Source organism: Sceloporus occidentalis, unplaced genomic scaffold (genome assembly GCF_023333645.1).
Source record: "Sceloporus occidentalis isolate IW3139 unplaced genomic scaffold, rSceOcc1.0.p SCAF_38, whole genome shotgun sequence".
Taxonomy (NCBI): domain Eukaryota; kingdom Metazoa; phylum Chordata; class Lepidosauria; order Squamata; family Phrynosomatidae; genus Sceloporus; species Sceloporus occidentalis.
In genome coordinates, this window is record NW_028317018.1 from 9668252 (window position 1) to 9732500 (window position 64249).

Here is a 64249-nt window from a genome sequence, read left to right on the forward strand (position 1 = left end):
GCTTCACTGGAGTGTTGAGACCATTAACATTCCACAAGCAGAATCTTAAAGCACGAGGAAGTAGGACGGTGTTATGTCCTGTAGCATGGTTGCACGGGACATCAGCCATCCCATAGAGCAAAAGGGTAGTAACTGAAAAATGGAAACAAGTATCGGGGGTCCCCCATGTCCCAGCGCCTGGAGGGATACCCAACGACGAGGATAAAGCGTAAGGGAAATAATGAGATTAAGCGTGGACTGACCATTCCCCCAACAAAAACAAACAAAGGAAAAAAATAACAAACCATAAACCTAACAAATATAACCTTGAAACGTGTGCGTCACCAGAGGAGACATTCGGTCACCAAACCCGCCCACCGCCGAGGAAGAAAAAGAAAAACAGTAAACTCCAACCATCACCCCTCCCCCCACACCAAGTAAATAGCAGTGTGGACAATGTCAACAGACAAGCGCCCCCAAGCACGCAAACCAATGTTCATGAGGCACTAGGAAGCCGCAGAGATTGAGTCATATGGCTATCATAGACAATACGCAGTTTCGCAGGATATAACAGGCTAAACTTCACCTTACCCTCATAAAGTTGTCTACATAGGGGAGTAAACTCCCTAGGCTTGGCCGCAACTTGTGCTGAAAAGTCTTGAAAGATGAGAATTTTGTGAGAGTCAAGGAGCAATTCAGGACGTTTCCTGTATTCCGACAGAATGCTTTCTTTGTCAAGAAAATTCAAAAGATGTATAATCACCGGCCGAGGTTTAGCATGAGCTTCCTTCCTCTCCGAACCCATCCTGTGCGCTCTCTCAATTATCAGAGGTTTTTCCGTGGAGTACGGGAGATCCAAAGAAGTCGTCAGCCAGTCCCGAAGAGTGCTGAGAAGTTGATGAGGTTTAATAGATTCTGGAATATTAATGAGGCGCAAGTTGTTCCTACGACTGCGATTTTCCAGATCCTCAATCCTGTCAAGCAGAGTTTGAGTGGTCAGCGAATTTTGCTTTGTAGTTTCCTGCGTTTGGAGCAAGGCGTCATCGGTATCACTAATCCGTAGCTCCAATGTAACAATTTTAGCTGAATTGGCTGAGATTTGGGCCAAAGTAGAGTCGATCTTAGAAGAGAGTTCCTGGAACCTAGAGTCCAGCCGAGGCCACAACGCCTTCGCCACCTCCGCAGCAGTATCTGCCGCATCTCAGGGGGCGGAGGGTGCCGGAGAGGATGGCGACTCTCCATGTGACGGTGAGGAAGGTGGAGATGCCTCAGACGGGCTCTCTCTTGATTTTGATCTCGAACCATGAGAGTCCTTGGACAGTTTTTGAGTGGCGATAAATGTATCCATTCCGCAATAAAGACGTAGATGCGAGAAAACTTAGCCTATAGTTGGTGGCAGGAAATCAGCGGGTGACGAGTCAAGGTAGTCTCAGCCTAACGAGGCATGACGCTGAAGAGCTTGAGGAAAAGACAGGAGGAAGCCTGATGGCAAACCACAGAAAAAAACAACCATGCTGGAGCAACTGGAGAAAACGTCCACCAGACTGTAGTAATAGTAACATAGTAACATAGTTCATAAGGTTGAAAAAAGACCAAAGTCCATCAAGTTCAACCTATATACATATTGTGTCCCTACTGTGTTGATCCAGAGGAAGGCAAAAAAACCCTTATGAAGCAGATGCCAATTGCCCCATACCAGGGGGAAAATTCCTTCCCGACTCCAAATATGGCAATCAGAATAAATCCCTGGATCAACGTTCTGTCCCTATTAATCTAATATCCATAACTTGTAATATTATTGCTTTCAAGAAACACGTCCAGGCTCCTTTTGAACTCTTTTATTGAGTTTGCCATTACCACTTCCTCTGGCAGAGAGTTCCATAATCTCACCACTCTTACTGTAAAGAACCCCCGTCTGTGCTGGTGTAGAAACCTTCTTTCCTCCAACCGTAGAGGATGTCCCCTTGTTATAGATACAGTCCTGGGTATAAATAGGTCCTGGGAGTGATCTCTGTACTGTCCCCTTATATATTTATACATAGTTATTAAATCCCCCCTAAACCGTCTTTTTTCCAAACTAAATAACCCTAATTCTGATAATCTTTCTGGGTACTGTAGTCCTCCCATTCCCCTTATTACTCTGGTTGCCCGTCTTTGAACCCTCTCCAGCTCCACTATATCTTTCTTGTACACTGGTGCCCAGTACTGTACACAGTATTCCATGTGTGGTCTGACTAGTGACTTGTACAGTGGTAGAATTATTTCCTTGTAGTGGGCATCTATGCCCCTTTTGATGCACCCCATGATTTTATTTGCCTTAGCAGCAGCTGCCTGACACTGGTCGCTACAGGTAAATTTACTGTTAACTTAAACTCCTAAGTCCTTTTCCATGTCAGTCGTCCCCAGTGTTTTCCCATTTAATACATATTCCCAGCCTGGATTTTTCTTCCCCATGTGCATAACCTTACATTTATCTGTGTTGAACCTCATCTGCCACATCCCAGCCCAAGCCTCCAACCTATGCAGATCCATTTGTAATCGTGCACTGTCCTCTATTGTGTTAACCACGTTACAGAGCTTAGTATCGTCTGCAAAGATTGATACTTTACTATACAATCCCTCTACAAGGTCATTAATAAATATATTAAAAAGAATAGGACCCAAAACGGACCCCTGTGGTACCCCACTAGCAACAGTCACCCACTCAGAGTATGTACCATTAATAACCACCCTCTGTTTCCTATCACTGAGCCAGTTACTTACCCACATACACACATTCTCCCCCAGCCCAAGCATTCTCATTTTATGTACCAGCCTTTTATGTGGCACCGTATCAAATGCTTTGGAAAAATCAAGATATACGACATCCAGCGATTCACCCCGATCCAGTCTTGAGCTCACCTCCTCATAAAAGCTGATCAGGTTAGTTTGACAGGACCGATCCCTTGTAAACCCATGCTGATATGGAGTCATACACTTATTTTCATTGAGATACTCCAAAATAGCATCTCTTAGGAAACCCTCAAACAGTTTACACACAACAGAAGTTAAACTAACAGGCCTATAATTCCCCGGGTCACTTTTTGTCCCCTTTTTGAATATTGGCACAACATTTGCTATGCGCCAGTCCTGGGGAACAGACCCTGTCACTATAGAGTCCTTGAATATTAGAAATAGGGGTCTGTCTATTACATTACTTAACTCCCTTAGAACGCGGGGGTGAATGCCATCTGGACCTGGTGATTTGTCTATTTTGATTTTTTTTAGGCGGCACTGCACTTCTTCCTGGGTTAGACAGGCGACATGTACTGGGGCAGTTATCTCATCCTGCTGTATATTACCTGGCATTTCATTTTCCTCTGTGAATACAGCAGAGAAGAATATATTTAATAGATTAGCTTTTTCCTGATCCCCGTCTATAACTTCTCCCTCATTACTTTTTAAGGGGCCAACGCTTTCATTGTTAACCTTTTTACTATTTATATAGTTAAAGAACATTTTGGGGTTTGTCTTACTCTCTTTGGCAATGAGTCTTTCTGTCTCCACTTTTGCTGCTTTTATCTGATTTTTTTACATATTTTATTTTTTTCCCGATAGCTTTTTAGTGCTTCCTCACTGCCTTCCTGTTTTAGTAGCTTAAATGCCTTTTTTTGCCATTTATTACCCCCTTTACATTTTTATTTATCCACATTGGTTTTCTCTTGTTCCTGACTCTTTTATTCCCATACGGTATGTACCTTTCACAGTGAGAATTTAAGATATCCTTAAAAATCTCCCATTGAGTGTCTGTACTCTTGTTTTTGAGGACATTTTCCCAATTTACAGTGTTAAGGGCTTCTCTTAGTTGATCAAACTTTGCCTTCCTAAAGTTCATGGTTCTTGTGGCTCCTCTAAGAGTTCCCTTATTGAAGGACAAATATATAGTAGTAGTGTACTCAGGCCACCCTTGGCCCTGGGCATGTGCATTGTGGGCTTGTTGATTCTGGCCCTTTTAAAGTCCCATATAAAACGAAAGACAAAGGATTGAAAGGAATCCAGGTCAGGTTTGCGTATGGGAACAGGTTGTCACACACTGGGTAAGCAGGTTAGCGAGGGGCCTCGGTGCAGGGATAGTGTTGTCTGTTTGTACGCTGCGATTCATGGTGCAAGGTAGACAGGCACACAGCAGACAGAAGAGCAGGACTGGAACTGGCAAGGCTGATGCTGAAATAGAAGCCCACTGGCAGGGCACACGACTGGAAGCTCACTGGCAGAGCACACGACTGGACACGCTGCTTGAAGCCCTCAGGCAGGGCACACGACAGGAGCAATACAAGATCAGGTACAAAAGGAAGCCAGGAACAGGGCAAACCGGTCCTATTACTACAATGCCAAGGCCCAGTTTGCAGGACGCTACAGCCCTTTATACTGCAGGGCAGCAGGTAACGAGGCCAGGTGGCAACAATAGGAGGAGAGCAGAAACATAGGCAGAGCGGCCACTAGAGGCTGAACTAGGAACAGTCCAAAAACCTGAATGCACAATACAGGAGCCAGGAAACCAGGGCAGAATGTCACATCTCTAAGTGAGGAGTTACAAGCAAAGAAGGAGAGTATATTCATTACTATTGCAAGGGGGAGCACTGTGTTTGTTTGTGTTGTGTTCAGTGTAAAGTTTTGTTGAAAAAAGCAAAAAAAAAAAGGGTAAGGGCTATTTCAGGTGTGTTGCTAATTAAGTAACCTTCTCTGTGAGTTCTGCTTGGCTTTTGCAGTTGCATTTAGCTTGGACACACAAGCGAATCCTGAGCTGGGGCGAATCTCCTAAGTGACATCTCTAAATGAGGAGTTACAAGCAAAGAAGGAGAGTATATTCATTACTATTGCAAGGGGGAGCACTGTGTTTGTTTGTGTTGTGTTCAGTGTAAAGTTTTGTTGAAAAAAGCAAAAAAAAAAAGGGTAAGGGCTATTTCAGGTGTGTTGCTAATTAAGTAACCTTCTCTGAGTTCTGCTTGGCTTTTGCAGTTGCATTTAGCTTGGACACACAAGCGAATCCTGAGCTGGGGCGAATCTCCTAAGTGACATCTCTAAGTGAGGAGTTACAAGCAAAGAAGGAGTTAAAAAGCAAGAAGGAGGGTAAAGTATAAATCCTTGTGATTGCATATAATATATTTATATATATTTTGCGCCTTACTGTCTGTTTTTGCCAGTTATTGGAGCTATCCCCATTGCCAAGATGTCCTCCATGTTTGACAATGCGGTCAGGTGTACATCTTGCTCAATGTATGCAATCCTTGAGCAGCGCTTCGAGGGTGCATATTGCTGTGCGAGATGTGTGCGGGTTGCTCATTTGGAAGCACAAATCCTGAGTCTAGAGGAGCAACTGGCAACACTGAGATCTATTGACAACTTGGAGAGGAGTCTGCTGCTCACTGAGCAAGCTCTCTCGCAGGTAGAGGTGGGGGAGGATAGTGGGATGGAGGTACAGGACAGTCAGGCAGCTAGCTGGGTTACAGTTAGAAGGCGGGGTAGGGGGAAAAGCGCCAGGGAGGCTAGTCCTGATCTAGCACACCCCAACAAGTTTGCCCGGTTGGCAGATGAGGGGGATGTTAGTTCAGAGTTAGCAGTACTGCAGCAAGTCACTGCCTCTGACCACCAGAGGGGTGTCTGCTCCAGTAAGGAGGGAAGGAGGAGCGCAGGGCAGGCCAGACAGGTGCTGGTAGTGGGGGACTCAATTATTAGGGGGACAGACAGGGCGATCTGTCACAAAGACCGGGATCGCCGAACAGTGTGTTGTCTGCCTGGCGCTCGAGTTCGGCACATCGCGGATCGGGTTGACAGATTACTGGGAGGGGCTGGAGAAGACCCAGCAGTCATGGTGCACATTGGCACCAATGACAAAGTGAGAGGGAGGCGGAGTGTCCTTAAAAATGATTTCAGGGACTTAGGTAGCAAGCTTAAGGCAAGGACCTCCAAGGTAGTATTTTCTGAAATATTACCTGTACCACGTGCCACACCAGAGAGGCAGCGGGAGATTAGGGAGCTAAACAAGTGGCTCAGAAGCTGGTGTAGGAAGGAGGGGTTTGGGTTCATGGAGAACTGTCGGATACAGGCTCTACGGTAGGGACGGGCTGCACCTCAATGGGGAGGGTGCAGCTGTGCTTGGGGAGAAGATGGTCAGAAGGGTGGAGGAGTGTTTAAACTAGGGAAAGGGGGGGAGGGAAACTACAATATAGAAGGGGAAGATAGTGTAGATAGAGAGCTGGGGCTTATAAATGTACCTGGGGGTGGAGCAGAGGGAGGGGTTAGAATAGTTAATAGGGATAGGCTTCATAGGGAAAAAAACCATACACCTCTAAATTGTATGCTTACTAATGCCAGAAGTCTGACCAATAAAACTGACGAACTGGAGTTAATAATGTCTGAAGAAAATTATGACATAGTGGGTATAACAGAGACATGGTTGGATGATAGCTATGACTGGGCGGTTAACATACAGGGGTATAGTCTATTCAGGAAGGATCGGAAAAACCGAAAAGGGGGAGGAGTTTGCCTTTATGTAAAGTCCAGCCTAAAGGCCACACTGCGGGAGAATATATGTGAGGGAAATGATAATGTGGAGTCATTATGGGTAGAAATATATGGAAAGAAAAATAATAAAATACTGATCGGGGTTTGCTATAAGCCACCAAATATAATGGAAGCAGCAGAAGATCAATTATTAAAGCAAATAAACAAGGCAGCTAATCACAATGAGGTGGTTCTTATGGGGGACTTTAACTATCCCGACATAAACTGGGAAAGCGAGACCTGTGAATCTCATAAAGGAAACCGGTTTCTGACTATAAGTAAGGATAATTATCTGTCCCAAATGGTACAGGACCCGACCAGAGGGGGCGCCCTACTGGACTTAATATTAACCAACAGACCTGACAGAGTAACTAATGTGCAGGTCAGGGGGCATCTAGGAAATAGTGATCACAATATGATGCATTATAACTTGTCCTTCAATAAGGGAACTCTTAGAGGAGCCACAAGAACTATGAACTTTAGGAGGGCAAAGTTTGGTCAACTAAGAGAAGCCCTTAACACTGTAAATTGGGAAAATGTCCTCAAAAACAAGAGTACAGACGCTCAATGGGAGATTTTTAAGAATATCTTAAATTCTCACTGTGAAAGGTACATACCGTATGGGAATAAAAGAGTCAGGAACAAGAGAAAACCAATGTGGATAAATAAAAATGTAAAGGGGGCAATAAATGGCAAAAAAAAGGCATTTAAGCTACTAAAACAGGAAGGCAGTGAGGAAGCACTAAAAAGCTATCGGGAAAAAAATAAAATATGTAAAAATCAGATAAAAGCAGCAAAATTGGAGACAGAAAGACTCATTGCCAAAGAGAGTAAGACAAACCCCAAAATGTTCTTTAACTATATAAATAGTAAAAAGGTTAAAAATGAAAGTGTTGGCCCCTTAAAAAGTAATGAGGGAGAAGTTATAGACGGGGATCAGGAAAAAGCTAATCTATTAAATATATTCTTCTCTGCTGTATTCACAGAGGAAAATGAAATGCCAGGTAATATACAGCAGGATGAGATAAATGCCCCAGTACATGTCGCCTGTCTAACGCAGGAAGAAGTGCAGTGCCGCCTAAAAAAAATCAAAATAGACAAATCACCAGGTCCAGATGGCATTCACCCCCGCGTTCTAAGGGAGTTAAGTAATGTAATAGACAGACCCCTATTTCTAATATTCAAGGACTCTATAGTGACAGGGTCTGTTCCCCAGGACTGGCGCATAGCAAATGTTGTGCCAATATTCAAAAAGGGGGCAAAAAGTGACCAGGGGAATTATAGGCCTGTTAGTTTAACTTCTGTTGTGTGTAAACTGTTTGAGGGTTTCCTAAGAGATGCTATTTTGGAGTATCTCAATGAAAATAAATGTATGACTCCATATCAGCATGGGTTTACAAGGGATCGGTCCTGTCAAACTAACCTGATCAGCTTTTATGAGGAGGTGAGCTCAAGACTGGATCGGGGTGAATCGCTGGATGTCGTATATCTTGATTTTTCCAAAGCATTTGATACGGTGCCACATAAAAGGCTTGTACATAAAATGAGAATGCTTGGGCTGGGGGAGAATGTGTGTATGTGGGTAAGTAACTGGCTCAGTGATAGGAAACAGAGGGTGGTTATTAATGGTACATACTCTGAGTGGGTGACTGTTGCTAGTGGGGTACCACAGGGGTCAGTTTTGGGTCCTATTATTTTTAATATATTTATTAATGACCTTGTAGAGGGATTGCATAGTAAAGTATCAATCTTTGCAGACGATACTAAGATCTGTAACGTGGTTAACACAATAGAGGACAGCGCACGATTACAAATGGATCTGCATAGGTTGGAGGCGTGGGCTGGGATGTGGCAGATGAGGTTCAACACAGATAAATGTAAGGTTATGCACATGGGGAAGAAAAATCCAGGCTGGGAATATGTATTAAATGGGAAAACACTAGCGACGACTGACATGGAAAAGGACTTAGGAGTTTTAGTTAACAGTAAATTTACCTGTAGCGACCAGTGTCAGGCAGCTGCTGCTAAGGCAAATAAAATCATGGGGTGCATCAAAAGGGGCATAGATGCCCACGACAAGGAAATAATTCTACCCCTGTACAAGTCACTAGTCAGACCACACATGGAATACTGTGTACAGTACTGGGCACCAGTGTACAAGAAAGATATAGTGGAGCTGGAGAGGGTTCAAAGACGGGCAACCAGAGTAATAAGGGGAATGGGAGGACTACAGTACCCAGAAAGATTATCAGAATTGGGGTTATTTAGTTTGGAAAAAAGACGGCTTAGGGGGGACTTAATAACTATGTATAAATATATAAGGGGGCAGTACAGAGATCACTCCCAGGACCTATTTATACCCAGGACTGTATCTATAACAAGGGGACATCCTCTACGGTTGGAGGAAAGAAGGTTTCTGCACCAGCACAGACGGGGGTTCTTTACAGTAAGAGCGGTGAGATTATGGAACTCTCTGCCAGAGGAAGTGGTAATGGTAAACTCAATAAAAGAGTTCAAAAGGAGCCTGGACGTGTTTCTTGAAAGCAATAATATTACAAGTTATGGATATTAGATTAATAGGGACAGAACGTTGATCCAGGGATTTATTCTGATTGCTATATTTGGAGTCGGGAAGGAATTTTCCCCCTGGTACGGGGCAATTGGCATCTGCTTCATAAGGGTTTTTTGCCTTCCTCTGGATCAACACAGTAGGGACACAATATGTATATAGGTTGAACTTGATGGACTTTGGTCTTTTTTCAACCTTATGAACTATGTTACTATGTTACTATGTTACACAGGTAGAGCGCGAAACAAGTATAGAAACAATGTTCATTTTTATCGCATACATTTTCCCTAACCAGGATATAGAGTATTTGGACCATCGTGTATTTTCCTTGCACTATGTGGTCAGCATCGGGGTGTAGTTCGCCTGATATATTGTCGTAGGGGAGTTGGTGATATTGACGCCCAAATATGTGATGGATGAGGATTTCAAGGTAAAATTGAAATTGGTCGCAATGTATTGCTTCACATCGTCTCCCAGGTTGATGCTCAGGGCCTCACACTTTGAGTTATTTACTTTATATCCCGAGATGCCGGAGAACGTTTGGAGTATAGAGTAGAGCTTGGGAACAGATATGAGAGGGTTCGTTATGGTCAGTAAGACATCATCCGCGAACAGGCTGAGTTTATAGTGATGACCATGCACTACCACACCCGTGGCATCTGGATCCGCTCTGATTGCTATCGCTAATGGTTCGAGGCAAATGGCGAATAAGAGAGGTGACAACGGACAGCCTTTTCTGGTGCCATTGAGCACTCTGAAGGGGAGCGATTCGTGACCCATAAGTGCAATTGTTGCCATCGGAAAGTCATATAGGGCCTGAATGCCTCTGAGAAATCGACCCTCAAACCCGAGTGATCTCAACACTTCTCACATATAAGTCCAGTCTACAGGGTCAAACGCCTTTTTGGCATCCAACGCCAGGAGCATCGCTGGCTGTGTAGTTGACGTAGCAACTTCAATTAAGTTAAGCGTCCTTCTGATGTTGTCTGGGGCTTCCCTACGAGGGATGAATCCGACAGGTCAGGGTGTATGAGGGATGAGATAATCGAACCAAAATGTTTTTTTGTCGCCAAAATGTTTGCATATAATTTGAGGGATATAGGACGGTAACTCCCACAGTTCGCAGGACTTGTGTATTACAATGATTCTGGCTGTAAGTCTTGAGGGATAGGTGTGCCATCTAAAAATTTGTTAAAGACAGTCAGTAATTTGGAGTGCAAGATCACTGAAAATTTTCTATAATAAGTGCCTGGCAGGCCGTCCGGACCCAGAGCCTTGGATTGTTTGATGGAGGAAAGGGCGCGTTTGAGATTATCTTCCGTGACGGGATCGCTCAAAAAGCTAATCCGAGACAGAGATAGGTGAGGTAGCGGAATCGAGTTCAGAAAACTGGCAATGTGTTCCCTCCTTGATTGATTAATGGGCACCTTGTTGCCATCATACAGCGATTTGTAGAAGTTAGCAAATTGTTCCGCTATATCAGTTGGGTTTATCCAGACTTTCTGTTGACTGTCAATAATTTTGGTAATATTTTGTGACTTCCTCTGGGAACACAGATGTCTTGCCAACATCGCGCTAGGCTTGTTTGCTTTATCGAAAAATCTCTGCTTCGTGAGGTTGAGTGAGTGAAACACTGCTTTGCTGTGTAGTAAATTCAATTCCCCTCTCGTCTGTATGATGTCACGGAGTATCTATTCATTTAGAGTACGTTTGTGTTGAGCTTCAAGAAGACAGAGTTTGTCAGTGAGGGACTTCTCTTCCAACTGGCGTAGACGTTTACGTCGAACAGCAAGCTTGATGAAGGATCCTCTTATAAAAGCCTTATCAGCTGACCAGACAAGAAGAGGATCAACCCCGGGTCATTGAAGTGAAAATATTTACGTAGATCTCTCTGAATTTCGTCTCGCACAGATGAGTCCGACAGCAGAAATTCAAATAGTCTCCAACTCTGTGGTGTGGGTGCAGAGTCTGTGAGTATAAACGAGCATTCCAACACTCCATGATCTGACTATATAATGGGGTGAATCGTGGAAGACATGTCGGATGTGACCATATTCTGACTGAAAAAGAGAAAGTCAATACGGGAGTAGGAGCCATGAGGATGGGGAAAAAAAAAAAAAAGAAAAATCCAATGTCTTGGGGTGTAGCAATCTCCAGATATCCACAAGCGCTGAGGTCTGGGCAAAATCCTTCAAGTGTCTCGTGTTGGGCGATGCGGACGTCAAAGCATGGGGCCCCCCCGCCTGTCTAGAAAAGTGTCCCATATTGCGTTGAAGGCTCCGCCAACAATTATACGGTGACTGCGGCAGGGCTCGACAAATCCCAGGCGCCAGGTCGACTCAGAATTTTGTCCTGGCGCCTAGGAGTTTGTCAGCCTCTTACATCCACAAAAAAATGCCCCCGCGTCACCACGACAGCACAGCCACTCAGAGCCCGCCCCCGAGCCTGAGATCACTCCCACGGAGTGATCCTGTAGGCTGAAACCGCGATTGCAGGAAAACCTGCAATAGCGTTTTCAGCTGCCACAGGCAGCTTCAGGAAAGGGGGTTCAGTGTTGATTGGGTCCCCACACAAGTGTGGGGACCTGACACAACATCCCCCTGCTGCCTGATCGCTCCATGAGAGCGACAGGGCAGCGTTAACCCCTTCAATGCCGCGATCGCGGCATTTAGGGGTTAATTCCCGTTTTGTAAGGGGCTCTGCTGCTGGTGGTCTGCCTGGAAGCCCAGGCAGACCAGCAACAGCAAAAACGAGCCCCCACAAGCCCTGTAGTCATCAGAGACTGCCCCCTGCAATGGCTGGTCTATAGACCAGCAATTGCATCCCAGCTGCCAGAGGCAGCTTCAGGGACAGGGGGAGAGGGTTCTTTGGTCTCCACATGAGTGTGGAGACCAGCCCAAACACCCCCCTGCTGCCTGATCGCTCCATTCGTGGCATTGCACGGGTTAACATTTGCCCCCTCAAGCTTGTGGGGACTAAATATCAGTCAATGCTGTGCTCCAATGGAACATCAGCATTGAAAGCGTTAAAAAATATATATATATATATATAAAATTTTTTTTTTTTTTTTAAAACCAGCACTGACCTGAAAGTCCAGGGGTGCTTCCAGGTCAAATGCTGTGAGTTTAGTAAGTGGGCGGATGATGATCAGATCACTCCTAACCAACTGTTAGTTTAAAAAAAAATCCTGGCTCCTAACTTTTTTAGCTGGCGCCTAGATTCACAACAAATTTGTCAAGCCCTGGACTACGGTACTGCATTAGAATGTCGGTTAATCGATGGTAGAAGGACTTGTCTCCAACTGAGGGTGCATATACATTCAAAAACACCGTGGGTTTATTGTAGAGTGACCCCGTCAAGAGAAGGTATCGTCCCCATTTATCTGATAACACCTCCTTGTTCTCAAGAAAATACTAACACCGTTTCTTTTTTGGCTCGGATGTGTAGCGTGATAGTGTGTTCTGAAGGATCTGTGCCAGAAGGCCGCTCTGTAGGATTTACGGAGATGCGTTTCTTGAAGCATTGTAATGTCGCAATGGAGTTGTTGGTAATAGCGAAACGCCATCCTTCTTTTATGGGGAGTGTTGAGGCCCCTTACATTATGTGAAATGACCTTAATCTGTTTCGGCATCACATAGATTACGGAAACGCATGGTATAGTGCAGGGCTCGACAATGGGGACTGAGAATTTTGTCCTGGTGCCTAGGTGTTTATCAGCCTGTTAAATTCCCCCAAAATGCCCCCACATTGCCCCAATCGTGGTGATCGTGGGGGCGCTGCTGCTGTCTGCCCAGGAGTCTGTGCAGACCAGCACAGCCACCCCGAGCCCGCCCCCGAGCCTGTGATCACTCCCACGGAGTGATTCTGTAGGCTGAAAACGCAATTGCCGGCAAACCAGCGTTTTCAGCTGCCACAGACAGCCTCAGGGAAGGGGGTTGTGTGTTGATTGGGTCCCCACACTGCTGCCTGATCGCTCCATGAGAGCGAAAGTGCAGCGTTAACCCCTTTGGGTTAATTCCCATTTTGTACGGGACTCTGCTGCTGGTGGTCAGCCTGGAACAACAACAGCAAAAACGAGCCCCCACAAGCCCTTTGATGACTCCTATAGGCATGGAAGCCTACAGCAGTCATCATAGACCAGCAATTGCATCCCAGCTGCCAGAGGCAGCTTCAGGGACATGGGAGAGGGTTCTTCGGTCTCCACATGAGTGTGGAGACCAGCCCCAACCCTCCCCTGCTGCCCGATCGCTCCATGACAGCGCCAGTGCAGCGTTAACCCCTTCAATGCCACAATTGTGTATGACACATTCGTGGCATTGCAGAGGTTAACATTTGTCCCCACAAGCTTGTGGGGACTAAATATCAGTCAAAGCTGTGCTCCAATGGAACATCAGCATTGAAAGAGTTAAAAAAAATAAAAAAATTAAAACAGCACTGACCATTAAAGTCCAGGGTGCTTCCAGGTCAAATGTTGTGAGTTTAGTAAGTGGGCTGATGATGATCAGATCTCATCCTGACCAACTGTTAATTTAAAAAAAAATCCTGGCTCCTAACTTTTTTAGCTGGCGCCTAGATTCACAACAAATTTGTCAACCCTGGTATAGTGAATCAGTATGAGAGATCGAGGAAACATCATCAATAGCAATCGGCGCCTCCAAAGAGAAAGGGAGAGAGAGGTGAAGGACACTAAGAGATAAGAAAGAAGACAGAAAAGGGAGAAGAAGAGAGGAAAACAAAACATAATAATAAAAAAACAGTACATATATAAGTAGGCTACCAGCTGACCTCGGACGTCGACATGTCCTAACCAAATGTTGGACCAATAAACTGTCGGGTAATAGAATGACCGTATCGGTCAATAGGGGGAACCAACCGTCCATGGAACTCGACGGCCTCCCATCTAGCCCTATTTGTTATACTCCTCACGAATATTACTACTCACGAATACTCATCACCATACACCACGCTAATATTCGTGAGAACATAAAAAATATTGAAATAAAACTGAAAAGATTCTAAGCTAGACAATTGGTAGCATATGTTGTGGTCATAAGAAGCCAGAACAAATGAAAGAACAAAAACAAGAAGCGCAGTAGTAGCTGTCCTGATCTGTATGAACCGCCACAATCAGACGAAGGTCTGCTATGGCGTCGCCACTGTGATCAACTGTGTCGAAGTCATCGGGGAATGGGATGTCGTAAAAAGGCAGTCCCGTAAAGCACTAGGTAAGTGCCAAAGTGTATGTAACCGATGTGGAGATCTGGCTTAATCCGAGAGGGCTGTAGTCTTGGCGGCAGTGTTGAGTGGTTCTCGTGCGCGACGTTCCATTGGAACCTCTGTCCAGGCCTCCGGATCCGCAACAGATGTCGGCTGGCGAAGTCTCTTGCGTCCAAGCTGGAGAGGTGGCAGGCCAAGTTCCTTCAGCAGCGTATCGGCAGCTGATAATGATTTGATAGTGATGCTTCTGTCGTCTTTAGTAGCTTGCAGGGCAAATGGAAATCTCCAACGGTACTGAACATCTTGAGATCTGAGGTGGTCTGTGAGTGATTTTAAGTCTCTTCGGCGGCGAGGGATCTGTGAAAAATTGTATGGCTATATTGTCCAGGTTGGGTGTATTTGAGCGCGCTGCTTTCATAAGTGTCATCTTGACGGGGAAGTCCGGGAGCTTGACAATAATGTCCCTTGGTCTGTCACGGTTGGTAGGTCTAGGACCTAGAGCCCTATGAGCTCTTTCCACTGAGATCTGCTCCAGCGGCATTACAGGTAAAAGCTGTTGAAACAGGTTGGCCAGCACATCATCAATGTTTAGGTAGGTCTCGGGTACACCACGGATGCGAATGTTGTCTCTTCGAGATCTATTTTCAAGATCCTCTTGGGCATCGTGTAAAGATTGCAGTTCCTGTTGTAGAGCAGCAATATCAGATTGCATGGCATGTTGTGTCTTTTGCAGTGATGCGTAATCTCTTTCGAGGGTATCAGTGCAATGGCCAATGTCAAGTATATCTCTTTTTAAGCCTTTCATTTCGCTCCTTATTTGGTCCATGAGCTCCTGTTTCACTGTAAGGACTAAGTTCTTGATGTCAGCGACATCCTGCTTGGAACATGCCGATTCCGCGCCATATCATCTTGTAGGCCTAAGTGCGCAGGTGTTGAGAGCGCGGGAAGTGCAGCAGGCTGAGTTTTCCTGTGGACCCGTCATCAAAGATGGTCATTTGGGGGGGCTTTCCTCCCATGATCCACGGCCAGCATCACTTGTGAGGCTTCCGTGGATGCTGCAAAGCCGTGCGATGCAGGTATTTGACAGCAGTCCGTACATGTACCAGCTGTGTTGTGAAGGGGTTAAAGGTTCCTCTGACCTTTTGTAAGGTAAAGAATACTATTTTTTTTTGGGGGGGGGGTTGGTCTTCAGACAGCTGGTGCATTTTCCACCAAAAAAATCTGATAGACAAAATGCTAGCTCCTGCTCCTAAAAAAGCCGCTTTTAAGTCCAAGCACGTCTCGTGCACAGATTGAGCCACTCCCCTGCCTGCCACAAAAATAAATTGTGCAATCCTTGCTCAGTGTAACTATTAGCAAAGGAAAGACAGGACATGCAGTCCTTTTTTAGGTTGGTTCCAACCTAGCACAGACTTTTGAAACATTTGGGGTGCCTTCTGCTAAATCCTTGGTTTGGATTTAGAGAGATCACACAAAAGAGATCAAGATACTAATTTTAATCAGATTTGTCCTCGGGTGAGGTCTCAAGACCTTCACGGTCGGTTTCTTCTAGTGATTATTCAGAAGATGAAGCCATGTTTCCTCCACAATAACTGTACAAGTTCTCTAAAGAGATCTCCAGGCTGTTGCAGGATGATGTCATTCAGAGAGAATGGATTAATCCCAGGAAAAGGGCCTTTATCTCAACACTTTAAGCAAATGTTTAGACACCAGGGAGAAGACAGAGGGGAAGATCTCCTTAAAGTAGCAACGGTTGGATCCATAGAATCATTGCGGATAGATATAGGATCAGGTTCATCAGACTCCCCATGCCCCAGTTCCAAATTTCTCCTATCCTCCTGTGAAAAAACACAGCCCCTTTTCTCAGAATGCCTTTCTCTTTGGAGAAAAGTAGTTATGGAGAAAGTCGCAAGAAATCGAAAAAGTTTCAGGGTGTTTACTCGAGACTTTTCTTAACGACAAAACCAGATGGATCTTTCCGTCCCGTTTTGGACTTATGCGAACAGTCGTATAAAGCACCAGCATTTCAGGATGGAAACCATTTTCACAGTCACCAAATTACTACAGAAATCAGATTATATGGTGACTCTGGATTTGGAAGCTTATCTCCATGTTTCTGTTGCTGTAACATCTTGCTGTGGGGTCTTTGCATTCGACCAAATAGTTGGGTCACTCTTACTACAGATGCCTCCAAAATAGGCTAGGGAGCTCATTTAGATTACCGCTTCAAGTTAATCACTGGAAGATTTAAAACAATCATCAAATTACCCAGAACTGAAGGCGTTATTTCTGGCCCTCAAGGGGTTCAGACCCTGGTTTAGGAAAAAAGCAATAAGTACAATCCAATAATGCACCCACAGTACCACACAAATAAACAGACAAGGCGGCACCCGATTAGAGATTATGAAATGGGCTCAACAGGACCTGGAAATCAACAGCCATGCATATACATGGCAAAGGCATATGTATTGCAGACAACCTCAGCAGACCTCAGAAGAACTGGTCTCTTGACAAGGGGATGTTTTCCATCCTGGTACAGAAGTTCAGCCTTCCGAAGATCGACCAGATGCCAAGCAGAACGAACAGGAAGGTTCCCGGTATTTGCCTCTCTGAACAGACTAGACAACCCTCGGGTGTTGTAAAATCTGTCCATAACATGGAGTTTCGGGATGGCCTACATTTTTCCTTCAGTGGCAATGATTGTCATGATTAACTAATATGATTTAGTGGATGCATGGAAGGGTAATCCAGCAGAGGTGATTAGTTCCTTTGTGTCAGCATCCAATGGGTTAATCTGATGTTGATTTAAATCAGTTTCTTTGTGCATGCCCTCTGTATCTGTTCTGGCTGGAAGTGTTAGCTTCCCAAAGGACCCCTGTGGTGATTCAAGGCCCAACTGATAAGGATCCTGAGTTATAAGAATTCCATTCCTAGATTAAGTGGAGGGGTTTTCCATCACCTTTACCCCACCATAACGTATTGGCAGATCAAAGATGGGAACCAATTCTTGGAAAATTGTCATAATTGGTCATCTGTCCAGAGGGGTGTTTGCTTTCAAAAAGATTCTGATTTAGGGGCAATACAGCGACCTCAAAGGAGAACTCCACGATATACTATGATTGGAACATCATAAAAAAACATCTGGATTTAAGGTGTTTCCGCCGGCCAGCTTATTGAAGAAACTCCTGAGCGAGGGGCCTGTGTTTAAGTTCCATTGTTTTTAAAAACTGTTGGCCAGTTTTGTTTTTCTTTTGTATGTCTTGTTTTTTTGTAATTGGGGCACTGTGCAGCATTTGTCTTTTTGTTATTAAAATATTCATAATCCAAATCTGTCTTTGGACTCTGGTGTTGATATCCACAAACCCTAAGAGAGGATAACACGTTACCAAACTGTTATTACCTAATTTCTAGAGGATGTATATATGTTGTATACCTGGGGTTGGTTGATATATATATATACTGTATTGGCTCGCTTATAGGCACCCGAATATAGGCCGCACCCTAAAAGATAGGTGCTTTTCTAAAGAAAAAAATTTCTTAGTAAAAAAAAAATAAAATAAGTAGAATAGACATGCTACCACTCTGTCCCCAAGATGTGCGGCCTATATTCGGGTGCCTATAAGCGAGCCAATAGCAGACTCCCGGGTGTCTTGCGGGGCTGACAGGGGACATCTACGCAATACGCGTAGACAACTTCCGGTGACGGCAAAGGAGATTGTTAAAGCGCATCGTGCAGACGTTCACCGGCTGCAACGATGCAAGCGTAAATGACCTCCACTGCCGGCACGTCTGCACGATGTGCTTTAACAATCTCCCTTGCCGGGACTCCACCCCGTTGGAATTCCCGGCAAGGGAGATTGTTAAAGCACATCATGCAGACGTGCCAGCAGCGGAGGTCGTTTACGCGCTTCGCCGCTGGACGTCTGCACGAAGCGCTTAGACAACCTCCTGTGCCGGCACTCCCCCCGTGGAAAGTGCTGGCAGGGGAGGCTGTCTCAGTGTCTTACAGAGTAGGATGCAGGTCCCCTGCAGCATTGTGGGGGATCTGTATTCTAACCCTGCTGCCTGCCCGGCACCCGGAACTGCATGTCCCGGGTGTCAGGCGATACGAATTGCGCATTCCTGCACTAGACCCTGAATATAGGCCGCATCCCCACTTTAAAGATTTAAAGTGGGGGGGAAAAGTGCGGCCTATATTCGTGCAAATACGGTATATATTATTATTAGGTTTTTTTTTCTTCAATTCGGGTATCTCACAAATCCGGTATCAACTACCTGGGGGGGATACAAGCATGATTTGGGGGTTAATTTGGTATAACTGATGCCTTGTTAAGGGGTGAAGTTAGTGAATTCAGAGGCCTGGTGTTATTAACCCCTTCATGCCCACGTCCTCCACCCCATCACAGCTTTGACCTGACCGTGACAATGATACCCAATGTACTTCTCTAAATTTGAGCAGACAGTCATTCCTTATTGGCCAAACAGAAGTTGGTTATTGTGACGGCCAGGGGTTAATAAGTGCCGTCTATAACAGCTGTTATGGCCATACGGGGTTAAATAATGCCGTGTCTGATCAAGTACCGTTGAATAATGTATCCCCTTCTATACAAGTGTGCTGTGTTAGCTATGCTCCGTTCCCCTTCCCGTCTACCCCATCTGTGTATCACCTGCCCTGCCCACAAACTACGGCTCTCGTAGCCCAGGTATCAGCTCCTGTCAAATTTGGCCTCTGATATGCTTATCAGGCATTTATAGCTACTATTCAGCAACCCCCAAGATCTCATTTTCCAGCATGGGGTTGAACCTAAGTTCTGCAAGCACTTTGTGCCGAGCCATTTGAACCTCTGGAAGAGGTTTACTTTAAGTTTTTATCTGTTAAGACCATGCTTTTGGTGGCAATTACACCTGCAAGGAGAGTGGGTGAAACACAAGCATTGTCCTCAGCATCTAATTTTACCATACTCAATCAGGATAAGGTTTTGTATTTCAAGCCTTCATTTCTGCCTAAGGTCATCTCTAAGTCTAATATTAATCAACCTTTAATTCTTCCATCCTTCTCCAGCAGAGATGGTGTGGCACAAGCTAGATGTCAGATGGGAGTTGCAGATCTATATTCCATAAAATGGATCACCTATTTGTAAATTTCTTTGGAAAGGCCTCAGGGCAAGCATCAAAAAGTACAAATTCTAGATGGCTCTCAGAAGCTATTTGGCTGGCCTTAGAATGTCAATGACAGGGCTACAGCCCAATCCATGTGGGCAAAGTCAGTCTCTTGGGCTGAAAAGGAGACATAATTTCCAGATAAGATCCGTAGAGCGGCTACCTGGTCTTCATTTAATACCTTTGCGCAACATTACCAACCAGACATTTTCTCCTCCTCAGCAAACTAAAATAATGTAATGGTTAAAATAAAAATAAAAAAAAAAGGGGAGGGGGGGGTTAGACGCATACTGCAGCTATATAAAAGGAAAAAAATAATTTCCGGTAACTAAAAAAATTTGTTTTTCCTATCATATAGTGGCAGTAACTGCTGGAATGTATCAAGATCCCCAATGGGTGGGAAGGATTTAGGAGGCCACAGACTGGAACACCTTTTGGCCGGAAAACAAAACTTTCACTCATCTGCAAAAACTAAGGAAAACCTGCTAAATAGATTCTACTATTTGTCCTGAGTTTAGAAATACCCAATGTTTTTATGTTTTTTTTCTGCACGTTATGGGGCAATAAGTACGGTAGCGTTTTGCTATTTCAAAACCATTTTTCCCCCAAAGCTGGTCATTCTGCCCCATGTGCTATTTCGGGTATCTTTGAAGCCGGCCAATGAAATTTACCCCCATCAAACCATATATTTTTAAAAACTAGACACCCCAAGTTATTTCAAATACTGGTATTTTAACCATTTCTATGCACTAGTTCTGCCATCAGCCTTTGTCAAACTTTATGATAGTAAAAAAAAAATGTTTTCTTTCACACACGTTGTATTCCAGGTATAAATTTACAGCTCCTGGTATATGTCACTGCCAAACACCACCCCAATATGTGTTCAGCAACATCTCCTGAGCGCAGTGATACCCACATGCATGGGTTTGCTAGGTTGTTCGGGGACTAAAAGGCCCTTTTGAGTGGTGTGCATTTCTCAAATTGGAATTTTGACATGTCAAAGTCTGCCCACATATCCTATTTCGGGTATCTTTGCAGCCAGCTAATGAAATTTACCCCATCAAACCAAATATTTTTGAAAACTAGACACCCCAAGGATTTGAAATGCTGGTATTTTAACCCTTTCCATGCACTAATTTTACTACCAGCCTTTGTCAGACTTTACGGTAGTACATTTAAAAAAAAATAAAAAAAATTCACACGTTGTACTTCAGGTATAAATTTACTGCTCCTGGTATACGTCCGTGTCAAACACCCCAATATGTGTTCAGCATCACCTGAGCGCAGTGATACCCCACATGCATGGGTTTGTTGGGTTATTTGGGAGGTAAAAGGCCACCTTTGTGAGGTGTGTATTTTTTTGCCATTTAGACATCTGGTCTTAGTGCCCCCATGTCCCATATTTGGGACATCTTTGAACCCGGCTAATTGAATTTACCCCATTAAATCATACATTTTTAAAACTAGACCCCCTTTATAATGCCAATATTTTAACTCTTTCCATGCGGGAATTTTTGTGAAGATAAAGAATTGTAGGACTTGCTCATAAAATATGTATTTTTTTTGGTGACAGTGGGGATTTTTAAATGTTACCATTTTTTTTTTATACATTTTTGAACTTTTTTTTTTTTTTAATCACACTGATTAGTGAGCTGGGCTCCATTGACCTTGCATGGTTGGATGCAATACCTGCAGGAGGAGCTCGAGAGTTCTCAGAGGGTCTGGAGAGACACACGTAGAAAAGCAACACATGGACCCACCATCCACATGAAAGAAAAAAAACCACTGAATTCTTACCTGAGAATTTCTTTTCCTATGTCCTGTAGCATAGGAAATGGCTCTGCCTATCCGGTTAGGGCAGGAAAGAATAAACCCACCATAATACCCCCACCCCTTTACTTTCAATGAATACAAAAGACCAACATACAATCTTTATTAGTGAGGGCAAAAGGTTGCTACCAGGAAATAAGGAAACAAAATTCTCAAGTAAGAATTGAATGTTTCCCCTGTCACTCCCAGCAGCATAGAAGATATAACAAACTATATTAGGGCGGGGATGAAACAGACTCCAAAACTCTTCTATAGAACTTGGCATCATCCAGAAAGGCAGTTTGCAGACTATAGTTTATGACAAAGGTATGAACACTTTACTAGATAGAAGCTATGCAAATTTGCTCGATTGGGACGCCAGCAGCCTCATCCTAAGATGCTGCAACCGCCCGAGTGGAATGAGCCTTAAGACCAGAGGGAGGTTAATAACCAGCCTCCTTGTAGGCTTCAGCAATTAGCCATCTAGTTATAGACGTTCTTGAAACAGCAAGACATTTAGCTCCAGAAAATGAACCAAATAGACTGGACGATCCTCTCTATGGAGCAGTTTCTTGTAGATATAATTCCAACAAGCTGCATACACCCAAACAATGGAGTAGGCATTCTCTCGTTACTAAGGTAAAAACGGTCAGGACAATATCTTGCAAAGCTACCTTATCCTTAAAAAACTGAAGGTAAGTTCTCAGAATAGAGAGACTAGATGCCAATTCTTCTGGCAGATGTTAAATTTCTCACCTTAAACACTGTCCTATTGGTGGGTTTGACTAATGTCTTGAAGGGAGGGGAAGCCAGGCAAACCAGAACTAAATTCAGGTCCCAGGAGGGTACTAGAGGTCTCTTGAAGATAGCTTACATAAAATTAAAAGGATGCTCAGTTAACTGCTCATTCAATAGAGAGCTAAGGGTTGCCACATGAACTTTCAAGGTGATTGGAGCAGGGGGTCTTCCAGATTTTATCATGCCTGATATTGGTAACCCGTTTCCAACTTCTCATCAGGGTATCTGAGACCAACCTGGATTAATCCCTCCCTTTCAGAAGCCATGCCGCCAACTTGTATGTGGGGTTCGGGTGGAGCAGGTCCGGCTTGCTCTCCAACTTCTCTGGGCACTTTACAGACAGACAGATTAGCTCCAGGTACCAATTCCTTTTTGGTCAGTTGTGACCTATCAGGATCACTAGACAAAGTATCTATCTTGATTTTCCATAGAACCCTGGTGATGATAGGGAAAAAGATTTATGTTAACTTGAAGTCCCAAGTCTGAGAAAAGGCATCCTGAGCTAAGGGATTAAAACAGAGGTATTTTTCTGATGCTTGCTGTTGTCATGAGGTCGATCTCAGGAGGACCCAGAATCGTTCAGGCTCCATTCTCCCTTAAGAACCGGTGTCCTGCTGAGGAAGTCTGCGGTGATATTCTTCTTCCCACCAATGAACACCGCTGAAAGGTGTTAGAGATTGTTCTCGGCCCATTTTCCTATCTTCTGAAGAGTCCCCAAAATCCTTGTGCCTCCCTGCTTGTTCAAGAAAGCCTGATAGGATCCTCACGGCTTTCCCCAATAATCTGTACTGCCAAGAAAGGAGAGCTTTCCAGAACGCTAGAAGCTCCGACACATTGATATGTAGGAGTTGTTGCTGGGTTGACCAAGGCCTTGTCTGTATTCTTACAGCGTGGCCCCTCCTGACAGAAGGTGTCTAGGACCAATCCTAGAAAGAATTCCAAAAATTGATAATCCATCCCAAATCTTGAAGTAGGGATATAGTCCTGTGAATCTATCAAGTTAGAAGACCTGGAGAGCTTGCAGCAAGAAGCCAGTTGTCAAAATAAGGGACCAACTTGATTCCTTCCTTTCTCAGGAAATCTGCAACTCCTTAGAGTAGCTTAGTGAAGATTCTTGGTGCAGAGGCAAGACCAAACGAAAGGGCCTGGAACCAGAAGTAAAGAATCCCTCTCGAGGAAGAGATGGCTACCCTAAAGGACTCTTCTCTAATAGGAACATGATGATAGGCATCTTTAAGGTCTAGAGTAGCCGAGAAAGCTCTTCGGTAGATCGGATCGACTCCATCCTGAACCTGCTGCAAGCCACGAAATGATTTAGAAACTTCAGATCTATTATCAGACTGAAACAGCTTGAAGATTTGGGAACAGCAAAGACACAAGAGTAAATGCCTCTTCCTCTCTGGCCCGATGGCACAGAGATCAAAACCTCTTTCCTCACGAGGAGTGCAGACAAGCTCCAGACCATACCCTCTAGAGATGATTCCCAAAGTCCAAGTGTCCGGAGATATTTGAGCCCACTGGTGTAGAAATCACTTCAGCCTGTCCCCTACCCGCAATGATTCTGGCATCATGCCTTCTTGGAGACCACGTACTCCTATTTAGAGGAGGTAGAACTCCTATGGACTCCTAACTGGGTCTAAGAGAAGAAAATCCCCAAAATCACAAAACAAGGTGCCAGAACTCTTCAACAGACTACTTAACATTAGCACACGCAAATAAATAGGTCAATGTTACCAAAATGCTGGAAAAAATATCTAAAAACTGCAAAAAATGCATCAGGAAGGACCAAAGGAGCCCAATATGTATAGCTTGCAGGGAAGAAGAGCAGAGATGCGATAGAAACACTTAAACACTTAGAGATTTCCCAAGTACAGGAGGGAAATTTCGAAGGAGACATTTACTGTCGTGTCAGAGGTTTAGATACAAGGATGTTTTACTTTACCAAAAAGGGTGGTAGATAAATAGAACAGCATCTCAACAGAAGTGGTAGAGGTGAATAAACATATTATGATATGCAGAAATGTATCCTGCATCTAACACAAGACCAAGGAATGGTTTAAAGTCTCTACATCAGAAAAAATGGGTGAAATGGATCTAACCTTGTTGTCATTTTGTCTCAAAAGATAAAAAAATATATGAATATATATAAAAAATATGAATAAGCAAAAGTTTAGGTAATCTAATGCTGCACTTAATTAGTGGTGTAAAATTCAGGACAGCAGGTGGGACAGCACCTTCACAATAGTGAAGTGATAAGTCATGAGGAATAATCATGCAAATATCTAGAACAAGAAAGGGATAGTGTCTCCACCACAGACTTTTGCATAAGTAAATTAATTTATTGAAACCACATTTAGTTTGTTTCTTGATAAATAATCCAGTGTCATTTTTGTGACATTTAAAGGTTTGTTTCATGGAACATAAGATCTGTATTTAATGGTGGAAGAATAACTATAAGCTGTATTTAAATATACAACTATTTAGTGTATACCACTTGTTTTTCAAGCAAACCTTAAGAAAATTAAAGTAACTGTTTTGTCCCAAAATATTTATTTTCACAAGCAATTTAATGCTTGTTGGACTTGTGCATTTTACTGCATGCAAACTGGTACATGCATTCTTTAGTTCTTTAGATCAGAAATGTACATAACACTCCTTGGTTTTGGTAGAGGCCTGGTGAGGACTTCAACGAGGCAGATGTTAAAATTGCTTGCACATGAAGCAGCAATCCAAACACCTGTATGCTAGCAAAACACCAGTTTCTTGACAGCACACAAGTGATTTGCTGCTACTCCCACTGAATAGAATTGGAATTCCACTGAGCATGTGTATACCATGCATTGTTTTCAGTAGTAGCAGCAGGGGAAGTAATTAAGACTAATTACTAAAGAACAATCATAGATTAAATGCAGGACAATGTACAGGAGGGGGGCACAACATTTAACAAAATAGGGTTCCTTTTCAAATGCAAATTTAAGGATTCAATGAAATCTACAATAACTTCTATCTGATGTTGACCTACAGCTCAGACAGCGGGAATGTCAATTAAAACCTTGTCAGAAGTGAGGATCTGACAGCAAGTTACAGACACTGCTACCAACTGGCCTGTCTGTAAAAGGCTCTGCCAACAGGGACCTGCTGGATTATTTTCCGGTCACCACAGTGTAGGATTTGGGAAGTGTGAGAACCAATTTAACTACTGTGCGATGAACAGGGTAAGCATGTTGAACTAACATGGATCGTCCTTCACAAGACATTGTACCAATTTATTTTGCTCCAACCAGTGGGAATGTAGCACTTTACTACTCACTTAAGGGGTGCAGGAACTAGAGTGTTTTGATGCAGTGAGTTTAAACAACAAACAATGAGTAATACAGAGAAGACTACTGGTCCATTATTCATAGGAATTTCAGTTCACTTGTTTATGTAGTTTGAGAGTGTGCAAGTTCTAAATTAAACAATTTGAGAAGCTAAGCTAATAATTTCCCAGATATTAACATGATCAGCCAGTAAGTCATGTCTAAGAAACCCATGGGCTTGGTCAACGATTCTCCAATACTTAAACCATAAACTATAAAATTCACCAATTAAATTCAATGTTCATATTCTACTACACTGAATATCTGATCACTGGATTTAACTGTCACAAATTGGACTAGAATAGAATACTCACAGAGCAGGCAGTTATAAAATCTTGTTATACAGGCTATAAATATATCCTTAAAGACAACTTCAAGATAACAGACCAGATGCACAGTACATCATCCCATTTTTTTTTTCTTTTTTTACTCATGACTGCATTTAGATTCATGAAAACAAAAATTACTACAAAACAAAAATAAAACAAATCTGAACAGAACCCCCCCCCCCCCCCACTGCCCCCAAAAGTCCCAGTTTCCATGAGCAGGTCAAATTATAACATTTATACTGAAAACCAGTCTCAGTATCTGTAGATTCAGTCCACATTCCAGGATTTCATAAAGCTGGCCAAAACACACAGAGAGCTTAACAGTTTCATACAGAATTTTTGTAACTAAAATTTGCAAATAGATACTTGCAGGGCTTCATCTTTTAATCCTTGATTTACAAATATCAACCTGCCTGACTTTGCTTTTCCTTATCATTAGAACTGCTAAGTCATTGGTCAGATGCCACTAAAGCAAGAAATGGAGTAGTTGACTTAATGGAATTTGGAGATGTGATCTCATTCAAGCCAATAATCCCCCCATCCACCCACCCTTCCCACATTCTCAAAAACATGATGATATATTTTTAGTATGAGTATTTCTCAGTTTGGCCTATATTGTTCACTGGGCCCCGCATTTGTGCACCTTGGCCTTAATAGTTAATCCACCATTTCAAGAATCAGCACAGGCAGGTGTCATCAGTATAGCTCTGGTTTAATGTCCAGCTTGTGTGTACATTTCAGGTAGGCTTGTGTATCATTTCAGAAGGCTTATTTTGTGGTTTCCGTTTTACTGTTCACTTCCGAAAAAGCAGTTATTCGTATTCCAAAAATTGCTTGTGATAGAAAAGCAAGTATCTGCAAAGAACAAAACAAAGTAACATTAATATAAATCAAGAATGCAAGATATCACAAATGAAACAAGTTTCAGCATGTGTGACAGACTGTCTGCCATGATACCCAGCCAGAGAGATAAGTGCCACTGGTGACAAACAAATCAGCTATCTGGCTGAATATTATCTACAACACAAGACCTTGGGTGGCTATTTTATGCTGCAAAAGCTGCAAGCTTGCCTTCTCATCCTAATGAGATGACAACTCATGCAATAGTTACACAAAATAAGCCGAATTAGATTTGTATCTAATATTAAAGACAACACATGTAAAAGATACACTATATGGACAAAGTATTGGGACACAACTATTATTGAATTCATATGTTTTAATCCGACCCCATTGCCACGTGTATAAAATCAAGCACTAGGCAACGCAGTCTGCATTTACAAATATTTGTGAACAAAACAGAACGTCATTCAGAAGAGCTCAGTGAATTAAAACATGGTACTGTGATTGGATGCCACTTTCACAATAAGTCAGTTCGTGACATTTCATCCCTGCTAGATATTCCAAAAAAACTGCTTGATCAACTAAGTGGTATTATTGAAAAGTGGAAGTGTGTAGGAACAGCATCAATGCAGCCAGGAAGCAAAGGATCAGAGAGTGCGGTAACAGTGCATAAAAGTAATTTAAACCTCAACTGACATTAATATCAAAAACAGTTTGGCGGTAGTTTCATGGAATACATTTCAAAGTACAATGCCAAGCGTCAGGTTTACTGGAGCAGTGGAAAAAATCTTCTGTGGGGTAACAAATCAGTCTGATGGGCAAGTTTGTTGGATGCCAGGAGAACATTACTTCTCTGACTGCATTGTGCCAACAGTGGGAACAGTTTGGGGAAGGGCCTTTTCTATTCCAGCATGACTGTGCCCCAGTGCACAAACAAGGTCCATTATGACATGGTGGGATGAATTTGGTGTGGGAGAACTTGACTGGGTTTCTCTGCCATAACACATACCCCTGTGCAAACAAAATCTAAGCAACACAAAGTGTCTGTGAAAAAAAGTGCAGGAAATAAATTTCTGTGGCAACCTAGTCTGGGTTGTCTGCTTTACAGAAATATACATACATATACACATTATATATACATATATACACACACACACTTTGGTGGGTATTTTTGGTTTATTTGTTCAAAATTACAGTTGCAATCTTATCATACCAAATGTAAAGAATTCTATGGCTTTGTAAAAAATTATGTAAACCTTATAGTATGTTCCCTATAAGTGCTGGGAAAGTATGGAAATTCTATATAAACGAGGTATGTCTGAAATCATGACTCCACAATCGATACATTTGGAAGGGAAAATATATTTAAAAGTTTTCTAATTTTCGCTAGTTTCTACTAAATTTTGCATCCTAAATTTTCAGATAATCATCTTAATGTGGTATTAAAAGAAAGCTCTCTCTCTCTCTATGTATAGTTTACATGGGTACACTATTCACAGGAAAGGAGAATACCGTATTTGCTAGATTATAACACGACCCCCCAAAAATCTGAATATTAATTTATCAAAAAAAGAAAAAGCCTGAATATAAGACGACCCTATAGGAAAAAAAGTTTTACCATAAAATGTTAATTCATATAAACTATGTGAACAATTTTTTTTTTTTAATAAAAGCTATGATTGAGAAAAATTTTGTTTTTATTTTTTTTCCAACCTGCCCCCCCCAGTTATGCACATCTGCCCCAGAATTGCCTTATACCCCCTATATGCCACTGTGCCCCATGATATGCCTTTTAACCCTCTATGCCACTCTGCCTCCAGAATTGCCTTATACCCCTATATGCCACTCTGGCATTTAGGGGCTTAAAAGGCATATTATGGGGCAGAGTGGCTATAGGGAGGTATAAGGCATTTCAGGAGGCAGAGTGGCATATAGAGGGTTAAAAGGCATTTCTGGAGTCAGAGTGGCATTAAGGGGGTTAAAAGGCATTTCCTAGAGCACTCTGCCTCCAGAAATGCCTTATGCCCCCCATTTAACACTGCCTTCCCCTCCCTCCTCCAAATTTACCGGACTAAGCACCGGGGACTCAGAAGCACTGGTAAATTGGGGGCATAACACAGGAGGATCCAGGTCCCCTGCATCACTGCGGGGGATCTGGATCTTAATCTCATAGTCAGACCTATTTGAGGTCTGATTATAAAACGACCCAGATTATAAAACGAGGGGTATTTTTCAGAGCATTTGCTCTGGAAAAAACCTTGTCTTATGATCGAGCAAATACGGTAATCTCTGAATCTCAGCTGGAGGGCCGCAGGTTGGACGCCCCTGCCCTAAAGCATTAACTAGAAATGAGTCTTCTACATCGCTATGGAGTAACTTTGACCCACTGTTCTTGAATTGTTTTAATTCATCCACATTGGAGAGTTTGATTATAAAAATTGCCTTTTAAAAGGTCATGCCACGGCATCTCAATGATATTTGTGTCAGGAGGCCGCTCCAAAACCTTCATTGTTACTTCTGAGCCATTGGGAGGTGAACTTTCTTGTGTGCTTTGGATCATTGTCCTGCTGCATAACCCAACTGAACTTGAGCTTTAGCTCAAAAAATGATGGCCAAACATTCTTTTTGGTAAAGAACATAATTCATGGTTCTATCAATTATGGCAAGTCACCCATGTTCTGAAATCACAAAGCTGCCCAACACCACCGCGCTACAAAAACCATGTTTGACTGTTATGATGTTCTTACGGTGGAATGCAGTGTTAACTTTATGCCAGATGTAATTGCACCCATTTCTTACACAAAGTTCCACTTAGTCTTGAGGTTCACCATGTTTTCTGGCAAATGTGAGATGAGCCTTGGTGTTCTTTCATGGATGCCATATTTGCACAATCCCTCTTTTTTTGTGAAACTGAACACTGACCTTAACCCTTTAACGACCAATGATGTGCCTTGGATGTCATGGCATTAAATAGGGGTGCTGCAGGGGACCTGGATCCTTCTATCTGGCAGCAGGTGAACATCTGCGCAATGTGCACAGACAACCTCCGCTTCTGCCTGGCACTTCCGCTGTGGCTTCTATGAGGTTCTAGCGCCAAAGTCACATGGCCTTCCAATGCTCAGTCATAGAAGCCAGGGGGGAAGTGACGGGTAGCAGCAGAGGTTGTCTACGCACATCACAAAGACGTGACAGCAGTCAGTGAACTAGACACCAGGGAGTCTGGAGCACGGGGGACAAGTCTAGGGATGCATTGGTAAGTCGGGGGAGGGGGGTAGCAAGCCGGGGAGCAGGTTAGCAAATGCAAGGATATAAAAACAAGAAATGTATTTTTCTGAATTTTAATAATTTAGAGAAGTTTAGTAAATGTTAATTCACATGTAAACATTTTTTTCATATTTAATAAAAACCATGATTGAGAAAAATGGTTTTTGTTTATTTCTATTTGCCAACCTGCCCTCAGTTATGCTTTATACACCCCATATGCCACTCTGCCTCCCTGAGATATTACTTTGAACCCCTATATGCCACTCTACATCCCCCGATATTCCTTTTAACCCCCTATATGCCACTACATCCCCCGATATTCCTTTTAACCCCCTATATGCCACTCTGCATCCCGATATTCCTTTTAACCCCCCATATGCCACTCTGCATCCCGATATTCCTTTTAACCCCCCTTACATGCCACTTTTACCCTCCCCCGACTTACCAGTGCTTCCATAGACTTCTCCCCCGCACTTCAGATTCCTTGGTGTGTAGTGCCGGCCGCAGCAGAGGTTTTCTGCGCGCATCGCACAAACCTCCACAGGCTGCAAGAGGGGAGGATCCAGGTCCCCTGCAGCACTGAGGGAGATCTAGATCTTAGTTTTGTAGTCAGACCTCTATTTGAGGTCTGATTAGAAGAAACTCGAATATTGCTCTGAATATTGCTTATAAATCGAGCAAATACTGCAAACATTAAATAGTTTACATGTGAATATCTACTAGTAAAACTTTTTTCCTATAGGGTAATCTTACATATGAAAAATATTCAAATTTTGGGGGGTCGTCTTATAATCTAGCAAATATGGTAAAAAAAAAAAAAAAGGGGGGGGATACCGTATTTCCCCATGTATAAGATGCACCTTAATTTTGGGTCCCGAAATTTGAAAAAAAAAAAAATCATAAAATTCATACTCATCCTCATCACTCCCATCCATTAACTGCCCCTAAATTAACCCTAAACGTCCCATTAACCATAACGCCCCATTAACTATAACTGCCTCTAAATTAACCCTAAACACCCCATTAACCATAACTGCCCGTAGATTAACCCCCACCTCCCCTAACTTTCAGCAGCCCAAATATTAATTTTATACTTACTGTTAGATGAGTTGCTGTCTCAGGCATTTGCATTCTATAAGGAAAGGGGTGGGCCAATCTGAAGCGAGTCAGAAAGGGGCGGGGCATTTCGAGGTAGCGTCTGCTGAGACCACTTTTAAACGCTCCTGCTCCTCCCAAATAGCCAGCCTATTTTTCCTTCTAAAATTGTAGAGGCCTTCCACTCCTATTACACGTCTCTATATAATTTGCACCGGAAGGGGCTCCAGGGGGCAGCACTCAACAGACGTGCCCTGATACCTCACACAACATATCCAACAAACTTACGAGCGAACAGGCTGCTGAGCTTGAGGAGCCACTCTCCGCTGAGGAGCTAACTCTTGCTCTGAAGGCTACACAGGCGGGTAGATGCCCAGGTCCGGATAAGCTGCCCTTGGGATATTACAAGACTTTCTCTGACAGATTACTTCCCTTTTTACACAAGGCTCTGAATTTCACTCCTGGAGGGCCATGGCTACCCCCCCGAGCCACAATTTCAGTTATACATAAAGTCAAGGACCACTGTTTATGTCATTTATCTACCTATATCCTTGTTAAATACAGATTGAAAACTTTTTGCAAAGGGCTTGGCGCTGCGATTGGCTGGGTTTCTCCCCCAGCTGGTACACCCCGATCAAGCGGGCTTTGTCCCCCGCTGTGAGGCGCAAGATACTACTATTCGGCTACTAAACATTGCTCACAGGGCGAGGGCAGGGACTCACCGAAATTTATTTATCCACCGATACCGAAAAAGCCTTCGACGGGGTGGATTGGACGTTTTTACATGCTACCCTGGAGCACCAAGGTCCGGGCTCTTCCATGCTTGGATTGCTGCTCTTTACACAACACCTACGGCTCGTATCCGAGCTAACGGAGCTCTCTCACCACCGGTGTCGATTGGGAACAGCACTAGGCAGGGTTGCCCTCTGTTCCCCTTATTGGTTGTGCTGTCCCTGGAACCCTTTTTGGAGGCTGTTCATTCGAAACATGACATCCTGGGGTTTCAAGACGGAGAGGGACATCATAAAGCGGCTGCCTACGTGGACGATCTACTCTTTGTCGTGGATCGTCCCAAGATCTCACTGCCAAACATTCTTGAAGAATTCCGCTCCTACGGTGATCTATCAAACCTAAAGATAAGTTACTCCAAATCGGAAATCTTAAAACGTCTCAGTGCCCTTGCAGCAGGTCCCAGCTCTTACTCCCAGCTTTCCCTTCAGATGGTGTCCCTGGAAGATGAAGTATTTGGGAGTTTGGCCGACGACTGACATTGACCATCTATACAAGGAAAATTTTGCCTCTTTATTATCTACGCTGTCGACTGACCTTCAAGGGTGAGTGACCATGTATCTCTCCTGGATTGGCCGGTTAAACGTAATAAAGATGAGTCTACTCCCGCGGGTTCTGTACTTGTTTCAAACTCTGCCAATCAGGATTCCTCGGGAGTTTTTTTACCTCCCTTCAGTCAGCTGTGAGTAAATTAATTTGAGGGAATAAGAGTCCGGGGCAGAAGTTCTCGCAGCTTACATGACTAAAGTCCACAGGCGGACTCGCTCTGCCGGACTTTTACAGATATTATCAAGCTACTCACTTACTGCGAGCTGTAGAATGGAACATAACAGGCATGAGGAGGCACGTGTTGGAGCTGAGTGACTTGAGGGGCAAGGTGCTGCACGCCATTTGGGGTCCTAGGGCGGGGGTTCGAGTGGGGTCGCATCCCTTTGTATCGGCGACTCTGTCTGTGTGAAGGGCTACAGGGCAAAGGGCCCAAGCTCTCGACGTCTCCTTCACCCATGTTGCCCTTATGGGATAACCCGGACTTTGCTCCGGGAAGACGTTGGGGGAATGGGGAGTGCATGGGGCTTTCTTTGCCTGTCCGGGCCCAGGAACTACTGAAAGATGGAGGGGTGGTGGTACTGAAGGATCTGCTCCCAGGTGCTGATTTTTCCTGGTCAGACTGATTCACACACCATCAGGTTACGCGTTACATTGTCACACTTCCCAATGCTTATACAGAGATTTGACATGTTTCGAGACTTGGTGCTCTGGGGTATGCCCTCCGCAGGGGGGTGTTTCTCTACTTTACTCCCTGATCCTGACTTCAACACACACACTACGAGACCTCCCTTCTGTTCGCAATGGGAATCTCTTTGTGACGTGAGCCTTACTGATAGGGACTGGGAGAAGATATTTATTTTCACACATAAAAGTTCAAGGGCAACTAAGACGCAGGATACGAACTATAAGATACTGACACATTGGTATCGAAGGCCTCAGAGGCTAAACCTCATGTTTCCAGATTCCTCGGATCGATGCTGGCGATGTGACGGGGATGTGGGTACAATGTTGCACTTATGGTGGGACTGTCCCCAGATACGGCCGTTCTGGAAGGAGGTCCACCGAGTGATTTCGGAGCTTTCGGACCCCCCCCCCATTCTATCTCACAATATAAACGCTTGATTGTTCGACATTTACTCGATGTGGCCAAGGGCCTCATTCCCTTGTATTGGAAAAACACTTGCTCCCCACCTATTAGGGAATGGATGATGAGAGTTGAGGAAATTAGGAGGATTGAAGATATCTCCGCAGTCTCCATGAAACAAAGGGAGAGGTACACAGCCACCTGGTTTTATTGGCAATCTTTTGTGTCTCTGCATGACCTGTAAATTGTGCCACTTTCCATGCATCTCATGTGCTCTGTGATCTTAGTTGGTGATGTATATGTGATTTCATGTAATATGTACTTTGGAACTGCATTATCCCCTCGAATATCTTGCGATACTGTACTTGCTGCACTCCCTACGCGAGTTACTGAATGTTTCTCACTCTGTTGAGCTTGTGTCATGTATGGACATGCATACCCCTACATTCCCCTCCCTCCCCTCTTTCCTTCTGTATACCGCCCCCCCGTCCCTCTCCCATAAAATATGTATATATGTTTTATAAACTCAACAATGATTTTGAAGAAAAAAAAAGTCCAAATGTACATAAGTTTATTTTTATGAGTACCGTAGTTGCTCGAATATAAGACGAGACAGAGCAAATGCTATGAAAGATACTCTTTTATTCAAGGTTGTCTTACAGTCAGACCTCAAACAGGGGTCTGATTACAAGACTAGGATCCAGATCCCCCGCAGCGCTGCAGGAAACTAGGATCCTCCTCTACGGCAGCCGGTTAACTTCTGTGCAATGCGCACAGACAACCTCCGCAGCTACCCAGAACTTCCGCTGGAGCTTCTACGACGGAGTGGGGCCTCATGACCTACCGGTGCTCCACCATAGAAGCACTGAAAAAATTGTTTACATGTGAATATTTACTAGTGAAACTTTTTTCCTATAGGGTAGTCTTATTTTCAGGCCTTTTCTTTTCTCCTAAATTAATATTTACATTTTGGGGGTTGTCTTATAGAAAAGGTTTTATAGGGTAAATTGGGGTGGCCGGGTTCAAAGGTGTCCCAAATCGTGCATAGGCACAGACTGACCCAAATGGGGAAAAACGCACACTTCTCAAATGTGGCCTTTTAGCCCAAAACAACAAGACAAACTCATGCATGGGTGGTATTGCTGTACTCAAGAGATGTTGCTGAACATATATTGGGATGTTGTGCGATAGTGACATAACCAGAGCTGTAAATTCACACCAGAAGTACAACTTGTGTGGAAAAAAAAATAAAAATACTACCATAAACTTTGGCAAAGGCTGGTGGTAGAATCCCATGCATGGAAAGGGTTAAATACCAGCATTTGAAATACGTCGCCAGAAGCAGAAGTGGTTGGCAGAGAAGGGACGGAAACATTTAGAGAGGGCGAACAAGAATGAGAGGGTGAGTGAATATGGACGAAATTTGGAGCTTTTTGCTTCGCTCTCGTCCAATTCATGGGGGCCTGGCCTCATTTTTGGGGCTTCTTACAAATCGCCAAATTTACCAAAATTAGGTAAATTTGCAATTCGTACAAATCCGAATGCACAAGTTCCTTTCCATACAGATTTCAATGACCTGGTTTCTCATATCTTCTTGAATGTCTTTAGATTGCAGCTTTTTAAAACCTTTTAGCCTCTGACAGCTTCTATTTAATTGAGATTTAAATTCAGCAGGGCTAGAAGTAATCATGTCTGGCTGTGTCTAGTGAAGTTGAACCCAATTATAAATTACATTTGGTTAATTATATTTAAGCATGGCAAGTATGTGAAAGCAGAAGAAATCAGGATGGAGGCAAATACTTATTCACAGCACTGTATACTATATTGCATATAAGTAGAATTGTTTGTAGTTTGGAATATAAAACAAAAACAACAAAAAAAAAACGAACTTACCCTTCACTATCTAGTACATCCTTAATACTAGCCTTAGTGATAATTGCATCATCACATTTGAACCACTGGTCCTTGTGTTGTCGGATAAAACTGGTGTAATGCCCACTTTCTAAAGTTCCCTGGTGATTAACTACTGCAAACAAAGAATACCTGCAAGAAAAAGTACAGGGTATTTATAATCAATCTGCCAGCTCTTTTAGACAACAAAACCAAACAGGTCTATCAGCAATCTTTACCAGAACACATTTGACTCTCACAGGCTGTTGATGACCATCTATAGTGCCAACCTTGCAGTATGTATAAACTTAGATGAAAACCAGTTACTTAATCAAATGTACACATCCACCACAAGGCAGGGAAGAAATGTAAACATTACATTCTTACCTGAGAACTTATTTTCCTTGTCACTTCCCTATAGCATAGAATATGGCTACACCCATCCAAATAGGGCATTAAAAATGGCAGGGCAAAAAAGTTGCCACCGGGAAGTGACAAAGAACAAATTCTCGGGTAAGAATTGAATGTTTCCCCTATCACTCTCGGTAGTATAGAAGTTATACAAAGACATGAGGGAGGGAACAAAACTGACTGCAAGACTCTTCTACCAAACTTGGCATCACCCAGACTGGCAGGTTGCAGAAGATAACGTCTGACAAAGGTATGAACACTTTTCTAAACAGTAACTTTATAAATTTGCTCGATTGGAACGCCAGCAGCTTCAGCCCAAGATGTTGCGACCGCCCGAGTGGAATGAGCCTTGAGGGAGGTTCTTTACCAGCAGCCTTGTAAGCTTCAGCAATAGCAAAGATCAACCATCTGGCTATAGAGGACCTTGTTATACTAAGACCTTTTCTAGCTCTGGAAAAAAGAAAAACAGATTAGAAGCAGTCTTCTGTTGCTCTAAGTCCAAGCACCTGCATACATCCAAGTAATGGAGTGCATGGAGACGTGCTTTGTCGTTACTAGGTTGAGGGTAAAAAAACGGCAGGATATTATCCTGCTGTAAATGAAAAGGTGAGATGACCTTAGGAAAAAACTCCGGAGGAGTACGCAAAACTACCTCAAAACAGAGAAAGCACTCAAAACAGAAAAACTGGATCTCAACTGTTCGTCAAGCCACCAATAGGACAATGTTCCAGGTGAGAAATTTGACAGAGATGTATTCAAAGGGTTCGAAAGGAGGTGAAGCCAGGCTAGCTAGAACTAAGATCCCAAGAAGGCAATAGAGGCCTCTTGAACTGACAGTCTAGAGATGGCTTTCATAAAACAAGAGACCCAAGGATGCACAGCTAACTGCTCGTTCAATAGAAAGCTAAGAGAGCTGCCACATGAACTTTCAGGTTGGCTGGAGATAGACCTTTACGAAAACCTGCTTGTAGGAAACCTAAGATGTTGCTTTTAAGCAGGGTATCAGTCACCTCTTCGGAGAGACCAGCTTGGATCAATCTCTGCCTTTCAGAAGCCATGCTGACAATTTGAAGTAAGCGGGGTTTGAGTGGAGCACTGGAGCAGGTCTAGATTGCTCTTCAACTTCTTTGGGCACTCTACGGACAGACTGATGGGTACCAAATCCGGATCACCAGGCATCTCTCTCTTTTGATCTTCCTGAGAATGCTGGTAATAAGAGGACATGGGGGAAAGATGTAACCCAACTTGAAGTCCCAAGGCTGAGAAAAGGCATCTAGAGTTAAGCGGTGGCCTGCTGATGGCCAACGTGGCTCCCCCCGCACCCGGACAAACTGGCATCTTTTGAAACAACTGTCCATGCAAGGTTCGGTAGAAACCAGTCCTGAACTCAATCTTTTTACTCGAAGCCACCATCTGAGGGAAAGCTAACACCGACTGAAATAATTCCTCGAGAGTGCTGGAATGGATCGATCCCATGTCCCCAGGATGAAACTCTGTAGAGGACGCATATAAAGAGCCCATGCCACGGCAGGTCTTGTAGACACCATCATTCCCAGAAGGTGAATGGGACTGGAGAGACATCTGGATAGAATCAAGCAGGTAAGACTGGTGATATTTGGAACCTTGTCTCCCAGCAGGAAGACCTTCTTACAGGAGGTGTCTATGCTTAATCTCAGGAAGGAAAATATGTTCTGGTGGGAAGCAGAGGGGTTTTTAAAAATTGATAATCCATCCCAAATCCTGAAGTATGCAGAGTTAGGAGATCTGTAGAGCCTGCTGCCAGAAGCCAGTCGGAAAAATAAGGGACCACCTTGATTCCATCCTCTCTCAGAAAAGCAGCAACTCCTGATAAGAGTTTGGTGAAAATTCTTGGTGCAGAAGAGAGACCAAAGGGAAGGGCCTGGAACTGGAAGTGAGGAATCCCTTTTGGGGAAGGGATGGCTACCCAAACTTTTGTGACTCTTCTCTGATGGGAACACGAGGACAGGCATCTCTAAGGTCGAGAGTAAGTAGAGCTTGGAAGGAAGCTTTTTGGTGGATCTGATCAACTCATAGCGGTTCATAAACTTGAGATCTATAAATCGGTATGAAACCTCCTGAAGATATGGGAACAACGAAGATGTGGGAGTAAATACCTCTTCCCCTTTAGCCTGAAGGCACAGGTATCAACACCTGTTTACTCACAAAATCTTGAACAAGACACAGAAGTGCCATCTTTCTGAAAGGATCCAAAGGGGAGGTTGATATCACAAACCGCTCTGGAGGAGTGCTGACAAGCTCCAGAGTACAGGCGTCTGAAGATATTAGAGCCCACTGATGTAGAAATCCCTTAAGCCTGCCCCTTACCGCAATGCTTCTGGTGTCATGCTTTCTTGGGGACCATGTCCTACTGTTCAGAGGAGGTAGGTCTGACTCTTCCTCAGAAAGCCTGAAACCATAAGGTCTCTCTCAAAATAGGGACTGGGGTCTGGAATCCTGACTTCTGGACGATTTAAACGGATTGGGCTGAAAACCAGGCAGAGGTTTACGTTTTGGCAAAAAAAATGCTTGTCACCAGTAGCTTTTTCCAGCAGGATTTCAAGCTCCTTCCCAAGCAGATCTTTCCCAGAGAAGGGGATCCCACACAAATGGTGCTTGGAAACAGTGAGTCTGCTGACTAGGACTTGAGCCACAGAGCTTTTCCTGAGATCACTGATAGGGCAGATTCCATAGCTGAATCACAAAAAAAACAAAAAAAACAGCCCTGCTCTTCACATCAAAATTACCACGGAGAATATCTTCTGCTCCTGAACCAGGATAATATCCTCAATTTGTTGGAGGACCAAACGCATAACTCTGGCCACTGGAGCCGCCACAGTGCCTGGTTTGAAAATAGCTACAGAGGCCTCAAAATCTCTCTTGGCTGCCCCTTTCTATCCTATAGGATCCGGGAAATGAGAGGAATCTGCCAAGGGAATAGCAGATATTTTCCACTGGTCAGTGATAATAGATTTTAAGGCTTCATGGACTGGAAAGGCCTTAGACTTCTTAAGATAACCTTGGGGGGGGGGGAAAAAAACCCAAAAAACAAAAAAAAAAAAAAAACAACAACTTTCGGCTGTTCCTTACTGCAGTAACCAGCTTGTTCACTTCTGTACAGGAAAGAAGCTCCCCTTCCTCCAGCAATTCAGGTTCCTCCAGGTGCCATCTCTGAGCCTGAAGAACCAAGATCCTGACCAGAAGACCTGAATCTAGGAATCAGATGATCGGAACTGCTTAAAAGTGGACTGGAGCTCAGCATTTATCTACTCCTTGAATTCTGAAATAGATTCCTCCCTTGCTTTCAGGCAGGGCGAGCAAAACTTTCTAAAGGCGTCAGCCATGGTAGCCTTGCAATGTTTACATTCAAAATGCTTTGTTTTAGATATTGCCTTCTTAGATGTAGCCTTCAGGGAAGCCTGGCTTATCCAACTATAACAAAAAGTGGAGAGCTCCCATGGACCCACAACCTACTTGAGCCAAGCAGTAGAAACACACTAAATCAGAAAATAAGACGCCAGGACTCTTCATCAGAAACATTAGCACACTTAAATAGTGTAATGTTACCGAAAATGAGGGAAAACGGTCCACAAACAGCCAAATCCTCTGACCTGAGAGCTGCTTCTTGGTGCTGAGAAACGCTGAACTCAGGTGCCCCCTGGCAGCCTGGGACGAGAACCGGAAACGTGTCACAAAAAACAGCAGAAGCAGTGGAGTTCTGGGGTCGGGAAACAAGCTAGCCCGCCCAGGGGGAATGCTGGCTAAGGGGAAATGAGCTCTCCCAACTAACTCAGAGCAAAAAAACAAATGGGGGATGACTGCACCTCCCCGGGATAGTGCAGGAAATAACACTGAGGGAAAAAGAAAAGTTGTGGGTGTTTTATTCTTTCCTGCCTTATTCGCATAGGCATCTCCTATGATAGTGATGGGGAAAAGGTGTTATGATAATGTAATCATTAGATGTGCCAGCAGGTCAAAAAGACTATCATGTAACATTTCAGCGGTAATTACTAAATCCTGCTGTTAGTGTGCCTGAAGGACACTACTGGGGACCACGGTTTCAAGAGTTTGCTAGCTTGTCATGCCATTTGTCTATTTGTCATACACATACAGAATCAACTTCAGTAAAACATTACCATGGAAATATTTTGTTTTCAAAGCAGAGTTATGAAGTTAATCTTACCCTGCAATTATATTTATGAGCTTTGTGGGAAATCTGCCAACACCTATATGATAAACTAAGGGGGATGTTTAAGAAAATAAGTTTTGTTTTTTTTACCATTTGATATTTCAAATATTGGGAAACAGTTGTGTATGTGGTTGCCACTTAAAGCTACAGCAAAACTGCAATAATTGGCAAAATTTAACATGAGTAAAAGTGTGTCCCGATCTCTCCCACTCAAAGGGTTAAAGCCCTGCCAATTCAGACACCTTTGGTGAACTAAATTTATTTCTGTTTGAAAACATTTATATCATATGAGATGGGGCTTTTAAAAGCCACTAAGTTCTTTGAATGGTTTTATTTCAGATAGTCTGACAATTTGTTTCCCAACCTCGCCACAAGAAATACATACAGCGACTGCCTGCCTCCCTCATGTTTACTCAAAACACTTAATATTTAGCAACAAGCCCTAATATGGGTAAAGATACATACTACAGTAAAACTGTAGATGCCCCCAAAACTGATGTGAAAACGAGCAATTACGCAAGTGACTGTGTAATACTTACTTATTATCATTATTTAGATTATCTGGCGGCTGCAGGTACTGCCCATTCATTCTGCTTTCTTTGCTGAAACACAATAAATAGGGGGTCAGAATGCCTATGTGATGTGCATGTTTACACATAAGTAGAAAAGGCTTCTTTTTTTCCTACAAAGCAAATTACTTCATATTAGACCAATATACATGATTCTTTTCAGATGCCAAGCTGTTTTCTATTAGCTTCTAAAGACACCAGCTGATTTAAAGCAGAACTGTCAACTGCACCATTTCTGATTGCATTCTATTCATTAAAACTACCTATAGCTTATACTTTTGTACATTATATTTATTTCTATAGGATCATCTGCAGTCAACTTTAAGAATGCAAAAAAAAAAACAGAATGTTGCAGAATCTTGTAATACCTTTTTTATTGGACTAACAGTATTTACAATAATAGACGAGCTTTCGGGAGTCCTCCCTTTATCAAGTCAAAAGCATTTCTGACCAAGCAAGTGAAAAACTGTTTAAAACTGACCAGTACATGTTCTGATACAGGGTTAAAACAACATGGCAGAGAATTTGCAGACAAAAAACTAAGAGGGTCGTAAATAGTAAATAGTGGCATACACTGCACAGATAAGGCTAGGGGGGGAGCAGGGGTAAGCGTGTAGGAGAGAGAGGAGACGAGAAAGAAAAAAAAAAAAAAAGAAAAAAAAACATGTTATAGGAAGTTTTGATAGTGTGCTAAGAAGCTCAAATCCACATTAAGTCCTCTGTTTTTACAATCATAAAAATGTATCATTTTGGCTTCAAATGTCTCCTTCTTTCTTGGGTGTTTTTGAAATTACCTCTCAGTGTTTTGATTTTAAGGTCATATATGGAGTGACCTGTTTGGGTGAAGTGGTGCCCAACTGGAGTGCAAAGGTTTTCTTCATCATGATGGTTGATGGAGTATCTGTGCAGATTCATCCTTTTATTGAGTTGCTGGCAGGTTTCACCGATGTAACACCCTATAGTACATTTGGTGCATTGAATCATGTATACAACATTTTGTGAAGTGCATGAGTATGATCCTTTAATATTGTATGTCTTGTTGTTGTGGGTGGCTGTGTTGCTGGTACAGATGTGTTGGCAAAGTTTGCATCTGGCTTTGTTGCATTGTTTGCTTCCATTATCTGTGTGTGTTGTTTCAGTATGTAGTTTGCTACTCACCAGCTTTTGTTTGAGATTAGCTGGTTGTCTGAAGGCCAAGATGGGGGGTTCAGGGAAAATTTCTTTTAACACCACATCCTCTGCTAGCATTGGCTGCAGATCCTTGATGATTTTTCGGATTTCCTCTAGGGCAGGATTGTATGTGGCTACTAGAGGTATGCGTGAGGATGTTTGTTTGTCTGTGTATTGCAACAGGTGTTCACGTGGTGTTTGTAGAGCAGAGTTCATTTTCATATTGATGATCCTAGGTTTGTATCCCTTTTGTTTGAGTGGCTCAGTGTTTTTAGATGCATGTCTCTGTCATTAGTGTATCAGAACATGTACTGGTCAGTTTTAAACTGTGTTTTTCACTTGCTTGGTCAGAAATGCTTTTGACTTGATAAAGGGAGGACTCCCGAAAGCTCGTCTATTATTTTAAATACTGTTAGTCCAATAAAAAAGGTATTACAAGATTCTGCAACATTCTGTTTTTTGCATTCTTATACACTGGACTAATACGGCTACCCCAAACTACAGTCAACTTTAAAAACAGTATTTGATACACATATTAAATGACAGCACATATTGAGCATCAGGGGAAAACCATAACTTGTTACAAAACATTCTGTACAACAGAAGATTCCTTACCTCTGTACCCCTGCGTACCTCAATAAGGTTTACTGATGTTAGTGCTCAGCTACTCTCCTGGCATGGAACAGGTGACTTCGTTTAAGCCTTACATTTATTCATATGAAATGATCTAAAAAATGTCCCTTGTTGGTATCCTTGAAAACCTTTAGGTTTACCCAGTCATTCAAAAGGGAAATCATTCTGATTTCCAGGTGTTCATTGTGGTCTATTTAGTTATACCCTTTTCACAAAGAGGCCATTTTACTACAGAATGGCATTGCTGCCCTTTTATTTTTTCCATTTTTATGTATACTGAAAGTGTTAAATGGACACTCCAGCCTTCATATACACTTTAATACATGATACATGTATGTCCTTTTTAAAAACGTTCATGCGATTTATTTTGTAAATGCATATGGAGATTCTACACGATCACTACAAATGCATTTGCCAAGTTCCTTACCACCCCATCTAAATGCCCTGCAGTAATTGGCTAAATGCATCACCTTCTCCCTGCATGTGATGTACTCACCCCCAGTCAGCTCCAGCGCTGGCTCTGCATGCAGGGGTCTGTTTAGACCCAGCTTAAGTAGCCAATCACTGTTAAGAAATTTCAGATCATGTAGAAAGAAAGAAGATTTTGCATCACAGCTGCACCGTCTGTGGCAGTTAAGTTTCTTTTCTAAAGTTAAAATGGTGTACCTAAACCTCTCTAGAAGGAGAAGACTGTTAGAGTTGCCTCTTTAGAATGAATACTGAAATAGAAAATGGAAACCACAATTCTCCCTTTAGTAAATAAACTCCTCAGATACGTTCACAAAAATTTTAATGTCTGGCATATTTATAAAAAAACAAAAATCACCAATAATACCCAACTACTTAAGGTGGTAAACGGATTCAGAAATTTCATACAACTCACCTGGAGGCCATGAATGGAGTCATGTCCAGTTCCAAAGGAAACGATACATATGTGGTGATCTTTCGCCTCAGCTTTGCTGAATGTTCAAACCGCTGGGGAAAAAACCCACATGAATCATGTTGTTGGGAAAGACCAAAAGTTAAGCAGGCATTGGATATGGGGAAAAGCTGACGTTTAATTTCTTAAAGGATTCGTAGGAAAACAAAGGTCCAAGAAAGATGAGGAACAAACGAGAAGTGACTTTTTAATGAACAAACATAAGCAGAAGTATAGCATCAGCTGAGATTACAGTTGCAGGCAGGTTTCCTTACTTTGAGATGAAAGCATGCCACAATTGGCAATTTCTTCATAGTGAGCTGTTTAGTTGATTCCTGGTAACTATGGCAACCGCTGCATTTAATTTTGGCACTGCTTCCAAGATGCTCTGGTCGTGTAAACCTAATCGGAAACAGAATGTTCTTGTTATCTACATTACTGCATTCATGACACATATACAAGGCAGAGATTCACAAAGTAAAACTCTAGAAATATTTTTGGCAGCATTTCTCTTCACAAAAGCAGCATCTCTGCTAATGCATCTATAATTGTTAAACCAAACCACTTCTGAATAAAAACATACTATGGAACTAATGAAGTGTGTGTGTGTGTGTGTGTCACTGTACCGTCTTAGACAATCTGTTAGGGTTGTTGTTCCTGATACATGATTTTCCCCATTCACAACTCCACCATCACTTCCAGGGCTCAAAGGCCAAAAAGGAGTAGATGAACCAGGCAAGTCCAAACTGATGTCCCAAAATGGGTCAATTGTTGTAGAGACACCACTGAAAGTAAGGAAAGTAAACAGTTACATTGGAACTAACTGAAGACATAAGGATTATAGTGTTTTGGTCTATATAAAACTATAAAAACTACAATATTTTTACACCATATACCATATTTGCTCAATTATAAGACAAGGTTTTTCCCCAGAGCAAATGCTCTGAAAAATATCCCTCGTCTTATATTTGGGGTTGTCTCCTTAATTAGACCTCATAGAGGTTTGATTACAAGACTAAGATGCAGGGGACCTGGATCCTTCTCTCTGGCAGCCTCTGCTGCAGCTGGTGAACGTTTGCAGGATGCACACAGACAACCTACGCTGCTGCCACCACTTCCGCCGAGGCTTATATGGTGGAGCACCGAAAGATCATGTGATGCCGGCGCTCAGTAATAGAAGCCCCCGCGGAAGTATTAGCCACCAGCAGCGGAGGTTTGCATTGCAGACATCCACTGGCTGTCCCACTAGACACCAGGGAGTCTGAAGCACGGGTCACAAGTAAAAGGATGCACTGGCAAGTCGGGGGGGGCTAGAGTGGCATGGGGCTGGGTTCAATATAGGGGGTCTAAGGCATGTCAGGAGGGCAGAGTGGTATATACAGTTTCTCACAAAAGCGAGTACACCCCTCACATTTTTGTAAATATTTTATCTGAAGAAATTACACTTTGCTACAATGTAAAGTAGTGAGTGTACAGCCTGTATAACAGTGTAAACTTGCTGTTCCCTTAAAAGTAACACAGCCATTAATTTCTAAAGCTTGGCAACAAAAGGTGTGTCAATATTTTGCGTGGCCACCATTATTTTCCAGCACTGCCTTAGCCTCTTGGGCATGGAGTTCACCAGAGCTTCGCAGGTTGCCACTGGAGTCCTCTTCCCCTCCTTCATGACGACATCATGGAGCTGGTGGATGTTAGAGATGTTGCACTCCCAATGACAACCTCTGGATATGACGCTGAGCATGTGCATTCAACTTCTTTGGTCGACCATGGCGAGGCCTGTTCTGAGTGGAACCTGTGCTGTGATACCGCTGTATGGTCTTACCTACCGTGCTGCAGCTCAGTTTCAGGGTCTCGGCAATCTTCTTATAGCCTTGGGCATCGTTATGTAGAGCAACAATTCTTTTTTTTTCAGATCCTCAAAGAGTTCTTTGCCATGAGGTGCCATGTTGAACTTCCAGTGACCAGTATTAGAGAGTGAGAACACCAAATTTAACACACCTGCATCCCATTCACACCTGAGACCTTGTAACACTAACGAGTCACATGACACCGGGGAGGGAAAATGGCTAATTGGGCCCAATTTGGACATTTCCTCTTAGGGGTGTACTCACTTTTGTTGCCAAGGTTTAGACATTAATGGCTGTGTGTTGAGTTATTTTCAAGGGAACAGCAAATTTACACTGTTATACAGGCTGTACACTCACTACTTTAAATTGTAGCAGAGTGTCATTTCTTCAGTGTAGTCACATGAAGATATAATAAAATATTTACAAAAATTTAATGGGTGTATATCTGGGGGGCATATGTGCATAACTGGGGCACAGTGGCAAATATCATATTTTCAATGAGTTTATTAAATATGAAAAAACAGTTTATATGTGAATATTTACTAGTAAAACTTCTTTTCCTATACGGTAGTCTTATATTCAGGCTCTTTTTTCCTAAATTAATATTCAAATTCTGGGGGGGTCATCTTATAATTGAGCAAATACGGTAATTATCTATTAAAAGAGGTAAAGACATATAATACAACCAGCAAGGTAATCAACATTTTAGTACCACATTTTTTCGTTACTTTTTACCGTTTAACATAGTAAAAGCTACTATTTGCTATAATGGTAAAACCAATATGGTTCTACAGAACAAAACTTACTGGCACACTTGACAAGTTACATCTGACTGCAGTCCTCCAGTGAAGATTTGGTCTATGATGCAGTTACAGTGGTTTGGATTGTTGGCCTTCTTCCCATTGTCATCACCTAAGACAACAAAGGGGAATGCACAAGTATAAGCCAAGAAATGTGCAGTCTCATTGCACTATTAGCATTAATTTATGTACTGCAAACAAACAATGTATGCAACATGTAAGGACTGCCAAACCAAAATATAAGGGAAAAACTAAGAAGAAAAAAAACAAAAAAACTTGTTTGGCTTTCAAAAGTTGAAAAGAAAAGTGGGGCACTATTCATTATCGTTTATCTGAAGCCTATTATTCAATACAAGTACTGATATTTCCAATGAGAAGACTGGTACTGATTCCTGTGGACAGCTAATACATCCCAGCATGAAAAATGACTAAATAAAAAAGTAGCTACACAGAACATTCCAATCCAGTACTACAAATGCAATACTGTTAAAAGGACTACACCTCAATACAGTCAAACAGCTTAAAAAATAAATAAATAAAAAAAGGATGACAGGCATTGAAAGGAGTAAAATTAATTTCAAAACCAAGAGTTCACACATCTGCATATAGATTTAAATCCAGGCAAGCTAGTCACCGAATATTACCCGCTTAGCTACCGCATTGTTTGCCTCTGATGTGCTATTAAGGTTTGATTAATTTGGTTACCAGAACGTTTTTACAATAAGAAATAAAAGTGCTTTAAGATGAACACTCTACCACTCATTCTACAGGCAGGCAGCACTAGAATGGCAAATTACATGCTTTTACAGCCAAAGTATGCAAGTAATGCATAAGTCAGCATTAAACTGCCACAAAAGGACAAATTGCCATCCTTCACCTTTTATTCACTAGAAGAGTAAGCAAGAGCTGTGGTTTCAACTATCTTGCTTACTTGTGAAGTGCCATGGCCATGCATAACATATACCTCATAGGTAAGGAGACAAGCATTCCTACCGATTTAGCTATGTATTTTACAGGGCCAGCCTTTTATGTAATAATGTATAATGCAAACTCAGATTTGACACTTACCTTTACAATGCCTGTGCAGAACATCTAAAGCTGCAATGAGGAATTCATGTGCATCTTGCTGTTCGTATCCTGCTAAATGTCGTGCATGTGTCCATACAAGGTGCAGTAACCTATATGGAATGTGAGGAGATCTGTGCCCAGAATAAAACTAGGGACACAAATATAAGAATATAGTTAGAAAATCCAGTTTGTACAATAAAAAACAACACCAGTGCTTGTATTTGTTTTTATTGTAGTTATTGCTTCCTTAAGCAGGTTCAAACAACAAAAAAAGCAAAAATACACTTAAAACATCAGAAAAAAAAATCCTGCTTCCTAGCACATAGATGGCAAATATTTTCCTTTACTTTCTAATATCACAAAGCAGGCAGCTTTCACGGTGCAATAAACCATTCCACTCACTGGACAGAGCACACACTGCACTGGGGGAGTTCCACACCCACAGGATGCATCAGATGAAAATGAACATTTTGGTGTCATAACTATAAACTTTGCCATGCAATATAAAAAGCCACTCTAGCAAAACCGCTCTTTCTTTGAGGACCAATTTGGCACAGCACAATGCATAGTGTTAACCTGATAAGACAAATTTTTGAACCAGTTTAAGTAGGTAGTACACAGGGTGAATTCAGTCTCAGCTGCACAGTATGCTCACAGGACAGCATTCCAATGTTTGAGCTCACCAAGAATTATGTGAGCAAACCACAGGGCTACTAAAGAATATTGATGCTCAAAGTGCCACATCCACACCAAACTGATGATTGCTGGTTCAGAAATTGATGATTTCATATCACGGAAGACTACAAAGAATAGGAGGCCATGTTCTCTTTGTTTATATTGTTCTGTTAAATTATTCATTTAACTCATAGAAATCTTTGTTGCTCCAAACATTAAAAAGAAGCAGCCACTTACTGTACTGTAGCATATAAACCATGCTCTAAAACACGCATAAACACCATCAGCATGGAGGGCACTGGGTTTCCCTGAGTGGTTTATTCACACTCCAGTAGAGTTATGTATTGGGGTCTTCACCACGACCACTGTGACCTGGCATCCAGACCTCAACCCTCGTGGCACCGTATTATACCGTACTATATATAAGACGCATCTTAATTTTGGGGCACGAAATTTGAAGGAAAAAAAAAAAAAAAAAAGTATCACCCTCATCACTCCCATCCATTAACTGCCCCTAAATTAACCCGAAAGACCCCATTAACCCTAACTGCCCCTAAATTAACCCCCACCTCCCCTAACTTACAGCAGCCCAAATATTAATTTTATACTTACTGTTAGATTAGTTGCTGTCTGAGCAGTGTGGATGGTATAAGGAAAGGGGCGGAACCATTGGTCAGTGAGTCAGAAAGGGGCGGGACCAATCAGTGTGACTGCAGGGAGGTACTGGGAAGTAGTAACTGCAATCTACAGCCACTGTATAAGACGCACGCAGTTTTTAGACCACAAATTTTTCGAAAAAAGGTGCTTCTTATACATGGGAAAATACGGTAATTTGTTTTGCGCTGCAATTTGTATTGGCTTTACTAAAAGTTAATTATGACTAGCTTTTTAGTATAAAATCTTTTGTGATCAACATTTCATGGTGGAATTTGATCCACACCACTACTTTGCTTAATTTGCAATTTCACTGAAACTTTCTTAGGAAAAAAATGTTAAAAGTACCTCCTGAAATAGAGTAGACATTTCACAAACCAGGCAAGAGTTCGGGCTTTGCATTTCACATTTATGTCTATCAGAGAGGAAGAAGTCTCGCAGCAGAGGAGTGTGGGTAAGTGCCTGGACAATACAGTTCATAAAACATGTGTTCCCAAGATTGATTAACCCTCGCAAGCCTAGAAAAAAGAAGAGCAGTTTAAAGTTATGAAACTGCATTCACCCCCGACTATATCAGATGTGGAATAAATAAATTTTGTTGACTACAAGAGCAGTAAGTGAATGCTGCTAGCCAGCCAATTTCATAGACACTATGGTATCTACTCACTAACAGAAGTAAAAAAAAAAATGCTGCTAGAACTTATGTAACAAAAGAAAACCACTGTGTTAATATAAAAAGAGCCATGGATCTATCACACAATATACAGTGGATATAAAAAGTCTACACACCCCTGTTAAAATGCCAGGTTCTTGCAATGTTAAGGAATGAGACAAAGATACATCATGTCCGAACTTTTTCCACCTTTAATGTGACCTATAACGTGAACAAATCAATCGCAAAACAAAACTGAAATGTTTGAGGGGAAAAAAAAAAAAAATTAAAACTCACAATAACCTGGTTGCATAAGTGTGCACACCCTTAAACTAAAACTTTGTTAAAGCACCTTTTGATTTTATTACAGCAATCGGTCTTTTTGGATAGAAGTCTATTAGCATGGCACATCTTAGCACAGCAATATATGCCCACTCGTCTTTGGAAAAGTGCTCCAAATCTGTCAGTTTGCGAGGACATCTCCAGTGCACAGACCTCTTGAGATGGCTGGGCCATCCCAAACGTCAATCTTCTTCTGGTGCAGCCATACTTTTGTGGATTTGGATGTGTGCTCTGGGTCGTTGTGCTGAAAGGTGAACTCTCTCTTCATCTTCCTAAAGGACGCCTGAAGGTTTTGTGCCAAAATTGCCTGGTATTTGAAACTGTTCATAATTCCCTCCACCCTGACTAAGGCCACAGTTACAGTTGAAGAAAAACAGCCCCAAAGCATGATGCTGCCACCACCACCATGCTTCCCTGTGGGTATGGTGTTCTTTGGGGGATGTGCAGTGTTTTTGCGCCAAACATACCTTTTGGAATTATGGCCAAAATGTTAGACCTTGGTTTCGTCAGACCATAACACATTTTCCAACGTGCTTTAGGGGGACTTGATGTTTGTTTTTGCAAACTTCAGCCAGGCTTGGATGTTTCTCTTTGTAAGAAAAGGCTTCCGTCTTGCCACCCTACCCCATTCATATGAAGAATACGGGAGATTGTTGTCGCATGTAGCACACAGCCAGCACTTGCCAGAAATTCCGGCAGTTCCTTTAACGTTGCAATACTCCTCCTGTAAGCCTCCCTGACCGGTTTTATTCTTGTCTTTTCATCAATTTTGGAGGGCCGTCCAGTTCTTGGTCATGTCTATGTTGTGCCATATTTTCTCCACTTGAAGACAGTCAGTCTTCACTGTGTTCCATGGTATATCTAATGCTTTGGAAATTTCTTTTGCACCCTTCTCTTGACTGGTATCTTTCAACGAGATCCATCTGATGCTTTGGAAGCTCTCTGTGGACCATGACTTTTTCTCTGAGATGCAACTAAGGAAGTGTTGGGTAAATCCTACTAGAACCGCTGAACTTTATTTGTGATAAATCAGAGTCACTTTAAATGATGGCAGGTGTGTAATGACTTCTATTTAGCATGACTTTGAATGTGATTGGTTAATTCTGAACACAGCCACAGTTATAAGATGGTGTGCACACTTATGCAACCAGGTTATTGTGAGTTATCCCCCGCCCCTCCTCAAAGATTCCAATTTGTTTTGCAAATTCATTGTTCATGTTATAGGTCACAGTATAGGTTATAGTGTAAAAAGTCCTGACATGATTTATCTTTGCCTCATTCTTCAACATCACAAGAATCTGGCATTTTAACAGAGGTGTGTAGACTTTTTATATCCACTGTATATTTGGAGTTCCATGGCAAACAGCTTTAATAAAGTAAATGCGTAACTTTGTATAGCTCATATGCCATCATGTTACTTTTATAGATTGTAAGCTTGCAAGCAGGGCTCTCTCCATTTAATGTATCGATTTGTCTTAGTCTGTCAATTCTTGTCTTGTCATACCCCTTGAATTTATGTATTGTATTAAGCGCTGCGTAAACTGTTGGCGCTATATAAATAAGATAATAATAATATGATCTGTAAAAGTGTTTGCACAATGGGTCCACTTAAATCTGAATTTCTTTTAAATTGATGGATTAAAAAAAAAAAAAACACATTTAAAAACAGCAAAAAGTGTCGTAGATCACTCAATCAAAACTTCCAACCCCTACTTACCAATGGTGCAGTTCGTAGTTATTTTCCTTCTCTTTGGGTTATGTCTTAACAATTCTAGTTCCCTCTTTGTTGGTTCCCATGTTGAATACTTTTCACCAACTCCTGAAATGAGTTATACAAGGAGTTATGCATGTGTGTGTATATAGACATTAATACATCAAATATATGTCTGTCTGCATCCTTGAAATACATATACACACCAGAAGAGCACTGGTCTCAGTACACTAGTTCAGAACCATTCAACAATGTCCATTCTAGATAAGTTAAATGCTTTACCATAAACTACATAGGGTGTAAAATGCCAAAGTAACAGTTAGAATGGTTTATTCACTAAACGGCGAGTTGACAGGAGAATTGTGATTTCCGTTTGACGTCCCTTTACATTATAAAAATACAAAAATAAACTAGTGTGCTACTGCTGCATGAGATAAAAAAAAAAATAAGGGAGGGAATGAAACAACGGACTCCAAGACTTCTACCAAACTTGGCACCATCCAGACAGGCAGCAGACTAACATTTGACAAATGTATAAACTCTTTTCCAGACCACAGCCTTGCAAATTTGCTCCATAGGAACTCCAGCAGTTTTGGCCCAAGATTAATGAGTCTTGAGACCAGAGGGAGGTTCTTTGCCAGTGACCTTGTAAGCTTCAGCAATAGCAGTGATCAGCTTTCTGGATATAAAGAATCTTGTTACGTCAAGACTCATTTTCCGGAGCTAGAACAGACTGAACGATCTTCTCCATGGAGCAGTCTTCTGTAGATATAATTTCAAGCATCTGCATACAACCAAGCCATGGAGCAGGGGTTCTTTTGTCATTACTAAGCTTAGGGCAAAAAAACAGCAGGACAGTATGTTGCTGAAAATGAAATGGTGAGACACCTTTAGGAAGAAACTCCGGAGGGACTCAAAATAGAAAGGATCCCGCCCTTTCTTCTTGCAGATGTCAAAGCCACCAATAGGACAGTCTTCCAGGTGAGAAATGGATCGATCTCTCCCTTTCAGAAACCAAATGGTTTCGGGTGGAGCAGGTCCTGTCATGTCACGGCATGAGTAACTGGAGCTTGGCACTGAATGGGTTAAGGCATTTGACTGATGCTAAGTCCAGTAACATTTGTTCACACCTTTCCTTTTGGAGCCAGAACCCAAAATAAAACTTGATTACCCCATGCTGGGTATTGTCACCTTGGACAGGAAGGGATTCCTGTGGAAGAGTGAAAGGCCAGACATCCTGGCAACATCTCCCTGGGGTGTGGAGACAGGGTATCAATAGACACAGGGTAAAATTATTAAATGTATAATGTCCAAAATATGATGGGTACATAACTTTTGGGCCCCATCGTACATTGCATCCTTATACCTGCGACGTGCTGGTTTAGGGGGAAACCAAACACGCCATGCAGGCATGACCATAACAAGTGTTATGCGAACGTGTCCTTGTGCCAACTGATACAGGTGTGGAGTTTGGTATGAAAATGATCGCTAGGACCAGATAATTATGATGATCCTGGTGTCATAATTATGCCAAGCTCAGCCAGCGTCATATTACATATTTTGTGATCCCAGACCAAAGATGAGAAGATATAACCCCGCCTTCAGAAGGTCATAGTTCTGAACCCCCTACTCCCATCCCCTTGCTCAGGTAACAGGAAAAGGGCGGTCTTGGGGGGGGATAAAAAGGTGGGCAATTGGTAATGGGGAGAGAGCCTGTTTTTACCATCACAGAGACAACATCAAGGCTCCAAGGAAGTATGGTATGATACTTTGTTTTATCCCTTTTATTTTACACTGTTTTGTACTATCTAAGTCTATGTCTCTTTTTATATGCATTTTTATGTAACAGCACTGTGACCCATTTTATACTCAGATTAAACATTTTTAATCAGTTCTGTCTTTGTTCTCTAATCGAATTCAGCCTGGAGATAGCCTTTTGTATACATATAAATACGTCACGTTACTAAGCGGTTAACTATATAGATATCAGTTTGGGGATTGTGTAGTTATCGCGGTCTGATTGTTTTTGGGTAACCTAAGACGCCCGGTTTTAAAGTTCTTGGTGGTGGCAGCGTGGTTTACACTGGGAGTTTTGGGGTGACTGGTTGGGGTTGGTGGTGGTTGCTTGGTGCCCTGCGGGGAAAGTGACCAAACGCGCCGGAAGTCTGGTTGGCGTTTAACCCTTGGTACACCCATACTCCCACGTCGCGGCTCGGCCGATAGCCCTGCCCGTGACAGGTCCGGCTTGTTCTCCAACTTATTTGGGCACTCTATGAACAGACTGATTAAATGTGGGTACCAAATCCTTTTGGGCCAGTCGGGAGTTATCAGGATCATCAGGCGTCTCTCTCTCGGTCTTCCTTAGAACTCTGGTACTGAAGATGGTGGAAAGACGTAACCTAAGGTCCAAATTCTGGGAAAAGGCATCTACAGCTAGGGGATGGCCTGCTGATGACTGAATAAAAGAGGCAGCTTCCGGTTGTCATGAGGTTGATCTCTAGAGTTCCCCAGTCTCTCATGATCTGTAGGAATGTCGACTTTTTCGGACTCCATTCTCCCTGAAGAATAGACGTCCTGCTGAAGAAATCCGTGTTGACGTTCTCTTTCCCACAAATGAACACCGACGAAAAATGTTACATTGGACCCGGCCCATTCCCCAACCTTCTGCAGAAGAGTCCCCAATTGGAAGCTCCTTATGCCTCCCTGCTTGTTCAGACACCACTGTGCAGTTGTCTGATGGGATCCTCACTGCTTTTCCTCAATCTCTATTGCCAAGAAAGGAGCCCTTTCCAGACTGCTAGAAGCTCCAGAATATTGATATGTAGGAGTCGTTCTTGGTTTGACCAAAAGCATTGTCTATATTCTTCTTCCAGCGTTGCTCCCCAACCGGACAAACTGACAAAACTGCACACGCAGGTTTGGTCCAAACCCTCCCTGAACAGAGTCTTTCTTCTGGAAACTGAGGGAAAATCAAACACTGGGTGGAATAGCATACTTTCTTGAGAGAGTCAGAAAGGATCGATCCTATGTCCCCAGGATGAAACTCTGTAGAGGACGCATATGAACAATAGCCCATGCCAGGGCAGGTTTGTAGACATCAACATTCCGAGAAGACACATGAGGAGCCTCACACTGGAGGGATGTCTGGATAGAATCAAGCGGATAAAACTGGTGATATTTTGAATATTGTCCCCTGGCAGAAAGATCTTCTGACGGCTGTCTAGGACCATTCCTAGAATGCAAATTGTTCTGGTAGGAAGCTGACAGGATTCCTAAAAAGTGATTTTCACTCCCAAGTAGGCATATATCCCAGTGAATCTGCTGACTTAGAAGATCTCAAGAGCTTTCTGCCAGAAGCCAGTCTAAATAAGGGACCACCTAGAGCAGAGGTCCTAACAGCCATACCACACAAAAAAAAACAAAACAAAAAAAAAAAAAACAATCAGCCCCGCTTTTCATATCAGAAATGCTATGAATAGCCTCTTCTCCTGCACTACCCAGGACCTCAACCTCATTTTGTTGGAGCAACAGGGGCATAGCTCTGGCCACGGAAGCCACCACAATGTCTGGCTTGAAAGTAGCTACCTGAAAGGATGGACTGGAAAGGCCTTAGGATTCTTGAAAAAACCTTGGAAAAAAAACTAAGCCTGTTTTTTCTCTCGAGAGCAGCCCTCCCTGCAGTAACCAGCTATTCACCTCTACAGTCCTTCTCTGAGCCTGAAGAACCTGAACCCAAGTAGGGGATTAGGACAAGACGTTTTAGCCTGGGGAAATTAATTCAAAACAGATGCCTAGATCTGCTGAAAAGTGGACTGAAGCTCAGCCTACATCCATTTCCACTCTAAAATAAATTCCTCCCTGGCTTTCAGGCAGGCCGCGTAAAACTTCCCAGAGGCATCAGACATGGTCGCTTTGCAATTTTCGCATGCAAAATGCTTTGTCTTAGGTACTAGAGACTCTTTAGGCAAGTCTGGCCTATCTAGCGACATCCTGATAAAGGATAGTAGATAGTAAAAATGTAGCAAAATAAATAAACCAACCAGAAGAGAACACCCATGGACTAAAACTACTTGAGCTAAGTGGAAAATAATTCCCAAATCAGAAAACAGAATGCCAGGACTCTACATCAGACAGTAAACTGCTAAACAACATCAGTACATCCAAATACATATTACACTATTACTGAAAACGCAGGAAAAAAAGGTCCAGAAATGCTGACCTTAGGCACCCCCTGACAGCCTGTGACGAGAACCGGAAACGCGTCACAAGTTCAACCACCGAAATGGCAAGTAAAACCAGAAAATTCAGCACTCCCCCCCACTATCCAAAGCGGGACAGCGGCGCAGGGAAAATGAGCTCTCCCACAATCTCTTAGCCAAAAAACAAATGGAGGATGACTGCACCTACACGGAATATGGCAGAACACAGAGTGAAAGGGGGAGGTTCTGGGGGATCTCTATGCTAATGGGAGTGACAAGAGAAAGACCTTACCCTGTATAATACATAGTTAAATCCCCTGGGTTAACATCAGGGATTGCAGCTGCAACTGGGCCCTTACACCGGTTCAAAATAGTTTAGAAAGATCCCTTCCGACCTGGATCGGTGTGGCCCAGATCGGAAAGAGCCCTTCCTAAACTATTTTGAGCCGGCATGGGCAAAAAACAGGAACGCGACAGGGCCACGTGACCTCATGGTGAATCCGAGGTTGCTTGCACAGTGTGCGCAAGCAGCCAGAGGGAAAGCTGCAGGAGTGGTGAGTGGTAAGCGGGGGCGGGAAATATATTTGCTCAATTATGAGACGACGCCCCAAAATTTGATTAGTTTACGGAAAAAAAGCCTTAATACAAGACTACCCTATAGGAAAAAAGTTTTACTTGTACATATTTACTATTTTTTCATATTTAATATATGATTGAGAAAAATAATTTTTATTTGCCACTCTGCCCAAGTTATGCACATCTGCCACCCATATATGCCTTATACCCCCCTATATGCCACTCTGTCTCCAAAACAAATTGAACACCCCCCTCCCCGACTTACCAGTGCATCCCTTTACTTATGACCCGTGATTCAGACTCCCTGGTGTCTAGTGGGGCAGCTGGTGGACGTCTGTGCGATGCAAACCTCCGCTGCTGGTGGCCAGTACTTCCGCGCTGGCATCCCATGACCTTCCAGTGCTCCACCATAGAAGCCCCGGTGGAAGTGCAGAAGTGGCCGCAAACGTTCACCGGCTGCGGGATGCGCACAACCTCCACTGCTGCAGGCACTTCCGCTGGGGCTTCTATGGTGGACCACCGGAAGGTCACGTGATGCCGGCGCTCCGTCATAGAAGCCGCCAGAGGAAGTGCCAGCAGAGGCTGCTTGACAAGAGGATCCAGGTCCTCTGCAGCGCTGCGGGGGATCTGGATCTTAGTCTTGTGGTCAGACCTCTATTTGAGATCTGACTAGAAGACGACCTCAACTATAAGATGAATAAGTGTCCTCTTATACTTGAGCAAATATGGTATATGGAAGTGTGTGTGAGCATGGATGTGTACTTGTGTAAGTGGCGTGAGATGGAGTGCGTGTTAGTAAGTAAGTGTGTTTACATATGTTGGGGGGGGGGGGCAAGGGCCAAAGAAGGCACAGACCAGTTGTGTGGGGGCAATTACGGCACAGACCAGCTGTTGAAGTAAGGGGGCCCAGAGCAATTTTTCGCACCAGGGTCCTGTGGTTTCTAGTTACGCCCTTGGTTAAATCAGGGCTTGACAAATTTGTTGTGAATCTAGGCGCCAGGTAAAAAAGTTAGGAGCCAGGATTTTTGTAAACTAACAGTTGGTCAGGAGTGATCGGATCATCATCAGCCCACTTACTAAACTCACAGCGTTTGACCTGGAAGCACCCTGGACTTTCAGGTCAGTGCTGTTTTTTTTTTTTTGTTTTTTTTTGTTTTTTTTTTACTCTTTCGATGCTGATGTTCCATTGGAGCACAGCATTGACTGATATTTAGTCCCCACAAGCTTGTGGGGACAAATGTTAACCCCTGCAATACCACGAATGTGTCTCACACAATTGTGGCATTGAAGGGGTTAACGCTGCACTGTCGCTCTCATGGAGCGATCAAGCAGCAGGGGGGTGTTGGGGCTGGTCTCCACGCTCATGGGGAGACCAAAGAACCCTCTCCCCTGTCCCTGAAGCTGCCTCTGGCAGCTGGGAAGCAATAGCTGGTCTATAGACCAGCCATTGCAGGGGGAGTCTCTGATGACTGCTGTAGGCTTCCATGCCTACAGGAATCATCAAAGGGCTTGTGGGGGCTCGTTTTTGCTGTTGCTGGTCTGCCTGGGCTTCCAGGCAGACCACCAGCAGCAGAGTCCCGTACAAAACGGGAATTAACCCCTAAATGCCGCGATCGCGGCATTGAAGGGGTTAACGCTGCACTGACGCTCTCATGGAGCGATCAGGCAGCAGGGGGGTGTTGGGTCAGGTCCCCACACTTGTGTGGGGGCCCAATCAACACACAACCCCCTTCCCTGAAGCTGCCTGTGGCAGCTGAAAACACGATTGCTGGTTTTCCAGCAACCGTGTTTTCAGCCTACAGGATCACTCCGTGTGGTGACTCAGCCTCTTACATCCACCTCTGGATGTAAGAGGCTGACAAAACCTAGGCGCCAGGACAAAATTCTGTCGCCATGGCGACCTGGGATTTGTCGAGCCCTGGGTTAAATATAATTTATTCAGCCCCTCATCCTTTATATTATAAAGGGCCTGCTCAGCCATCCTTGCTGGAGAAACTTATCAGTGTTGGCCCTTCATAATAAATAGCGACATGAGGGAGTTGAAGCAAACTGTACAAGGTATAAAAACCTGTCTTAATTGCAGTGGCTATGTTTACCATTTATAGTGAATTCACATGCCAAAATACACACACCACTTTTCAAGACACAATGGAGAGCCTTATAAACCATTTCAAATAAGACAAAGCATGTTTGGTGCCAACAGCCAAGACAAAAGAATGATCTCTCCCCATGACATTAAAAATGAGCAATTGTGTCCACAAGTTTAGGTAGCCCTTCCAAGAGAAAAACTCAGCTACCAATATGCCCCGCCCCTGCTTTGGTTTATGCACCAAAGCACAGGCAGCAGCAGTCTTAAATGGCATCCCACATACCAGAGTATTTTCCCCCAAGTAACAGCACTTAAACAATCACCACCGTCCACACAATTGCAATGAAGATAGTGCCAAAGTCACATCCAGTGTGAGGTACAGTACATCAATGCATGTGATCACACAAGGAGTTTCCTTTTCTGTATTACTTAGCTAGTACTGCATGTTTGTGGCAACCTCCTGTCATAAATAACATGTTTATGAAACATGTCTTACACATAGTAAATGTCTTGTTTATTCTATGTCCAATATATCTTTCTGTATATCTATATAATTTCTTACTTTTAGTAGTTCACTTTACCTGTCATTGTATACTGGAATGGAGAAACCAGAGCAGGGGAGAAAGCTAAAAGTTAAAATAAATAGAATGAATAAAACAGACAAAATATCTCCCACACATATAAATACTCGGATAGAGCAGTGCAAAATAAATAAATAAATAAATAGGTCAGCACTGGCACGTATGCTACGAGAGAAATCATAAGGAAATTGGGTTGCAAGGGATGCAGTTTTACTCCCGCCCTAGGCCAGAGATGGTGAATGTTTTTGGGCCTGAGTGCCCAATTGTCTGCATGAATCCAAGTTGTAGACCACAAACACTAAACATGTTGGTACATACCACTGTTGTAATACACCTTTAGAGAACACAAGGGTATACTCAGATAAAAGATAAGTTTTTTTTGAAAAGATGTTATACATGTGTGTATTTATATACATACATATAGATATACACAATCCAATATATAATATAAATATGTTTACATTAAACAGCAGGGGTGCAATGGCTTCTCAGATTGAACCTGTGTGCTGCTGCTACAATCTCTCCACTGTACCTCTTTCCCTATATCTCCTCCATATCTCCCCTTTCATAATTGCTGTAGTGGGAACACAGGGTTTTGTTTCTACAGAACTCTGTTTCAGTGCTCCATGCAGTGTCCGCGGCTTCAGTGCTGACTGTCAGGATACAACATCATAACCTGTGCTTAATATCAGCCTCCGCACTTTGTAAGGGAGCAGTAAAACAGATCTGCACAAACAGACTGTGCTCTTTTCATTTTGGGCCAATTTCAAAAATTAAACTTTGAGTTGGCAATCTGTCCACATGCCAAAACTGAGGCCTAGGTGTGCCCGCTGTCAACATGTGTCAAAGGTAGGCCATCGCGGGTGCAGGCTGCATTTTTCTGAAACACATGGATTTGCCAGTTTTGCAATCTGTGAGCACCATTAGTGATGCAGACTTAATGTCCCAAAATTCAAGACAAGTAAATATATTCTGACAAATATTAGAAGACATAAATCCCATCATAGTGAGCTTTAGTGCAAATAAAAAAGTTTTCGATTTGGCTTAACCCCTTCATGACCAGTTTTTCTAATTTTGTACGCCTCTATCTTTTTGTCAGGCCAAGGACTTTCTTTAGATAATGGTATCATAAGAAAATTATGGTAAGATTCTACATCATTTGTTATTCTTTGGGAGCAAGAAAGGTGTTTCTTTTCCCCACTTAATGCATATATATCTAGTGGGATGGCCCGAGGTGTTTAAGCATACATTTTTACTTGGAACTGCATGGTTCCCCTTTTGCCATGGTGACATCACTGGACTCTATTAAACTTTACATTTTTAATATTTATATATTTCATATTTACAAGGCTCCATTGTGGATTCAGAATCTGCAGGGGGTTGCCGAGAAGGGTCTGGAGAGAACTTTTTTTTACTCTCATCGGTTCTGAAGGGGTTAAACCAGGGAACTTAGAGATGAATAAACAGCCCCCCGCTATGGCTCCTGCTGAGCTGCCAGAAGGGAGACTTGGCCATCAGACAGCATAATTTCCAATTTGCCAATTTGGGGGGGAAATAAAAACACAGGATGGCATAGAACATCTCTGGTCACAAAAGGACAAAAAACACTTTGCCTATTTAATATTGGAAACATACCTTGCAATTTCCAAGCTTTTCTTTGTTCTTCTTTGGCAACTTGCTCCATATCTTTGTCATATATGTAGTCTTGACACATAAAACAATATATACCCCCATACAACAGATCTATGGCTGAAGAAAAGCATACATGGTTTAACATGGCGAGTCCAGCAGCACGCAAATTTTAATCATCTATGATTAAATATACTTGTTTCTGAAAGGGAGAAGCTTCGTAAAGAACATCTAAACTATAAAGTATTGTATATGGTAGTAATATTATGGAATTGTTATCCATAATCAATATAGTACAATAGACTCTGCACCTACAGAACGATGTTCACACACACAAAAAAACATGGAACTACTATCAAAACAGTTGGGCTTTATGAATGAGCGGTAAAAGATAGACAAAAGCATGAAATCCTGTTTAGATTCTGCCAATTCGTATATATAGAAGACAAAGAAGCACTAGCTTACCTAAATTGTGTCTTTTACCCTTTGCGTGTTCGTGGATGTGTTTCTTTGTAAAACAGCCAAAGAAGACACAGTACAGGCAAGAATGAAGTCTATTCAGGTGAGCACCACACATATGACAGATACACGACTTTGCCTACAATCAAAGAAGAAAAATATGCATCAAATTCATAATCTAACAACCTTTTACATTTTTAACAGTGCGTCTGTTGGACTGGATACAGAATATCTTTTTTGCGCTACACTGGGCTAGCAAAAATGTATATTCACTCGATTGCTGCCAGTAAAAGTTTCTGTGCTCAACCAGGCAGCCTTCTTTTCAATCAAAGAATATCACAATTGCACACAAAAAGCATTTTGTGACATAGTGGAGGGGATTCTAGGTGTGTATGTACGTGCAATCGGAAACAACAGAATAAAGTAAGCAGTTCTAGAATGGACACAGAACATTGGAACAGGCAATACAGATTTTAAAAAAAATACATGAATGTTGTAAATCTAATAACCTGTTGCAGTATAATGAAAAATATGTTTTAAAGACCTCTATTATAGCAGCAAGAACACAAACCAGCTATTCCGCAATGCACCACTGCAGTAGCCAATGTCATAACAGGATTGTGATTGCCAATTCTGCGGCACTGTTCGAACAACTACTACCTTAAACCTCTTCATTCAACTGTCAGCAAAACGTGAAATGTATTTAATGTGCTATTTAAGTGATGCATTTATCTCATCTGAGTTCACGACAATCTTATTAGTTCACGTATAAAGTTTCTCGTCATTTTGAGTAGTGCTATATATTATAGTGATCTTTCTTCGCACATCATAGGTTTAGTGACTCTATAAAGTCAGAAACAGAACCAGGTTGGAAACAAACGTCAAAAGGGATGCAAGCCTATAAAAGCTGTCGGCATCAAGGAATATCCATCACAAATGCTCAACCTTACTTAGTGGTCGGGGAAAAGTAATAAATGTTCATGTATTTGTGTTCTTTAGCAGGGATATGACTTTCCTGCATGCTAGATGGATGGTCTCACAATACATCAGCTGGCAGCATGCAGACACAAAAACTTATTGTGTTGGTTAAACATTGGTTACCAATCTAGTAAGCACTCATGTAAGGCTGACTACTTCACGGACGCGAGCGACGGACGAGAGAGCTGCTGTCATGTGATTGGCCGATTAGCTATTTGTGTTAGCAAGCAATTGAATAGGTGTACCTAATAAAGTGGTACACACAGAAGCGGCCAAAAGTTAAGAGTTTTTATTGGCTTTTATAAATAATAATTAAAAAAAAGCTTATTGAGCACTTTTATCACAATTTATCTTATTTTAAGTATTTAAAAAAAAAATGTAATTACTTGAAGTATTAAATTGTTTAAAAACCGCCTTAAGAGTGTCCATATGTGTCTGAGCCTCAATTTTTAATTTGGCTCTGAATACGGTGAGCATACTGTAAAGGTTTTAACATTTTAATTTTATGCAGTGAAGTTTTTTTGCCTTTTATATTTCATACTATATCTGCATTTGAGAGACAGATTGAAAACCGCTGACCGACCTATGCACGCTCAAATTTAAGTATTTTAAGGTTACTTTATAATCTATAGATTCTATATTTTATAAGCTTGGTTAGAGAAATACTCTTTTACTGTTAGGCATCTCTTAAGGTCTAGAGTATGTAGAGCTGCTTCTCCTGCTGAACGGGGAGATGGAAAAAAGGTAAGCAACACCATCTCCTGGTTCTTGTGGAAGGCTGAACGTACCTTGGATGCAAATTCCGGAGGCAGAGAGAGCACAACTTTATCCGGGAAAAAACGTAGATAGAGCATGAAGTTCACGGATACGTCTAGCGGAAGTAACGGCCACCAAAAAGAGACAAGTGTAGAGAAACTGACTGAAGAGGCACAAAAGGCAGCAACACGAGTCTACGAAGGACGAGATTAAGGTCCCAGGGAACCATCTTGGTGACAGGACGAGGACGCATACGGACGGTGGCTTTGGAAAAATGTCTGACAAACCCGTTAGCAAGAGGAGAGCGAATCCCGGCAACGCACTAATGGCAAAAATCTGTACCTTGATAGTAGATGGTTGAAGCCATGGTCAAATCCATCTTGTAAATTCCAGAACAGATCCTTGGGAACAGGATGAAGGAAGAGTTCCTCTGGTTCTTTATATTGGATTTATTGAAGGACTTAAATTGAAGTGCTCCATCTCACAACCGAGTGCTATATTCCAGCCTTTGTTTCTGCGCATACCAGACGCGTCTCAGCTAGTCTGGAGCTATCAAGATGACAAAGGCGCGTTTGTTCTTGATCTGCAGAACCTTGGAGATCAGCGAAAACGGAGGAAAAACATAGGCGAGACGGAAATTCCAAATCTGGGCAAAGGCATCTACCGCCAAAGGATGATCCTGAGGATTGAAGGAGAAGGCTGGAACTTGATAATTGTCTCTGGATGCCATCAGATCTATCTCTGGTAATCCTCACTGCCGGATGATGAACCTGAAGCAATATATGCAGAAGATGGGGGCTTCTTGTACCTCCTTGCTTGTTGATATATGCTACTACTGCCGTTCCCATTGATGCAGAGCGCTCTCCACCGCAAGCAACTCCAGGCAGTTGGAAGGAAGAAGTTGCACAGCTGGGGACCAGAGACCTTGGACGAATCTGTCTTGATATGTGGCTCCCCATCCTCTGATACTTGGGTCGGTGGTGAGACGCTCCTTGGCTGCCAAGGACCAACGTCCTCTCGCAGCTAGGGTGTCCCGTTGGATCCACCAAGCAGGTGATGCTCTGAGGTGAGGAGGATGGACGAGCCTGTCCAGAGCCAACAGATTCTCCTCTAGATGGATACAGCTCTGAAGAATCCTCATGTGGTCCAGTGCCCAAGGAACTGCGTACCTCGTGAAGACCATCTTGCCCAGCAGAAACATTCACATTCTTAAAGAGCTTCGGTGCGCAGAGAGAACCCTGCGGACCAGCGAACAAACCCCGTTGATCCTGGTAGGAAAGTTTTCCCTGAGCAGGAATCCAGATGAGGGAATGGTGCTGGACTTGTCCCAATTCAGAATCCAGCCAAGCTCCTGTAATGTATCGACCACTCTTGAAAGGTGAGACTTGAGAATAGGCGCCGAACGGGCATGGATAAGCCAGTCGTCCAGGTAAGGGACAACTGAAATACCTTGACATCTGAATGGGGCCGCCACTACTGCCAGGAGTTTCATGAAGACTCTGGGGGCTGCCGACAGACCAAACAAAGAGTTTGAAATTGGAAGTGCTGGATACTTGACCCCCGAGGAACGGCAATGCGCAGGATAAGCATCTTTGAAGTCTATCGAGACCATGAAGTTGTGGAGGCATAAGGTGTCTAGAGCGAATCTTACAGCTTCCATCTTGAACCGGACAAACTGGAGGTGGCAGTTCAGGAAGCGCAAGTCTATATTTAGACAGAATCCCCCCCCAGCATCTTGGAACCAGGAAGACCGGAGAATAAATCCCCCGACCCAGCTCCAGCTGAGGGACAGGAACCAGGACCTTAAGGTCTGCAAACTGCTGAATGGTAGACAACAGGACAGCCAGCTTTGCCCGGTCTTGAGGAAGGTGGGAAAAAACATTCTGAAGGCCTGATCAGAAACTGAAGCCGATAACCCTGATATATGATGGATCTTACCCAGGGGTCTCGAGTGATGGAGAACCAACTGTCTCTGTAAAATCAAAGCCTCCTCCAACCAGAATGGGGGTAGCGTCATGCGGAGCTCTTGGGCGCTTTGGGGGAAGGA

At 42.8% G+C, this 64249-nt stretch overlaps 1 protein-coding gene across 2 annotated transcripts; it reads right to left on the minus strand.

Moving 5' to 3' along the window:
- Window positions 1-26575: 26575 nt before the first annotated feature.
- LOC149297653 (ubiquitin carboxyl-terminal hydrolase 22-A) lies at window positions 26576-60601 on the minus strand. 2 transcript variants are annotated; one of them, XM_089488485.1, is made up of 13 exons: window positions 60475-60601; window positions 60016-60129; window positions 58381-58425; window positions 50942-51043; window positions 48579-48748; window positions 46902-47049; window positions 45840-45945; window positions 43813-43971; window positions 43462-43588; window positions 43151-43242; window positions 40435-40497; window positions 35281-35430; window positions 26576-26618 (listed from the first exon to the last, which is right to left on the minus strand). In XM_089488485.1, the coding sequence occupies exons 1-13, from the start codon at window positions 60584-60586 to the stop codon at window positions 26576-26578; spliced, it is 1431 nt and encodes a 476-aa protein (XP_089344611.1). In that variant the 5' UTR covers window positions 60587-60601. The 2 variants fall into 2 exon arrangements, with proteins under 2 accessions (XP_089344611.1, XP_089344612.1); XM_089488486.1 differs by lacking the exon at window positions 58381-58425.
- Window positions 60602-64249: the final 3648 nt, after the last annotated feature.

Excerpts from the sequence above, each read along its gene's own strand:
- LOC149297653 (XM_089488485.1), bottom strand. The coding sequence starts at position 60,586 with ATGTGTGGTGCTCACCTGAATAGACTTCATTCTTGCCTGTACTGTGTC. Across the intron at positions 43,972-45,839 it reads GTAACTTGTCAAGTGTGCCA|TGGTGTCTCTACAACAATTG; the intron begins GTAAGTTTTGTT and ends CCTTACTTTCAG. Across the intron at positions 40,498-43,150 it reads ACTCCATTCATGGCCTCCAG|CAAAGAAAGCAGAATGAATG; the intron begins GTGAGTTGTATG and ends ATTGTGTTTCAG.